Below are 72,089 nucleotides of genomic sequence, written 5' to 3' on the forward strand. Positions count from 1 at the left end.
TAAGGGTTGCTACCATATAGAAACATCATATAGCATCCAAAGAGCTTTTGTTCTTATATTCATACATCCCATATTATTCATAGAGTATTGAGCTTCAATATATTCATTTATACACTAGTTGTGAGCTAATATTTGCATAACAATCTTTGAGAAATATATTTGTATGCAACAAATCTGATCTTTAATTTGTAAGGGCTGGTGTGGCCCAAGAAAGAAGAAGCAAGCTAGCTTCAATTTGTAAGGGTTGGTGTGACTCAAAAGAAAACTAAGAGATGTTGTCTCTTAGTAAGGAGAAGTAAGGAGTTATTTCTAATCAAGGTTTGATCTCCACCCGTAAAAAGGTGCCATAGTGGATTGGGAAGTCTCAAGAGGGGTCTTGAGCCGAGGAGTAGGAGTTTCCAAACCTCACTAAAATTGCCATGTGAATGTTTGCAATCTCTCTTCCCTTATCTCATTTACTTTATGCTATTAATTGCTTTTGTCAATATCTTGATTATTGCATAATTGTTAAAAGGTGTTAAGTAGAATTTGTAAATCTGAAAATTGGCCATTGTTTGCCATAGACTCTATTCACCCCCCTTCTAGAGTCAAAACTTGGGCAACAGTCGGCTCCCTTCAATGATGATAAGCTTATTGCTCCTATAAATAGAGGAATCTTGAATACCATTTGGATTATCAAACGGAGAAAACAAGTGTCTTCGTTAGTTTGAGTGAGCAATAAAAGTGAAGAGAAAATATTATATAATTTTCTCTTTGTGAGCATTTTGTAACCCTTTTGGGTTTTGATATTAGTACATTGATCTTGAGCTCCCGTGGAAGTAGGCATATTTTCTCCTATTTGTAATTTTGTGAGTGCATTCTTTTTAGTGTGTGATCATAACCACCATTAGTTATTTGTTGGTCACGCTTCCACGCAACATAGATAAGGAGGAGACTTCTTGCCGAACCACGTAAATCCTCATCTTCCTTTTGTGTGTGTGTGTTTTCTCCTACGTATTATTTTGTGAGTGCATTTTTCTTTAGTGTGTGATCACAATCACCATTAATTATTTGTTGGACCCACGCTTTTGCACAACAGTGCCTTCAGATTATTGTTGTCCATGGTTCCCAATCTTTGAGGTGCCAGTTTCTTGACTTCATTAAAGAGTTGTTGAATTAAGCCTTTGAGAAGCTCTCTGAGATCAAAGGATTGTGAAACAGTGATCCAAGCATGGCTTTGAAAATGATTCTTCACCTCGATATTATCATAGACTTTCTTTATTTTTCCTATTCCCCTATTACCACCACAGAAAACACTTTGAGTCTCGAAGTGTCGCCCAAAAGCCACACAATTAGCTGCTTTTTGGGCCCTTAATGCCCACAAGCTCTGCCTCTTCCGGTAGCAATGAATCACTGTGACTATTATACCATGTGTTATTAACAGTATTGGAGCTTGAGCTTTGCTCTAAGACGTTAAATTTGTATTGTATAACTGTTCCATTGATCAACTGTATTGTATAACAGTTCCAACACATGCAGATTTAGTTTTAACTTTGAATTAGCAACACAAATGTTTAACGTTGGTATGTTTAATTGATTCAGTTATTTTAATTTTTTATTTTTTTGGAGAACTAAAAATTAAAATTTGGTTGACAGTTTTTCGATGCTCCCCCCGCCCCCCCCCCCCCCCCCCCCCATATATCGATATGACATTCATTATTCATTAGTTAAGCTCAGGATATCTTGTCAATACAATAACTTGCGCAAAAATTTTGACAACTACAACTACAACTACCTTACATCGCTTGGGCCACAACTTTACATTGTTGATTCGTAACTGATATATGTATATATATTGTTTGTGTAACCAATGTATTATTTTGTGTAAGCATAAGATCCCAACATAATAGGTGATCCTGATTCATTTTTATAGAATTATCTTTTATAATTCTCTCAAAACTATTTTCCATTTTTTTAGGTCTTGAATTTTATTTATTTATTTTTATTTTTTAAGTACAACACAATTAAGTCTAGTCCTTTAGTGCATCATCAACTTTTGGGCCATACACTGTCCTGATATATATTAAATACCAAAACAATTAAATTTAGTTCTTTTTATTTATTTATTTATTTTTAAAGCAATTTCAAGGCCAAAATGACAATTAGTAAGAAATTTGGTGGTTAGCCGGGGTAGAAAGTTGGATAGGATAAGTTATTTTGAGCAGTTTCAAGTTACATAATATATAGTAACTGCAATATAGAGATATATATATATATATATACACACACACACACGTATACAAATTTGAGTTTTCAAGTCTACTTAATTTGTGGTCAGACTGACAGAGCCATTTAGTTGGGGATCACAATCCTTCCTCAGGGAACCTAATGAATCATACGAGCCAACATAATATAGAGTTTATAAAGCTTGAATAGTTGAAAATAATGTTGCACTCGGTAACCCCCTTGTTTTGTGACAAAGATGGTTGAAAATAATGTTGCATTTGGAAGCAATAATTCTTTTGTAATTGAAATTATAGAAAATTTAATTTAAATTTTGAATAAAACTTCTCTGATTTCAATTTTGAAACGCTTTACGCTTATGTAGTGCTCCCTAACATAGCTTAATTAAATTTTTTACCCTATCGTGACACAACTGGATTGGTACAAAATTATGCATGATGGTTTAACCATTGTTTGGCCAATCTGGATATACATTTCATCATTTTGTGTTAATTCATCTTGATAGACATTAAATACTTATGGAATATTTCTTTCTGGACAATACTTGTCCACTTTTTCTTTTTCTTTTTTCTTTTTTTTTCTTTTTTTTTTTTTTTACAGATAATACTTATCTACTCACCCACATTTTGACAACTGATATTTTTTGGAAGAGTACTAAATCACTACGAAGGGAGTAAGCTGTTTGCGAAGCAATTGTTTTTTAGGTTAGCGACTCGTTTGCAAGATGGTGGGAGTGAGTGTAAGGTCTGGAGCAACTCGGCTTGGTTGTGTTTGAGTTTAGCAATGTGGTTTCAGCATAAGTCTATGTTAAGTTTGCTTCAATCCAGTAGACTGCTTTAATTTTGTCGTTTTTTCTCATTGAGATTTCATACATATAAATCTGGTATGTTTTGGAGCAATGCTACACGGCTCAAAAATTCGTGGTATGTATCTCGAATTTGAAAGACGGATATGTCTTTAATTTTAATAGATATTACACTATTTCTTTCTTGTTGAAATATTAACGTATTTAAGTTAAAGTTAAATTAAGGAAGCAGATAAGTTTAAAGATGAATAATGTATTTACGCATTTGTATGAATTATTCGTTGAAGGAGAATTGTGAACGAACATTAAATTAAGTTTCTCTTTAATTTTCTTTTCTCTACTTTTATCACACACACATATATATGCACACCTTATGCACTCTCGACTTTATAATTATAATAAATATGAAGATTATTGATCAATTTATCAATTTATTCACACATGTAGATTGTTGAGGAAATTAGGATTCTTATTCAATAGAAAGAGGACTCAAAATATAGTTTTAAAAAACTTTAAGTGGATTATGTATTTATTTAAGTACTCACACATAAAAATTGATTGAGAAATTTAGGTTTTTATTGAAGAAAAAGAGTCAACTCCTAAAACGTTTATCAAAAGTGTTCTGTTAGGTTTATTATAAATAATTTTTTCCTATTTTTTCTCTCAAACCTACCATGTATTTGCTTGACAAAATCGCATTCAAAATACACAAAGTTAAGTTATCATATCATTCGCCAAAAAGGTGAACAAAATTGCATTCAAAATACAAAAAGTTAAGTTATCATATCATCCGCCAAAAAGTTGGCATATCCTCAGTCATGAGATTGAAACGACTTAATTTCGAGTTTGAAATCAACTATAATCTCGTAATTGAGGTTGGCAAAAAACTTGTCTCAAGCTTTTCATGGTATCTCATGGGTTGTGTGAACTCCAACCAAATTGAAAGTTATGATTGTTTGAATTTTGAATTAATTTTCAGTAAATTTTGAACTTGACTATTCAATCTCTCCATGTACTCCAACGTTACTTGTTCATTATCAAAGTGCCAACTCCTTGAAGGGCTCCTCCAAACACTACCTTGCCTTAAATAGTAAACAACAAAGACAAAAACTGCAACCTTCTATAATTTATCGAGATTACACAAATGGACAACCTTATTTTTTTGTAAAGTGTTGTTGGAGTCCAAGTTCTTGAATTTGACCTTTTTTTTATACATGGTCTCTGTTAGAGCTGCAACTTGGGCGGGCAAACTCAACCCAACCCAACCCAAACCCAATCTAAAAATTTTCAAATTTGAACTTTAAATTCACAAATCGAGTTAAATTGGATTGGGTTTTGTCAAAACCCAGACATGTTCAGGTTTGGCTCGGACTCAACCCGAACCGAACCTAACCCAAAACCCAAAACCCAAAATAAAAAATAAATAAAAGAAACTTATGAAATTTTTTATTTTTTATTTTTTTCTCTCTCCTCTCTCTTCTTTCTCTTTCTCTCTCTTCTTTCTCAATATTATGGTGGTCTTAATTCTTGATGGTAAGTTCATTTTTATGGTGGCAATTATTATTTTTAAATTCTCGTGATGGCGGACATGTTGTGTGTTCGTTAGATCTGAACAATAACAAGCTAACATATAGCGATGCCAAATAACATCATCTAGCTTCAGCCCCATCCAGGCATCCATCATCAGTTTCATCTCTCCTTTATGCTTTTCCAAGAAGTACGCATCACCTGCATGACTCTAGGCTGAATCATTATTTTTATTTTTGGCTTATAATTAGGGTTTAATTTTACATTTTGCACATTTTCCGGTCACTACGGGTATTTTAAACATTTTGCCAATGACACTCTAAACCTCTTAATCATGAAATTAGCGATATTGCCGATAGCTCAGGGCATTGCTGAAGACCCTGAAGCAGTGGAAGCGTGGTTCGAAAAGCTAGGCCCGATGCCCGATTTCAGATTGAGGTTGGAATAAGACTGGGTTAGGTTGAGCCAGCCCAACTTGCAGACCTAATCTCTATAAAAGGAAATGCATTACATAAAAATTATCAATGAATAAATATAAATTGAGGACAGTAAGTGAGTTTGGGCTTGTGAACAATGTAACACAATATACAATAACTTGATCACTTGAAAAGGGAAAAAGAACAACACCATCAGTTACCCATAAGAATAAAATAAAAACAAAACATTAGGACTCTTCTCCATTTCTCTCTCTGATATAATTTCCTTCCCAACTACCTTCCAGGAATAATCTGAATGTTCAATATTTCTGTATCCAGATTCCAGCGTACATTTGAAAAAAAAAAAAAAACAAGAAGCTTAAAACTAAATTCTTCTCGATTTCAATAAATAAAAAATAAAAAATAAAACACAAGAAGCTTAAAACTAAATTTTCCTCAATTTGAAAAAAAAAAAAAAAACACAAGAAAGCTTAAAACAATGTAACACAATATACAACAACTTAATCACTTGAAAAAGGGAAAAGAACAAGGGATCATTACATATAAATGAGGTTAGGGCACTATATTTACTTAGAGGCTGAGTCAAAGTCTCAAAGTTTCTCTAAAATGTGTTTGACCCAAAGGCTGAGGTGGCACATGAAAAAATACTGTTTCATATTTCTGTTGCCTAAAGTACCCTTCTTCCTATTTTATGTATTGCCTAAAATACCCTTTTGTACACTTACTAATTCCTCTTTTCACATTCCATTCGTGCCGACCTCTCTCTCCCCCCTTCTCTGTAAACAGCAGCGATCAACAATCCTCTAACCATTTCCGTGCCTTTCGTGACAAATTGGATTACTGATATAATCCAATTATAGTGTTATATGTGTTTCTATATATGTAAATCTATATATATATATGTGGGTGTGGGTGTGTGTGTTTGATTGTTTGCGTGTATACAGAGTCATAGACACACTACAAGACTGATGGTGGTTGATTTATCGTGCCATTTGAGTGTTGGAGTTTCTCATCACATCCGCTCATGTAAGCATATTTGATTTGAATTTCTTTGGCTGAAATTTCATTTGTAAATTCTGAAACAAAATCAGAAAAGCTTGAACCCTAACAGATATGTGTGAGTATATGTTGGAGTTCCTTTCGTGAATCATAAATTGATTTTCTTTTTCTCAAAATCATAAATTCCTTTGATTGTTTGAATTCAAAAGCCACTTTATATTGTTGTCATTTAGGTTTTCTTCTACTTTTTCCCCCCTTGAAGAAGCCTACTAATTTAAAGTGATTTTTGTATTGCATGTGTTTGTACAAATGATACAATGAAAAAATGCCATGACAATGATCTTGTGAGGTGGCCATATCTAAAAGCAAGGTTATAAAGTCACAAAATTAAGTTTCCTCGCTGATTAAAGTTTGCATGATTAAATTAGTTGGTGAACTTAGATATTTGGTAGATGGTATAAGTGTTTTGGGCTTCTTGGACCAGAAAGAGTTGGAGATTTTTTGCATGCTAGTTGTTTTATCTTCTGTTTTACTCTTGGTCTTGGTGAAAGAGGTACCTGGGCCCTCGCTTGCCTTTTTTTTTTGGTATCTCGGATGCTTGATTCTTTAAGTGATTTGATGGCAAATTCAGCTGCTGCAACTTCTGTTGGAACTTTTTATCATCGCGAAAATCATCACTCTGATTCATTAGCGCACGAGGATCTAATTCCTGGTTTTTGTAAATTCTATTACGTGACCTAGGAATGTTCCAGTTTTTCTGTAGGAATTCTTTGTTGGTGAATTTTTTTCAAGTCTTACCCCTAGTTTCTAGTTTTGCTTTCCTATCTTTGTGGTTTTTCATACTGGAAGAGTTTTGATCATAGTTTTACTCCCCCTAGTCTCGAGTTTTACAATTGCGTTGCTGTGCATTTTTTTCCCTCTATAATCAATGCTTTTCTAAGTGGGCAAGAAATAGTGAAAAGTGTCTCTATTTAGAACTTAACCTACAATTTTTTTCTTTAAAGCATTGCTGATATCAAAATAGACCATATATGCCAATGATTCTTGAATATCTTCTGAATATAAGCAAAGATCATTTATTTTTCTTTTTTCGAACCTTTTGATCTGATTTCTCCGTACAACTCATGTTTCTATATTTGTAGATCTATTAATATAATCAATCTAGGTTTTTTTTTTTTGTTCTTCCGGTTTGTTTATGTGAGTATGTTATATGACTTTGTTCTTTTGAGATCTCTGCTCGTCCATTATTTTTTGTTGCTTTTTTTTTTTTGTCCCCCCATCTTGGTTCCTCTGTTTTTTTACTTTTCTTTTTTATTTGATAAGTCATGTTGATGGTGTTGGATAAACATTAGATGGATATAAAATGAGTGGTGGAATGGAGATTTAAATCTTTTGTCAATATGAATATATGATTGATTCTATTCTAGGTTGTATAACAATGGAAAAGAGTAATCATGTCATTTTTTTGTTTCATTTTTGCTTCTTCAGTTTCCATGACATCTTTTCTGGCAACCTCTCCTAATATTTCTGAGAAATTAATGGTTATGTGAAGGCTTGGGATGAAAAGAAGGTCGAGTTGGGAACTCCGTCACAAAAATGTTTCCTTCCCTTTCTCATCGGCATGCCAAACTGGTAAATTTTGATTCGACTTATTCCCCATTAAATATTTAATCTTATTTATATTGTATCTTTTTTGGAGGCTCGAGAAGGGATTCATCAGCTCCAAATATTCAAATTTGGGCCAGCGGTTAGCAAATTGTTTATAGCCTTCTCACCATGGCTTTAGGTAAGTCTAAGATAATTAATTTCTAATTTGTTTATGGTTTACTGTAGTCAATACGGTTTTAGTTTACTGTAGTCAGTCTAATATGTTTAATTCAAAACTTGTTAAACAAGGGGTGAAAAAGACTTCTACCACTGCACTACAAGAAAAATGACTTGAAATCTTCTACAACATTGCAAGATTATAATTCAAACAATGGAAAAAAATTGTCCAGTAAATAGGAGAAGACCAACAGCCAAAAACTAAGAGCAGCAACTTTAAAAACTAGTGCTGTTATTTTAACCAAAATCTGGAGTAAATAGGAGAAGAGTAGAAGCAAAGAAAATAATAATAATATAAAGGGCAGCAACTTCTTATTCCTCTGCAAAAGCTAGCCCGGTCCAATTTTTAGTTTTCTCTCTCCCGGTTCAAGCTCTGTTTTTCTTCCTATCTCCTTGCTCAATCTCTTGAATTAGGCACGTCGTCAAAATCAGAAAATCTGGTTGTTGAAACAGAGTCTGTTGAAAATTTGTAGGGATGAATCCTATTTAAACTCCACTAATTCAACCATAAAATCCCAACCATAACATCAAAAAGAAAGTAAAAAAAAATTAATAGCTCAGTTAAAATCTGGTGAAACATGACCAAGAAATCTGGAGCTTAAAAGCTTAACAAGAAATCTGAAACTTAAAAGCTCTTGGGTTGATCAAAGCTGGCCCAAGTTTTAAAAAATTCAGTTTTCAAATTTGGTCCAAATGTGAACGACTAATTTAAGCCAAAAGATAAAATTGGCTTTTGAATTCCAAAATAAAACCCTTTGTGACAGTGGTAATCTACATAATGTTATTAATCACTGCAACAAAAAAGTAAATTGTCTTTCTGCGAATTGTAATTAAACAATCAACTATATAACGAAATTTTCAAAATAAAAATCCAATTCTGCCAACCACAAAAACGAACTTGACAATCAATATATCATTTGTTTTTCCTTTCTTTCAATTTCTCAGTAATCAAACAGTGGGGGCATGAGCAATACAACTTTTCAGCTCAATCACCTTCTCTGTTTTTACTTTCCCAATCTCAATGTAAAGCAAGCACACAAAGTAGAAGAATTAAAAATAAAAATAAAAAATAAAAAATCAGTTTTTCATAGATTTCTCAACCCTAAGCCAATATACCAGTTTTACCGTTGCTTATAAACACCTCATCTTTAGATAACCAAAACCAAAATGTTAATTCTAGTACATAATTGGTGTAAGACTCTGGTGGATCACTATTTTGGAACCCCATGTTTCCTGGTTGTTGTTGTCAAACTTTTCATATATGCATGTTATTGGCATTGTCTCATGCTGGTAATGACTGCACACTGATCAGCCACCAAAGGATTATGCCGTTTGCTATATTCAATAAAAAAAAGTTATTTCTATTGCAAAGTTTGTGAAACATGAACATTAACCCATAGTCTAGAGTGGCCAGAGGCCAATTTCTTGTCTATACTCAAAACTGAACTTTTATTTTTTTACAGTTCTACTACTGGTTCAAGTAAAACCTCACTTTCTTATGCCTTTTTTCTCGTTTTTCATTGCAGTTTGGTGAGGTGGATATTGAGGGTTCATTGGTTGCTAGTATTATTTTAAACAAGGTATATTAGATTTCTTCTCAATAATCAGGAACTATAGCTGACTTATTATGACTTCCTTTGGAATTCAATGAATTCTTTTTCTACTATCTTTATGCTCTTCATTGTATAATGTTGGCAGATAGATTTGGTGACTGAGGCTGAATTGGAGGTGTTGACAAAGCGAATTCAGTTAGGCTTTCACCTTGTACATAGATAGATTTTACTTGTATCTTTGAAATGTGGTTACTCATTGAATTGGGAGGGTTAGAGGTGTTTTTAGACTGTTCCAAGAGAAACTGAACTTGTATGAATGTGGAAAGTGGTAAAACGGTTGTTGGCATTTTTATATCTATTTGATTCCGGCATAATGATCGATTCTTTGAAGTTTAGGCACTTCTTCGGTTAGTTCAGCTGTGGGTTTTGCTGTTGCCTTTTGACAAGCCAAATTTAACTTTAGTCTGGTTTTGATATATATTTTTCTATATCAATGTTATGGTCAACTCGTCTACTGAAAATTGCATTATGTGAAATTTCTTATTTTAAAATTTCTGAACACAAAAAGTAATTACAATATTTTACACAATAGGTATCTGTTTGTGCAGTCAATGGGGTATAAAATTAAAAAAATAGAAATGAAAATTTAAGAATGCATTTGAAGCTTACATGTCTATAACAAACTAGGGTTAATACTGAAAGTGCTCAATAGGTTCAATTATTCAACTTATTCATGTAATAGTTTATGGTATAGCCTTGTGCTAGTATGTTGCTTAATTTGTCATATATGTTCTACTGGTATAGCTTTATGTTAAATGAACAGTGAATTCTCTTTCATCTTTCCTTGGCATGCTATTGATTCTGCAGCTTTTGGATTTTTGGTGCACTTTTGTCAACATATCAATGGGATGACACAGTTAAAGCTGGCTAAATATGGCGTTGTCGACATGGACTTTGTTTTGGGAGTGGGCGGTTATGATCTAGATAGGTGATTCAGAGTTTTTTGCTTTTTTCATAGTATTTTTTTCCCTATTTGTGGTTAGGAAATACAAATGCCACTGCATATCCATATCATAAGTGGTATTGGGTAATATCATATTCCATGACGTTTGAACATGCCATTCGTTTTGCAGAATTGATTCAGAGGTTCAGTCGGATAGTTCTCATTGTGAATCCCATCAGTGTTGTTAAAGGCGCGCCTAGGCTCAAGGCTCAGGTTTAGCGCTTGTTGCCATCCCAGGCTCATTGATGTTGGAAATGAGAAAGACCGGATCGAGGTGAAGATGAGAAACGATGTACAGAAGATGGTCATTTCCAAATGGAAAGGCATCACCACCATCAAAATCAACAACTGAGCTTCCATCGCTGTCCTTCCGAGCTCATCTATGTTCATCATGTTTGCTTAATTCTTTTTTAGGGTTTGTTCATTGATCGATTGATCTCTTTTGATTTCACTATGTTCTGGTTTTTGAAGCTTTGAAAAATGTTGATGCTCTATGTAGTTGATGGATCTTTTGTTTGAGGGTTCCCAAATCCCAACTGAAAAATGTTGATGCTTTGCGTGTGCACCACAAATTTCTGTGTAGAAACATGCCAAACGGGAGAATACAAAATTCTCTTTCTAATTTCTGAACTTATACGACATCATAGCTTTGAATCTTTTGCTAATGGAAATTGTCTAACATGTCAGCTTGAGGAAGAAAATTTCATTTGGAAAGAGAATGCTGCTATTATCTCATAGTCGAGTCGGGTCACTAATACCATGAACACCCAAACTGAAAAACAGCAAATTACAATTTCCAATGCATTTAAAAGAAATTAGTCTTGCTTGTGTTCGTGTTTCCAGATAAGATTTCCAAATCAATTAAGTGAAATTTCTGGAGGGACACAAAGCAAAACCAGACCAAGAGCATGAGCATTGGAACCTTGAGAAGCAGTGCTAAAATACAGACCATGAAAATTTTAAAAACAGCTGATTTACATTGAAGGAACAATAAACAGGTTAACCCACAAAGACTACCTTACAACTTTAGAGAAACAGGTTCCAGTCTGGAAGACTACAGGATCTCAAAATAATTACTGCACCAGAATTTGCTTTATTAATTGGAGTTCCCGAGCAGGGGTCACAAAGAAAGAGAAAGTAGGGCATATTTCGCTAAAATTACTGCACTAGAATTTGCTTCATTAATTGTTCAATTTCATAAGTAGAGCATATTTTGCTAAAATTTGTTTAGAATTTGTGTAGGCTAAAATACCCTTCTTATCATTTTTAACTTATTTATTTATATTTCGCAACCTTGTTTTCTAAACACTCGCTTAGCTAGTTTGGAGAATATTTTGTGTTATTTATGGTCCTAATGGAGCTGTTTATAGATGTAATGAGCAACCTAATTAGCGGTGTGGGGTTTAATACCATTTTCAATTGCAAAAATAAGTCCCTTTTCCGAAGGTTCCACTTTTTTTCCAAAGGTACCATGTTTTTGAACTAAATGTACCACTTTTTGGCATCCAGGTACCATGTTTTCTAAACACCCGCTTAGTTAGCTTAGAGAATATTTTGTGTTATTCATAGCCCTAATGGAGCTATTTATTGATGTAATGTGCAACCTAATTAGCGGTGTAGGGTTTAATACCATTTTCACTTGCAAAATTAAGTCCTTTTTTTTGGCGTCTAGGTACCATGTTTTTTAAACATTCGCTTAGCTAACTTGGAGAATATTTTGTGTTATTCATGGCCCTAATGGAGCTGTTTATAGATGTAATGAGCAACCTAATTAGCGGTGTGTGGTTTAATATCATTTTCAATTGCAAAAATAAGTCCTTTTTTTTTGTGTCCAGGTACAATGTTTTTTAAACACTCGCTTAGCTAGCTTGGAGAATATTTTGTGTTATTCATAGTCCTAATGTGTAACCTAATTAGCGGTGTGGGGTGTAATACCATTTTCAATTGCAAAAATAAATCCATTTTGTGAAGGTACCACTTTTTTTCTAAATGTACCACGTTTTTGAACTAAAGGTACACATTTTTGGCGTCTAGGTACCATGTTTTCTAAACACTCGCTTAGCTAGCTTTGAGAATATTTTGTGTTATTCATGGCTGTAATGGAGCTGTTTATAGATGTAATGTGCAACCTAATTAGCGGTGTGGGGTTTAATACTATTTTCAATTGCAAAAATAAGTCCCTTTTACGAAGGTAGCACTTTTTTTCCAAAGGTACCATTTTTTTGAACTAAAGATACCATTTTTTGGCGTCCAGGTACTATGTTTTCTAAACACTCGCTTATCTAACTTGGAGAATATTTTGTGTTATTCATAGCCTTAATGGAGCTGTTTATTGATGTAATATGCAACCTAATTAGCGGTATGGGATTTAATACCATTTTCAATTGCAAAATTAAGTTCCTTTTTTTGGCGTCCAGGTACCATGTTTTTTAAACAATCGCTTAGCTAGCTTGGAGAATATTTTGTGTTATTCATGGCCCTAATGGAGCTGTTTATAGATGTAATGAGAAATCTAATTAGCGGTGTGTGGTTTAATATCATTTTCAATTGCAAAAATAAGTCCCTTTTTTTGGCGTCCAAGTACCATGTTTTTTAAACACTCGCTTAGCTAACTTGGAGAATATTTTGTGTTATTCATGGCCCTAATGGAGCTGTTTATAGATGTAATGAGCACCCTAATTTGCGGTGTGTGGTTTAATATCATTTTCAATTGCAAAAATAAGTCCCTTTTTTTGACGTCCAGGTACCATATTTTTTAAACACTCGCTTAGCTAGCTTGGAGAATATTTTGTGTTATTCATGGCCCTAATGTGTAACCTAATTAGCGGTGTGTGGTGTAATACTATTTTCAATTGCAAAAATAAGTCCTTTTGCGAAGGTACCATTTTTTTTTCCAAAGGTACCACGTTTTTGAACTAAAGGTACCACTTTTTGGCGTCCAGATACCATATTTTTTAAATACTCCCTTAGCTAGCTTGGAGAATATTTTGTGTTATTTATGGCCGTAATGGAGATGTTTATAGATGTAATGTGCAACCTAATTAGCGGTGTGGGGTTTAATACTATTTTCAATTGCAAAAATAAGCCCCTTTTGCGAAGGTACCACTTTTTTTTCCGAAGGTACCATGTTTTTGAACTAAAGGTACCACTTTTTGGCGTCCAGGTACCATGTTTTCTAAACACTCGCTTAATTAGCTTGGAGAATATTTTGTGTTATTCATAGCCCTAATGGAGCTGTTTATTGATGTAATGTGCAACCTAATTAGTGGTGTGGGGTTTAATACCATTTTCAATTGCAAAATTAAGTCCCTTTTTTTGGCGTCCAGATACCATGTTTTTTAAACATTCGCTTAGCTAGCTTAGAGAATATTTTGTGTTATTTATGGCCCTAATGGAGCTGTTTATAGAAGTAATGTGTAACCTAATTAGCGGTGTGGGGTGTAATACCATTTTCAATTGCAAAAATAAGTCTCTTTTACGAAGGTACTACTTTTTTTCCAAATGTACCATGTTTTTGAACTAAAGGTACTACTTTTTGGCGTCCAGGTACTATGTTTTCTAAACACTCGCTTAGCTAGCTTGGAGAATATTTTGTGTTATTCATGGCCCAAATGGAGTTGTTTATAGATGTAATGTGCAACCTAATTAGCGGTGTAGGGTTTAATACTATTTTCAATTGTAAAAATAAGTTCCTTTTTTTGGCGTCCAGGTACCATGTTTTTTAAACACTCGCTTAGCTAGCTTGGAGAATATATTGTGTTAATCATGGCCCTAATGGAGCTGTTTATTTATCTAATGTGCAACCTAATTAGTGGTGTGGGGTGTAATACCATTTTCAATTGGAAAAATAAGTCCCTTTGTGAATGTACCACTTTGTTTCCAAAGGTACCATATTTTTGAACTAAAGGTACTATTTTTTGGCATCTAGATACTATGTTTTTTAAACACTCGCTTAGCTAGCTTGGAGAATATTTTGTGTTATTCATGGCCCTAATGGAGCTGTTTATAGATGTAATGTGTAACCTAATTAGCGGTGTGGGGTTTAATACAATTTTCAATTGCAAAAATAAGTCCCTTTTTTTTGGCGTCCAGGTACCATGGTTTTTAAACACTCGCTTAACTAGCTTGGAGAATATATTATGTTATTCATGGCCCTAATGGAGCTGTTTATTAATCTAATGTGTAACCTAATTAGCGGTGTGTGGTGTAATACCATTTTCAATTGCAAAAATAAGTCCCTTTTGCGAAGGTACCACATTTTTGAACTAAAGGTACTACTTTTTGGCTTCCAGGTACCATGTTTTCTAAACACTCACTTAGCTAGCTTGAAGAATATTTTGGGTTATTTTGTGTTTTTCTTATAGTACATTCATGTAATAGTCGAAGAAAATTTAGTTAGATCCTAATATAATAAGTTATGCAATACTAATTCATGAAAACCCAAAAGAGTAACTTCATTTGATTCGATCGAAGGTAGATGCCAGTATAATAAGCCATACAATATATGATTGCAAAAACATACCAACCTGATCCACAATCAAAAGTTGCAAAAACTACTCTTCTTTAAAACTTAGAAAATAGCTAACAGCAACAGATTGCAAAATACCAGCAAAAAAAATGACACTGTTTAACATTACAAATGTCCAATATCCCACATCATTTCACGTACTTTTTGGATTCTGAGATCTTCCTATCCCACTTCCTCTAGCTCCCAATTGGGCCAATACAAGTATGTATTCTTTCTGTCTCTGTGTGTAGTTGGAACAAAAGAACCACTTTGTCTCTGTGACTGTCACATACAATAAAAATTAAGGTATTAAGGCATTGTATAATAATAATAAGGAACAAAAGCAATATAAAAACAGACAATTCGAAACTTTGAATAATAATAATTTTAAAAATAATCATGACACAGATATTCAAATTTAAATGTCAAGTCTTCATTTAAGCTAAGTCTTATGCAGTAGTTCTGCTGCAAAATAGGAACTACATGCTTTAGATTTTATATTACTATAATTATCAATTAAGGAAGGCTATTCTAATGTAAAGAAATAAGAAAGTGTGCATCAGAAACAAAGAATTAAAGAAAGAAAATGGAGTTAGCATGCTTAGGAGTTCAAGGCTCTCTTCAAACTGGCAAATGTATGCTAAACTGAAAACTACTTCAAGCCTTGTTTTCTTTGGATATACTCTTATTGAAACTCAGAATTTGTAATTTGGTGGTTTGACAAATCTCACACATACATGTTACTTTCACAAAATAAGTGTACATGAGTCCAGTTAACTGATGGGAGATATTCTGATGACGTTTTCTTGAGTCTTCGTTCAAGTTTCAAGCTTGAATAATTTATCTTATCATGAATTTATAAATAAGGTCACATCAAATCCAACTTCTAAATATTAATTCTTTTATCTTTCTTAAAGGGCGATAAGAAAATTGAAGACCCAATCAGGGTCATCTCTCCTTTTTGTATTTCGATCAGCAAAAGGAGAAAAGGTTCTGGAAGTGGAAGGGACAATTACCAGCCAACTGGTTCTTCAACATGTGGGAATTTCTACGTGGCCTAGTATATTTTTGTGATAGTTCAACTCTTTAGTATTCAAAATGCTACTTTATATATATATATATATATATATATATATATATATATATATATATATATATATAATTTGATGAAAAAAATGGGTTAGGTGACATGGTGAAAGCTTAGACTGCCCACTGTAAGGAGACTTTTTTAAGTATGAGATCAGCCATTTTGTAGGCTGTAAACAAGCTAAAAGATAGGTGAAACGCATGAAAAACTTAAATTAACAGGATAATCTGCCAAGGAATACTCTATGATGTCTCTAATTACAACAATACCAGAGTCAGGAGCCAATTACAACAATACCTGAAAAAGTAAGAGCTATCCTGAAAAATTTAAGAAGAATCAAGAGAATTTTTGTAATTTTACCGAGATAGTAATAAAATGTTAAAGTGAGAAAAAGTTGCCAAAAGATTTGGATGGAGTTGCTAGAATTTTAGAGAAACAAATATTTTAAAGAGAACGAAGTATCACAATAAATTTCAGTAGAAGGTACTGACTTTTAAAGAGAGAATAAGAGGATAGATGTACTTTGACATAATTGCTGATATTTTAGAGAGAGAATAAAAGAGTCTAGAGAACATCTCAATAGGAAGAGAGTAACAATTTTAGAGAACTTAGAAAAGGAAAATGGAAATTTTGGAGAAAGGGGGGAAAAAAGAAATTTTAGAGAGAGGTGGTAATGGAGGTGGGAGGGTTATGGAAGTGAATTTGATTGTCATGGTGTGAATATGGGATAAACAATGACAGTTATGCAATTAGGTTTCAGTAAGGTTGATTGTGATGAACTGATGGTTATCTACAAATGTCAGAGTGGTGAGTTTTAATGGAGTTGTTAGCAAACAATTAGGATGGTGGATGGTGGCCATGGTGATGGGGTTTCAACCAGAAATGGAGAAGTGATATTCTGGTGGTGTAGGTAGTTGTCAAAAATATTGTAAGTGATTAGGGAGTGAGTGATGTGCTAATTAGATGTGGCTTTATGCTAAGAAGGTCAACAATGGAAATGGTTTAGCTAGTGGAAAGACTAATAGAAAGCTTTAGCTAGAATAAGAAAGATCTTTCTATGATTTTTAAAGATTTCTTGGAAGTTGGTGATAGGGTCTTAAGAAATGTAACATGACGTATCTTAGAAAAGGGAAAAAGTAATAAATAGCACATATTAACATATAAAAGACACATATAATGGAATTGTGACTATAATGAGAAAATATGGGGGGAAAACAAGTGACTTTCTAATTACTATAACTTTACATCATGGATCAGTATGGAGACGTTATCTTTTGTCTTAGTTATGTATGAACTGAAAATATACATTAAGCTGAAATTACTTAGAACATACCATTTACTGGTGCTATTATTTTGATTGATGGAACTAATGTGAGGACAGTCTAATTATAGGTATTGAAAGAAATTCTAGAAAATAGAACTAAATTTTTGTAATGTAAATTTACTTAAACTAGGAATACAGATGAAGATAAAGCAAAATTTGAAAATTATTAGATACTAAAATGCGAATAATTTCATTACCTAGGCTTTATTGTTCATATAGAAGGACAAATTGAAGATGACATTCCTTACAGAATTTAAAACAAGATACATTAAGTGGGGGAGTGCTTTTTTATGTGTAGTTGACGTATACCTTTAAAACTAAAAAAATTATTATATAAGCCATACATAATTTATAGGATGGAATGAGGGGTGATTAACAAACATGTTCATAGATGGAGTGTGGAGAAATGCAAATATTGAGAAAATGCTTGCTAACACAAGAACGAATAAAATTAGGAATAAATACAATTTTCAGATGGTTTTTCTTTCCTGGCAATGCATTCATGAGAGTTGAGACAAATGAAGCAACACACATTGGGAATAAGATAAATTAAAATAAAAAAATGATTAAGTTGGTTACCAATAACTACATATGCAACTAGAAAAAAAAAAAACTACATACGCGACAAAAGTGACATGGTCCACATTGAAGACAATGCAAAGGGAAGGACAAGATAAAACTTAACATGGATTGAGATAGTAACAAAGGAAAGCAAAGTCACAACACATATTCTGCTACAGATATGCAGGCTTTAGAGTGTGATGACACACACACAAACAAAGAAGACAACAAGAACTAATATTATTTAATATTATTTTTTTTCAGTTTTTCACCATGTTAATTCCATTCTATCACTAAGTTACTTTTAGGAAAATTATAAATAACACAACAAAGGAAAGCAAATGTATCAGTAAGCATGAGTGAAGACTTCTCAGGTGATGAGTCCACACAGGGTGAGTAATAAGATACCAGAGAAGTCTGCAATATAGCCTATTCAAGAATTTATACCAGACATAAAGGCTTAAAGGAGATAGGATGCACACGGAACAAATCTCATGGAAAGTGGGTTAAAAAAATAGAAATAAGGCGCACTTGAATTTCCCCAAAACGTAAGAGTGAAAGCAAACAATTAAGGCATAAATATAATAATTTAACCTACCTCACCAGTACTGAAAGCACCAAGCATGGGTGAAGACTTATAAGGTGATGAGTCGACACAGAGCGAGTAGTAAGATAGCAGAGAATTCTGCAATATAATCCATTCAGGACATAAAGGCCATTTGGTTAAAAAATTAGAAATAAGGCACTTGAATTTCCCAAAAACCTAATTAGGAGAATAATTTAAATTACCTCACGAGTACTGTTGTCTACATGATCGTGATCAACCTCTTTGACAATCCCATTACGGTGGGCTTCTTTAAGATTCAAGAGTCAAAAAAACAAAAAAAAAACAAAAAAAAAAACAAAAAATTATTAACTGAAGAGACAAATTACTCATAAATCAAAATTGGAAAAAATTATAACTCACCGATAGTTCGTCATTTTGCAGTGTTTGGCAGTGATGGCGCTCTCTTGAATGGGTTGGAATTAGCACAAACAACTTGTGATTAGGGAATTTTTCTTTAAAATCGATACATTCCCTCTAAAAATGTGCTCTCCCTCACCCTCAAACTCTATGAAAAGGGGATAAGAATGAATTGGGGATTCTTTGAAAACCCTCTCTAAAAAAGTCTGCTTGAACGAATGGAATGTTAGGGTTAGGGGTTTGTTGATCGTTTTACAGAGAAGGGGGAAGACTGAGGGCTGCCTGCACGAATGGAATATGAAAGAGGCGCTTTAGGGCTTCAATTAGGTCATTATAGAAAAGGGCATTTTAGGCAACACATAAAATAGGAAGAAGGGCATTTTAGATAACACACATTATAAATCGTATTTTTTCATGTGCCACCTCAGCTTTTGGGTCAAACACATTTTAGAGAAATATTTGACTTTGACTTAGCCTCTTAGTAAATATGGAGCCCTAACCTCATTTATATGTAATAATCCCAAAGAACAATACCATCAGTTATCCATAAAAATAAAATAAAAACAAAACATTAGCTAAAGGACCCATCGAGGTCTATGGTTGGTTAGATGTTGAAAGCCAGTGGGTACCTCTCCCAACAACTCACAGTTCCAAATAATCAGCTTTTCAAGATGAGGCAATGATCCCTTCTCCATTCTCAACCACCTCAATCTTTCTAAACGTTGAAGCTCTAATGTCTTAAGCTTCTGAAACCCTGTCGCTTTGGTACACAGTTCCTCCCCTTGGTAAGCATCAACAAGTCCAATTTCTATCAGATTGGGCAAATCTTGAAGGGATTGCAATGGATCATCCCTTAACTTGCTATACCGAAGCCACAATTTCACCAGGTTATGAAAAGAAGTTATCCAATGCGGAAAATTTTCTAAACCTCCCCACAAATAGAGCCGTTGAAGAGATCGAGGAGGAGAAGACAAGTGTTGAATATCAACAATCCCATTCCTCCATTCTACAGAAGCTACGTTCAATGATTGAAGGTTACTCAGCTTTTCAAGAGAGAAGCACAAAGCCTTCCCATCCTCCCTTCTCAAGTCCCTAATCCCCAATCTCCTCAGCTGGGTCAGTCTCCCTAGCTCTCCCATTACAATTCCACCATTCTCATGGTTCACTTGAATATAACAAAGTTTTTGTAAGGAAGACAATCCTCCTATTCCCACCATCGCTTTAAAGCCATTGTCAATATGGTGGACGGGGTTGTACACCAAGAGATGACGAAGACGCTGGAGCTTTAAGATCTGAACAGGCAACTCAATTACGTGGGTGCGTTTGAGATCCAAAGTTTCAAGGTTTTCAAGCTTACCTATGGATTTCGGAAGCGTTTCAACCTCTGTACTCCTCAAGCTTAAATACCTGAGATGAAATAGTTTGCCAACTTCATTTGGAAGTATCTTCAAAGAAGCACCCCTCAGGTCCAAAACCTTTAACAACCTAACCCCACCATTGAATAATATAGGCATCAACTTGGATATAGGTTCTTCCACCGAAAACATGAGCAAGGAACGGAGTTGAGGAAAACGATTTGTATGCTGCAAGTTCCCCAAGCTATACTTAATTAATAGGCGGCGAACTTTTTCCGGACATGTTGTGCTTCCTTTGCTTACTATGGCAGCAATGTTTTGTTCTCTCAACTTTGAAGTAATTACTTCACGGAAAAGGTCATGGATTCGAAAATCTCTAAGCCTTCCAATACTATCTATCTCTGCCACTTGGATCAAACTTCTATTAATAAGCTCATTGAGATAGACTTCAGCAACTTCTTCCATTGTCTATCCCACTCTCACTTCCACAAATCCTTCTGCGATCCATAGTCGAATCACTCTCATGCGCTGAATCTCGTAATCCTCAGGAAATAAACCCAAATACAAGAAACATAATTTTAGATAGCAAGGCAAATCATAGTAACTAAGAGAGAGTACATTTTTCATACTCTCAAGTTTGTCGTGGCCTTCTGACTGAGCACCAAGGCTATGATGAAACAATTCCCAATCACGCACTCTACTTTTGTCTTTCGTAGCCAAAACACCACTAACTGCCACAACTGCAAGTGGCAAGCCCTCACACTTTTCTAAGATACTTCGTGAGAGTTCCTCTAAATGTTGAGGGCAGTGGTTGCCTTGGAATGTCTTCCTACAGAACAGAGTCCAAGACTCTTCTGGAGACAATGGTTTCATTGTATAGATGTGATCAGGAGATTCTACACAAGACGTAGAAGCTACACCAACAATACGGGTCGTGAGCAGTATTCGGCTGCCACTATTGTTGTCAGGGAATGCATATTTAAAAGCATCCCATGCTTGTATTTGCCATACGTCATCTAAAACAAGCACGTACCTTCTCTGTTGAAGGAAATCTTTGATTTCCGCTTTCAAGTTGTTCTCGTCCATGGTTTCCAATCTTTGAGGGGCCTGTTGCTTGGCTTCATCGAAGAGTTTCCGAATTACATCTTGGAGAAGTTCTCTGAGATTAAATGATTGAGAAACAGTGATCCAAGTATGGCATTGGAAATGATTCTTCACCTCCTTATCATCATAGACTTTCTTTACTAGGGTGGTTTTCCCCAAACCCCCCATCCCCACCACAGAAACAACTTTGAGTTTGGGAGTGTCCTCCACAAGCCACCCAATCAGCAGCTTCCTGCGCCCATCCATGCCCACAAGCTCAGCTTCTTCCAGTAGGAGTGCATCACCTCCACTATCATACCATGTGTTGTTGACAGTGGTGGAGGTCGAGCCTTGCTCTGAGACCGTGCTGTAATTTTTGATGACCCTCGGCAATTTGATTCACTCTACACTTGATTCTGTGTATCCGAGAAGCAATTCGACAGCGTGCTTTCAAGTTCTTAATGGAGCAAGAAATCTTACGAAGAAAACCATAGAATCCATCCCCGTGATAACGTGAGAAGCGGAGCATGAATTCGTCAAGCACATCTTCGGTGTCATGGGCAACATCACGAACTTGGTCAACCCACGCTTGGAGCCGTGGGTGAATATCTTGTTTTTCATCAGCTACTCTGAGGAAAGCCCTCATGCGCACCAATTCATCTCTGATGGACTCAGCTTCTTCCCTTATTCCTCCCAAGAGGCTTGACTCTTGTTGAAGGAAGATGTCCAAGTGATTGAGCAGAAAAGCTACTACTGCACTCTCAGCCATTCTCTTTGATCTTCTTTATTTCTCCCAATCTTAGTATGAATTTCAGTAAGTAAAAGCCAGAAGGAATTTCAGATAATTTCCTTGCAAACTATGATAAAAGACAATTTTGTTAAACAAAAAGCAAGAGGTATACTAAATGCCAATGAATTTAGCAATAACTTTTCAACGAAGGCAAAATAATATTTGAATTTTATTTATCATACCCTCTATTGTTTAATGAAATTGGTAGGTAAACTTAGTTGTCCTCATTATTTAAACACTCTTGTTAGGTTGCCGGCAGAATAAGTTATTCGAATATGAAAGCAATCGTTGAATTTTGGTGTTTTTGTGGTGTTCTTGAAGGTTTCATATTTGGCAATGTTATAATTATGAAATTATTTTCTAATCAACCAATTAATTTGAAAAGAAAGTTATATATATAAGTATCGGTAAAGTAAAAATGGAATAGAGATTTATATTCAAACAATATTTCTTGTCATGTCATGAAAACCTTTTCTTTCTTTTCTATGACCTATAACTACAGTATTATTTTCAGTAAATATTTCATCATCAGTGGCATTGGTACCATGGAATAAAAATAAAAGATACGTAGAGAGAGGAATGGTAAAACAGTGAGAGTTTTAATAAATGGAACGAAATATTAAGGGTAAATTAGACCGCCTCTGAGATTTGAATAAATTGCATATGAGAAATTCTTTCTTTTTCTTTTTAATATGAAAATTTTTTTGGTTGATTTTCTCATAGATCTCTCTTTCTCTACCTTTTGTGCAATTCATAGTTCTCTCTTTCTCTCCTCTTCGCGCAATTCATTCAGCCTTGATGAAAATCAATTAGCCCGTTGCCTTGTTAAAAAAAAAGAATTAAAGGAATCTTACTAAATATGCATAAACTAAATCTTAATGAAACAATATTAAATGAATAAATAAGAATGTCGAGAGAAAAATTAAACGGGAAATTCCTCAATTTTAAAGTCACTAATAGGTGAATCCAAAACTTTAATTATTGTAACCGCATTAAATGTGAAATACATTATTTAGGCACCATGTTTTACTGCAATATATTGCATGAAAAATAAAAAATAAAAAATAAAAATCGATTAATACAAATGCTTATTGTTACATTTTATTTATTTTCTTTTTTAACAGCACAACTTAACACCGCATATTTAATTTTTTTCTTAATTTGAAAATATAATTGAGAAAAAGGAAAATGTGAAATACCAATAAAGACCCAAACGATACTAGGTAGTGGTCTATGGCCCAAATTTGGTTTATTTGTTAGAACCACAAGCTGAATATAATAACTATAGAGAATGTGGGAGGAAGGAGTCGTAAGAATGAAGTGGTCATTGACACCGCGGGATTACAATATATATATACATTTTGTCTTGTTTGGCTGGCAGAATATGTTATACAGGTAAAGATAATATTTATAAAATTATGTATCAAAGGAGCGTGACACATGGAAAATTTATTCTGACAGCTTATTTCATGAATTTAACAATTACTTTGCAACGAAAGCAAAAGAATATTTGAACACGGTGAATTTTAGTTAGTTTTCATAACCTTCTATTGTTTAATGAAATTGGTAGGTTTACTTTGTATTACTTGTAACCTACCATTATTTTTTAAACACCACTCCTTGTTAGATTATATATGATTTCATATATATATATATATATATATATATATATATTTGTTTAATGTGGCCGGCAGAATATGTAATTCATAATAGGAGTTGATCTGATCAAACACAGATGAAATCATTGACTTTTGGTGGTTTTGTGGGGCTTATGGAAGGTGGCGGCATCCTTTGATATTGAACAATATTTTATAAAATTATGTTCAATTAAAGTAATCCGAGAAGAAAATTATATAGACGGAAAATTCTAAATGTTGGGACTGTAGAACAAATATTTTATAAAATTATGATGAAGATAATCAATATTGAAGCTGCATTGGGTCACTCTTTAAATTTGCCTCACAAATCCGTAACTAGGCACTAATAAGAAGCAATAAGAAACAACATTGCCTCAAATATTCATATTCGGAGTAACTCTCGATCTCTACACCCTCACTCTCCCTCCGTGCCAAATTCATCCAATTAACACACGCGATGACCCTCTCTGCAATAAAATCAATCATTTCATAACACTCCAAGTGAACTATGATACATGACTATGATTTTCATAATGATCATGTATGTATGTAGCTGCAGACTACTATCATAGTGTTAAACAAGCTTCAATTGTTCTCATTATTTGGCAAAACAAAAAAGAACAGACAAACTACAAAGGAAAAGGAAAAGGAAAAGGAAAAGAAGCATCAGTACCAAACAGAGTATCTCTCGGCCAACTTCTTGCAAAGGCAATGTGAAGGAAGTTTTGGGACTTGATTTAGAATAAAGTGTAAGTTACACGGCGCGGAAACTGTTGGTTGATTTTTTTGTGATTAACTTTCCAAATGACCTAGATCAGATTAATAGGTCAACTTGTCTAAGTTTTGTGATTAATTAATTTACCTAAGCAATATAATCAATTTAATATCCATAATTACAAAAAATAAATATTAAAAAGTAAAGCAAGTAGAGTTTGAGAGATGATACCAGGATTTTTAGTGAGGAAACCCCAATTGGCAAAATAGACCAATTGTTGTGGAAAAAACCTTGTGGACTGTGCAATCTAGAGCAAAACGATCCACTATGTTGAAAACAAAGTACACTGAACTTTGACTCAGGCTCACATCCTATCGTTGTACCAAAAACTAATTACTGACAATCCTCTGGCCTTACGACGTCCCGTCTAATATCACTTGACCTCAGACTTATTCTTTATCTCTGTAGAAGGATTGCTGATAGATCAAACAACACTTCTCAGCATTCGATCATTTCAAAGTGTGATCACTTCACCCATTTTCTTCAAAATCTAAATTTGATGTACAAGAAATAGAAATGCTTTTTCGGAATCTTTGAATCTTCAATTCAGATGAGAAAGAGAACAATACAACTAAATCACTCGTGTATATATGTATGTGCTCTCAAAAATAAAAATAAAAAAGATCAGAATGACTTTCTGAACAATATCTCTCAAAAAAGCTTTCTCAAAATAATGAATTTTCGTTTCTTAAAGTCATACCTCAATGTTGAATGAGAGAGGCATTATATAAAAGTTTGGAAGACGTAATAATACTAGGAAGAAGGAGTCCTAGGTCTTAACAAGTAGGCCGCTAAGCATCCATAACTGAATGGTTAAAGTGCCCAACTCATAATTGGCGAATTCGTAGGTTCAATTCCTACTGGATGAGCACCAATGGGACCCTCCAATAAGTCTATTGGAATTTCAACCCCTATTGCGTATTGGTACCTTCTATTGTTTAATGAAATTGGTAAGTAAACTTAGTTGTTCTTGTTAGGTTGCCGATAGAATAAGTTATTTGAATACGAAAACAATCATTGAATTTTGGTGTTTTTGTGGTGTTCTTGAAGGTTTCATATTTGGCAATGTTATAATTATGAAATTATATTCTAATCAACCAATTAATTTGAAAAGAAAGTCATATATATAATTATCGGTAATGTAAAAATGGAATAGAGATTTAGATTAAAACAATATTTCTTGTCATGTCATGAAAACCTTTTCTTTCTTTAATTCCATGACCTATAACTATATATTATTTTCAGTAAATATTTCATCATCAGTGGTATTGGTACTATGGAATATAAGATACGTAGAGAGAGGAATGGTAAAACAGTGAGAATTTTAATAAATGGAACGAAATATTAAGGGTAAATTAGACCTCTTTCGAGATTTGGATAAATTGCATATGAGAAAAAAAATTTCTTTTCTTTTTCTTTTTAATATGAAATTTTTTTTTGGTTGATTTTCTCATAGATCTCTCTTTCTCTACCTTTTGTGCAATTCATAGCTCTCTCTTTCTCTTCCCTTCGCGCAATTCATTCAGCCTTGTTGAAAATCAATTAGCCCGTTGCCTTGTTAAAAAAAAGAATTAAAAGAATCTTACTAAATATGCATAAACTAAATCTTAATGAAACAATGTTAAATGAATAAATAAGAATATCTAGAAGAAATAGATATGCTCTTTCGGAATCTTTGAATATTCAATTAAGCTCCAATTCAGATGAGATAGAGAACAACACAACTAAATTACTTGTATATATATGTGTGTGCTCTCAAAAATAAAATCAGAAAAATCAGATTGATTTTTTGAACAATATCTCTCAAAAAAGCTTTCTCAAAATAATGAATTTTCATTTCGTAAAGTCATACCTCAATGTTGAATGAAGAAGGCATTATATAGAAGTTTGGAATACCTAAGAATACTTGTAAAATAAGTGAAATTCATCCATAGGATTTTAGAAGGAAGTCTGGACCAAAAAGGAATCAAAACAGATTAGGAAACTAAAGTTATCTAAGCTGATAAGAAGCCTTGAACAGGTATTGGATTTGGCTATCGGTTCAGGATCGACAGAGAAGAATCCGACATGATTCTTGAATCGGTAGAGGGATAGGCTACCAGTTCCCAATGTAGGTACCGGTTCCCAATGGATAGAAGTGAAACCTTCAATTTGGCTACCAGTTCGAAATAGGCAAAATGTAAACTTCCTAAAAACTTTAAAATTCCAAAACTTCTTAAGTGTTCTTACACACTCACATACCTTTCTAAAGCATTGTTCTCATCATCCCGGAATGTATTAAGAATCACTACAATGCTTTGTTCTCTCGACTTTGAAGTAATAATGTCACGGAAAAGGTCATGGACGCGGCACCTTCTAACCCTTCCATCTGTATGTAACTCTACCACTTGGACCAAGCTTCTATTAACAAGCTCATTAATGTAGCCTTTGGCAACTTCTTCTACTGTCATTCCTTCTCTCGCTTCCACAAATTCTTCTACGGTCCAAAGCCAAATCAGTATCATTCTCTTAATCTGATAATCTTACAGAAATATACTCAACTACAAGAAACACATTTTTAGATAATAAGGTAAATTATTATAACTCAAGAGAGAATTTCTTTCATACTCTCAAGTTGTTCATTTCCTTCTAATTGAGTGCCAAGGCTGCATTGGACCAATTCCCATTCATGTACTCCACTTTTTTCTTTCGTGGCCAAAACACCGCTAATTGCCACAACTGCAAGTGGCAATCCCTCACACCTTTTTAATAGACTTCGTGAGAGTTCCTCTAAATGTGGAGGGCAGCTGCTGTCTTGGAATGTTTTCGTACAGAACAGAGTCCAAGACTCCTCTGGAGATAGTGGTTCCATAGTGTAGATGTTATTGTGGTAATCTACGATTCTACGGAAGAGGTAGAAGCTACTTTACTAATGCGCGTTGTGAGTAGTATTCGACTGCCACAATTATTGTCAAGCAATGCGTATTTTAAAGCATCCCATGCATTTATACTCCACACATCATCAAGAACAAACATGTACCTTCTCCGTTGCAGGAAATCCTTGAATTGTGCTTTCAGATTATTGTTGTCCATGGATTCCAATCTTTAAGGAGCCAGTTTCTTGACTTCATCAAAGAGTTGTTGAATCAAGTCTTTGAGAAGCTCTTTAAGATCAAAGGATTGTGAAACAGTGATCCAAGCATGGCTTTGAAAATGATTCTTCACCCAGATATTATCGTAGACTTTCTTTACTAGGGTAGTTTTTCCCATCCCCCATTCCCAGCACAGAAACAACTTTGAGTCTCGATGTGTCGCCCAAAAGCCACTCAATCAGCTACTTTTTAGGCCCATCAATGCCCACAACCTCTGCTTCTTCCAGTAGCAGTGCATCACCGTGACGATCACACCATGTGTTATTGACAGTATTGGAGCTTGAGCTTTGCTCTGAGACGTTAAATTTGTAACGGTATTTGTGATGTCCCTCAGCAATTATATTCACTCTAGACCTTACTCTTTGTATCTCAAAAGCAATTTGATGGCGAGCTTTCAAGTTTTTAATAGAGTGAGAAAGCTTATGAAGGGCACCATAGAATCCGTCCCCATGATGACGAGCAAGGCGGAACATGAATTCGTCCAGTTCATCTTTAGTGTCGTAGGTAACTTCACGCACTTGCTTAACCCATACTTGGAGTTCAAGGTCACTCTCTTCCATTGCATCAGCTACTCTCAAGAATGCCTTCGTGCGTTCCAATTCATCTCTGACGCACTCAGCTTCTTCCTTTATTCTTCCCAAGAGTTTTGACTCTTCTCGAAGGAAGATTGTCAGGTGGTCGAGCTGAAAAGTTAGTGCAATCTCAGCCATTTTCTCTTATCTTCTTAATTTCTCCCAGAGAAGAATAGATAGAAAATAGATTTCAATTGCCAGACTTTCCAGATGGAATTTCAGATTTTGGTACAACCGGATTGGGATGTGGTGGTAATTATTTAGGTTGATTCCAGCTCAAAGCCATAAAATGGGCATTGCTCCAAAAAATCTTGATATTTTTTTTTTTTTTTTTCTTCTTGCATTTATCGATTTTACAATGACATTCATTATTCATTAGTTAAACTCTAGATATCTTGTCAATACAATAACTTACCCAACAATTTTACATCACTTATGTAACAACTAACTTATATTGCTTAGGTAACAACATTATATTGTTTTCGTAACCAATGTATTGTTTTGTGTAAGTATAAGATCCAAACATAAGAGGTTATCCTTATTCTTTTTTTATATAATTATCTTTTATAATTCTCTCAAAACTATTTTCTATTTTTTGAGTTCTTGAATTTTCTTTATTTATTTTTATTTTTTAGTACAACACAATTAAGTCTATTCCTCTAGTGCATCATCAACTTTTGGGCCTTTTAGTGTCCTAATTTATTTTAAATACCAACACAATTAAATCTAGTTCTTTTTTTAAGAGCAATTTCAAGGTCAAAATGACAATTAGTAAGAAATTTGGCGGTTAGCTGGGTAGAAAGTTGTACCGGATAAGTTATTATGAGCAGCTTCAAGTTACATAATATATAGTAAGTTAGTAACTGCAATATAGATATATATACACACACACATATACAAAATTGAGTTTTTAAGTCTATTTATTGGATTTTAATTTGGGGTCAGATTGACAGAGCCATTAGTTGGGGGATCACAATCCTTCCTCAGGGAACCTAATGAATCATACGAGCTAACATAATCTAGAGTTTATAAAGCTTGAATGGTTGAAAATAATGTTGCATTTGGTAACCCCCATGTTTTTGTGACAAAGATGGTTGAAAATAATGTTGCATTTTGAAGCACTAATTCTTTTTGTAATTGAAATTAAAGAAGATTTAATTTAAATCTTGAATAAAATTTCTCTGATTTCAATTTTGAAACGCTTTACGCTTATCCAGTGCTCCCTAACATAGCTTAATTAAATATTTTACCCTAATGTGACAAAAGCTGGATTGGTACAAAATTATGCATGATGGTATAACCATTGCTTGGACAATCTTGATATACATTTCATTATTTTGTGTCAATTCATCTTGATAGACATTAAATACTTATGAAATATTTCTTTTTGGACAGTACTTGTCTAATTTTTTTTTTTTTTTTGACAGATAATACTCATCTACTCACCTGCATTTTGACCACTGAATTTTTTTGAAAGAGTACAAATGCACTACGAAGGGAGTAATTTGTTCGCGAAGCAATTGTTTTTTAGGTTAGCGACTAGTTTGCAAGATGGTGGGAGTGAGTTTGAGGTCTGGAGCAACTCGACTTGGTTGTGTTTGAGTTTAGCAATGTGGTTTCAGCGTAAGTCTGTCAGGTTTGCTTCAATCCAGTAGACTACTTTAATATGGATTATTAATTTTGTGGTTTTTTCTCATTGAGATTTCATACATATAAATCTGGTATGTTTTGGAGCATTGTTACACGCCTCGAAAATTCATGGTATGTATCTCGAATTTGAAAGATGGATAATGTAACGACCCAGCTCCTCATGGATTCGGATCATTAAACGAGTCCTAACCCGACCCAAAAACATCCAAGGGTGAAACGGTAATTTCACGTTAAATTAAAATGTTGAGTTCTAAAAAGGGCAAGATGGTAATTTATCATATTTCAATAAAGTAAGACCCAAAGGACATCATAGTCATTTACGTGCATCACACAATAATTAAAATGAGGTTCGGGGTAAAATAGTCCTTTTAGGGCAAAAATATAATTATGGCATTTAATTAGGTCATAAAAATAATTAATTTCAACTTCAAATGATGCCAAAGTGTAATTTTAAGAACTTAAATTGGTAATTACATGAAAAGGTAGAACCGGTCGACGTATACTCCTTATACGTCGACTGGTTTGGGATATAAACAGTGGGAAAACCCACTGCCAAGATACCGGTCGACTGGTTTGGGATACCAGTCAACTGGTTCTGAACATAAGTTACAATGGATACCGGTCAACTGGATTGGGATACCGGTCGATTGGTTTGGGACGTATGCTATAATGACCATTCTGCCAAGATACCGGTCGACATTTGGGAGGCCACATGTCGACCGGTTCTGGGAAAATTGCACTCCCACTTCCCACTGTCCAGTGATAACTCACTTACACCAACACTTGGTAATTAACCACCCCGCCACTACATTCACGTACAAAATAAGATATGCTTCAACATCAAATTGTAATAACAACCACCATGTTGGTAACGTAATTTATAACACGTTACTTAGAATACACAAAACTGATTTTGAGTGAGTAATACTTAATTACATTTTCTCAAAGATCATTCACAAACCTAATTACATTCCCAAAACTATAATTACACATGAAATAGCTAAATACAAGATAGCAAAATCATCTTCTAACAACTTTCAATTTTGAGGTGGATTAGCATCCGCCGGTTCTTTTCCAAGACATGAAAAAAAAATATAATATATAGTAGGGTGCGCTATATGCTCAGTAGGTGACATTTAAGACATGCGTCTTGTGTCCCCATGAATCCAATCAAAGTATAGGCTAATGGGAAATAGGGAGCATGCAACATAGGGAATTAATACATAATTCCAACCAAATTAGAATACAAAGATCATTATGCTGTGGAATGCGAATGCATGCTAATGCCACTCCCCATTTTCATTCTCAAAACCATCACTTTCCAAATGTTAAAACAACCCGCCCTTTGGTAACCCCGCCGTGACACGAGAGGAGGATTGGCTAGTGTCCCTGACCCTTGGTAACCCCGCGGTGTCATTATGGGGCCCAGCTAGCTCAACCACGCTAGGGCGACTCCCTAATCCCCCCTAGGCTATATTAACCTTTGGCCCATTGGTAACCCCGTAGCGACCGGGTTTGCATAAAACCATTTCCAAAACATTCATATCCCAAGAATCCCCTTTTCATTTCAAAACCAATTCCTCCCACTTCATGCAACCCAATGATGCATTTGTATATATATATGCTTCATGGTTCCAAGATTAAGACATTTAAAGAACAACAACAATCACTCAAGCATATATCATGTTCAACATTTCAAAATGGATTATCATCAAATTAAACACAACAAGGTAGCATCTAGACATGCTTTTCACATAATACAAGTCACATTCAATATCATGAAATTTTCTAGACATCACTAATATAATCATAGATACAATTAACTCCTAAATTAAACACATTATCACACAGGGAAGGTATAATTCACAAAAGAGCAAGAAAACATGAATTAAGATGCCCCTACCTCAAGTTTGTATCAAAACCCAACAATGGGTCCCTAGATTCGAACTCCAAAGAGGGCACTAAAACTGAAATTGTTTGTATGGATGCGTAGAGCTCGTCGTGCTCGTCGTTTTGGCTCAAACAGCACCCAATTCCGACAAGTAATGAAGATGAAATCAAGGATCAAAGTTTGTCTCAATAAGAAAAGAAAAATGGAAGAGAAATTGAGAGAAAAGAGGGATGTACGGGGAGAGAGAAAGTGTGAAGCAAAATAGTGGTCTCTAGACCACTTTTGAAATAGTGGTGGGCCCCAAAATTTCTTTTTATTTACTCTTTTTCTTTAATCTTCCATTTTTTACACCACACAACTCATATAGTGCACCACTACAGAAAAATACTACTTAACCCACATAAATTAAAATGCACAATGCAAATGGACCCAACCACAATCCCGAACACAATATGCGAAAAGACAGAAATACCCTTGTCTCTATGAATTATTGAAAAATGAAAATGCTGAAAAATCAGAAACATCACAGATATGTCTTTAATTTTAATAGATATTACATTTTTTCTTTCTTATTGAAATATTAACGTATTTAAGAGTTAAATTAAGGAAGCAGATAAGTTCAAAGATGAGTAATGTATATACGCATTTGTATGAATTATTCGTTGAAGGACAATTGTGATACCCCTCGGATCCGAGACACTGGTTGATTAGGCCCAGACCCAAACCCGAGGGATATCAGACAATTAATATGTTAACGAACACAGAATACAAATTTGAATTAAAGAAATAAAAATTAAAAGTTGAAAGAATACTAGACAATAAAATCCTCAAATCTTAATAACAAGAAACCAACTCTCCAACACTCCAAGAGTACAACTAGGGAATCCATCCAGTGGACCCCTTATTAAAATCCCAAACTGAAACTGAAACAACTGAAATAAGTCTAATGCTAAACATAGCAAGTAGTCCTACGTAATCGGAGGAATGAGTATCTGTATCTGCTCTGCACATCCAAGCTCTAATCCTGGAACTGATGAACACCTAAAAATTAAAGAGTGGGTCAGGCCCACATGCAAGTCCTGTCCAACTACGATCCAAACAGTAATCCGATACGCAGATACATCTTAGATAGCTCAACAATATCTAGAGTAGTCCATATATGTATATATAGTACACACTATAGGACGTTCGCTAGTCCAATAGGTCTGTCTCAGCCTAAATAGAAGGCAACATGGGAAAACGCACCCAAATGTGAGCATGAGTACCTAAACCTACCAGGAAACAACACATATTTCCAGTTATCCATCCTAGGCAATATACGCGCCCTAACCATGGTTCTGAGACTCATGCTCATACCATGGTACCATATAATAAATATATAAATTCCGTACTCCTAATACAAAATATTATCCATCTGTTTTGTGGTCTGATATATGTATAACAAATCTATTCTGAAACCAAGGTAGGTCATTCAATTCTCAATTGATATGACTCAAATATGAGATGTACTTAACCTTTATGGTTAGTCCATAACTCAATCCAAGTTAGGTAGAACATAGTGTTTGAACTAGTCCATACCTAATATATCACCGTCCCATATCGGTGCATACAATCATTCATATAGCATAGTTAATAAAACGACACTATATATCCAACAACCATCCTTCAAAACATGCATCAATATAAATTAACACATGTATATCAATACTAGGCAGTCATTATAGAGCCTAAAAATCCAATTCCAATAATGTAAATAGCTAAAACAAGTATAAGCGTTCACATCCTCCAAAATATCCATAAACTGATGCAGTTGAATAACAAAGTGAAAATTAATATCCAACACAAGCATGGTTAAATTCAAGTAATCCATGTTACTTATAATCCTATCTAAATATGATTAATTAAAATTAAATCATATATAAATAATCCTCCAAGTTCCAAATTGTAAGCTGATTAACATTCAAAGTTCAACATGTAGGATCTTCTCCTAACTGTACACTGTCCATACCTTAATCCATTTATGAATCATTGTTTACCTATATTCTTATAGGTCTAAAACAATCATATACATCATTTAAAACAATTTAAATGAAGTGCTAACACTCTGTATAGTCCAAACAGTGCACAAAAAACCAAACTGGGCGTTTAAAACCAAAAATCCCAACTGAGCAAGCTAAGTTACAACTGAGCAGGCTAAGTTAGGAACTTAGTCGGCTGAGTTGCTAACTCAGTCGGCTGAGTTGATAACTCAATCGGTTCAGTTTCCAATTGAGTCGGCTGGGGTCTTCTTCTTCGTCCGTTCAGCCTCTGTAAATCCTAAAACTTCATTGTTAAGGCCCCTAAGCTTTAACCTAAGTCCCATACGTCCATACTAAATTATTTTAAGTGTTTTAGTAGGCAAAGATTCAATTTAAACAACAGTTCATGCATAAAGATCACAGAAATAAAGAAATTTTGAAGAAGCATATAAAATCATGAAACTCTCTATTTTAATCCAATTAAGCATGCATGACTATTTCGTTTTATCATTAGTTAAACCCCTGGAGTCTAGCTAGGCATACACAGAATACAGATTAAAGGGAAAGAGTAGAACATAGACTTGCTTTAGATTTCAGTCCAGAAATCTTAAACCTCCGTCTCTAAGTTTTCCGTCATAATCCTAGGCTGCCGTTCAACACCTCCGGTGCTCTTGGTTCAACCCAGAAGCACTCCACTCCTTCCTCCTTAAACCTCTCGATCTGTAAACCTCTCAAGGTTCACTCTCTGTTTCTCCCAAATTCTCTCTCTGTTGTTCACTGTGTTTCCTCTCTATCTCTTAGGTACGTGAGAAGAGTTTTGTGTATATTCCCAAAACCCTAAACCCAACGTGAGATTTATATTTATAGGCTTAACACTACAACCCTAATCCTTGTATAATTAGAGCCAGAGCCCCTAATACCAATCTTAGTCGGCCCATGAACAACCTAAGTTATAACCTACATCGGCTACACATACGTGACTTCTAAAAAATATAATAAAAGAAAAATCTAATCATATACATAAAGCATTTAACTTAACCCAATTAAAAATAATTCAACTAAAAACAATAATAATAAAAGAAAACAATTAATTACAATAAAAACACAATTAAATACATAAATCAACAATTAATTCAAATAAAAAGACAAACAAGCATATAATCAATAAAATCCAGTAATACAAGCAATTAAACAATTAATTTATTAAAAATGCACATAAATAAGTAAATTAAATTCCAGAACTATCCTTTTAAAATTAGGAGTATTACAACAAGTGAGAACGAACATTAAATTAAGTTTCTCTCTTTAATTTTCTTTTCTCTACTCTTATGCGCACACACACATATATATACACACTCTTATGCATACACACACACATATATATACACACTCTTATACACTCTCGACATTATAATTATAATAAACATGAAGATTATTGATCAATTTATCAAATTATTCACACATGTAGATTGTTGAGGAAATTAGGATTCTTATTCAAAAGAAAGAGGACTCAAAATATAGTTTTAAAAAACTTTAAGTGGATTATGTATTTATTTAATTACTCACACATAAAAATTGATTGAGAAATTTAGGTTTTTATTGAAGAAAATGAGTTAACCCCTTAAAACATTTATCAAAGTGTTATGTTAGGGTTCAAATTTTATCATAAATTATTTTTTCTCTCAAACCTACCATGTATTCACTTGACAAAATCGATTCAAAATACACAAAGTTAAGTTGTCATATCATTCGTTAAAAAGTTGTCATATCATCAATCATGGGTTTAAATGACTTAATTTCGAGTTTAAAAACAGTTGTAATCTCATAAATTGGCAAAAATTGTAGAATTTGTCTCAAACTTTTCATAATATCTTAAGGGTCTTGTGAACTCCACCCGAATTGGATTGTTTGAATTTTGAATTAATTTTCAGTAGTTTTTAAACTTGACTATTCAATCGCTCCATGTACTCCAATGTTCGAACGTGTTTTTTTTTTTTTTTCGTTTTACTCCAACGTTGCTTGTTCGGTAACAAAGTGCCTCCTTGAAGGGCTCCTCGAAACACTACCTTACCTTAAATAGCAAACATCAAAGACAAAAACTGCAACCTTCTATTAAATTGTTCAACATTTTATTTATCCAGATTACACAATTGGACAACCTTATTAGTATTGTTGGAGTCCAAGTTCTTGAATTTGACTTTTTTTATACATTGTCTCTATAAAATGAAATGCATTACATAAAAATTAACAATGAATAAATATAAACTCAGAACAGTAGGTGATGATCTCAACAACAACTTTGCATTTTCCAAAAACACAATAAATGAAATGCTGTTGCTTGTACTACTCTCCTCCAAACATAATAAATTGTATAATGTAACACAATATACAACAACTTAATCATAAAAATAAAATAAAAACATTAGATAGTGATGATCTCAACAAGAAGTTTGCAAGGACTCTTCTCCATTTCTCTCTCTATATAATTTCCTTCCCAACTGCCTTCCAGGAATACTCCGAATCAGTTATCCTATAAAAATAAAATAACATAATATATTAAAAAAAGAAAAAAGAAAAAACAAAGAAAAAACAAATCAGTTATCCTATAAAAATAAAATAAAAGCAAATATTAGGTGACCTGATCAATACTAATGATCTCAACTTTGCAAGGACTCTTCTCCATCTCTCTCTCTACAGAATCTCCTTCCCAACGACTATCCAGGAAAGTTCAAGATATATGAATGTTGAGGATGTGTGCTATTTTCCAATAATCCCCACCCTGTTTGTCTCGATCCAGTGTCATTTTCAATTTATCTGATAAATATTTGTTGAATGCCAGTGGGTGTGGGTACCTCTTCCACCAACTTACAGTTCCAAATAATCAGCTTTTCAAGATGAGGCAATGATCCCTTCTCCATTCTCACCCTCCTCAATCCTTCTAAGTGGTAAAGCTTTAATATCTTAAGCTTCTGAAACCCTGTCGCTTCGATAAACAATTCCTCCCCTTGGTAAGCCTCAAAAAGTAAAATTTCTATCAGAAATAGAGAAGTTGCTATACGCAATTTCTTGAAGGGATTGCAATGGATCATCCCTTAACTTGCTGTACGCAAGCCGCAATCTCACCAGGTTATGAAGAGAAGTTATCCAATGCGGCAAATTTTCTAAACGTCCCCACAAATAGAGCCGTTGAAGAGACCCAGGAGGAGAGGACAAGTGTTAAAAAATCAACAATCTGCTCCTCTTTTACAGAAAAAACGTTCAATGATTGAAGGTTACTCAGCTTTTCAAAAAAGGAGCACAAATCCTTCCCATCCTCCCTTCTCAACTCCCTAATCCCCAATCTCCTCAGCTGGGTCAGTCTCCCTAGCTCTCCCATTACAATTCTACCATTCTCACGGTTGGCTTCAATATAACACAGTTTTTGTAAGGAAGACAAACCTTCTATTCCCACTATTGCTTTAAAGTCACGGTACACCAAGAGATGACGAAGACGCTGGAGCTTTAAGGTCTGAACAGGCAACTCAGTTACATAGATGTTTTTGAGATCCAAAGTTTCAAGGTTTTCAAGTTTACCTATGGATTTCGGAAGTGTTATAACCCTTGTTTTCCTCAAGCTTAAATACCTGAGATGAAATAGTTTGCCAACTTCATCTAGAAGTATCTCCAAAGAAGCACCCCTCAGATCCAAAACCTTTAACAACGTAACCCCACCAATGAATAATATAGGATTCAACGACTTGGATATAGGTTTTTCCACCCAAACATGAGTAATGAACGGAGTTGAGGAAAACGATTTGTATGCTGCAAGTTCCCCAAGGTATATTGATTGGACCAAGCTTCTATTAATAAGCTCGTTGAGATAGCCTTCAGCAACTTCTTCCATTGTCATTCCCGAAATATCTTTCACAAATCCTGTTGATGCCAAAAATCTACACGTTCCGGAGTCTGTGACAATTCCTGCAAGACAAGAGAAGTGATGACCGGCGTGGTGCCGGCCGGGTGCACTCCGACGGTCAAGTTAGTACTCGACGATTAAATATCCGATAAGGATTCAATATGAAATTTATGGTGTACCTTTTTAGGTTGACTGATCCTTTCTTTTATAGAAGCATTAATGGTAGTAGTTTTTCAAGCGAGATTCTCCCTGATCCAAGATGATATCGTTCCCTTCTTACAGGAATGGTAACTCTGGTTACATGTGGTATTATTATTCCATGGAGATTTTGGGTAAGATAAATCCCTTACCCTTATCTTATTTCTCTTTTGACTTTGAGCTGCCTATTATTTTTATCCTTATCAGTTGCTCCCCATTCTCGTGCTTGCTTGTCAAGTATCGAGAATGTCAAAAGTGTTTTTTTGAGTGATGTCTCTTTGGCATAAATCAATCTCTTTTTTAAGTTAACCCTTGTTAGGCGACCTTTTTTGGTTGATCTCTTAAGATTTGTCTGAACTTCATGAGTTGAGGGAGTAGGCTTTCTTTAAGCTGAATGAGCTTACCTTTTAAAAAAAAAGAAGTATATTTACTAGCTTTACTCAGCTCATCCTTTAAAAAGGAAAATATATTTTACGAGTTTCACTCAGCTCGCCCTTTAGAAAGGGAAGTATATTTTACAAGTTGATTTCAACCCCTTTTAATACGGAGGACAACAATTACGAGCTTTATTCAGCTCGGGCCCTTATAGTACGGGGCACTTTTATATCAATCCCTTATAATACGGGGATGGTAATTATGAGTTTCATTCAACTCGCCCTTTAAAAAGGAAAATATATTTTACGAGCTTCACTCAGCTCGCCCTTTAAAAAGGGAAGTATATTTTACAAGTTGATTTCGACCCCTTTTAATACGGAGAACAACAATTACGAGCTTCATTCAATTCAAGCCCTTATAGTACGGGGCGCTTTTATATGAATCCCTTATAATACGGGGAATGGCAATTACGAGCTTCATGAACTTATCCTTTTAATATGGGAGGTTCATCCTTGTGAGTAACTGATTTTCCAGAGTTTCGTGAACTCGTATCTTTAATAAGAGAGGTTAACTTTCTGCCCCCATTCCCAAGCTTGCCTCTCGCGTACAAGGAACACTAATGTTCTCTTTCTATTTGCAAAGTTAGCAAAGCAAAAATAAAAGAACAGGTGTCCATTTTGAACGGATAATATATATACATATTTATATATATCAGAATAGGTACAATTAAGACAAAAACTTATCATTGAGCATCATAGGACCAAAATCATCAATGGAGCTAATGATTGTTCTCTAGAATAAGAAACTTTTTTTTTTTTTAAACCCTGCGAACAGTACCCGCAGGTACTATTAATGTGAATAGTACTTACAAAATAATTTTTTTCCTACACCCTGTGAACAGTACCCGCGGGTACTATTCATGTGAATAGTACTCACAAAATAATTTTTTTTTTCTACACCCTGTGAACAGTACCCACACTTTTTTTTTTTTTTTTTTTTTTTTTGTGAACAATACCTCAAAGCGTAGTATTTTATCGGAGGGTCCCCAGGTGAACTACATCATTATGTAGATGAACAATATTTTGCAGACAATTGGAAACACATAAAAAATTGTTTCTCTTTAAATCATGTGAGGAAGTGTACACATATATTTTGATATACGCGTAATGCATGAAACTTACCCGGTTAACAGCGATGATGAAACAACTGTTAGCGGTCGGGTGGGACTTTCTAGCAATTTTACCGGATTGAGCAATTGTACCCTTACTTTTGGCCATGCAATCCATGAACTGTTCTCTTTCTTTTAGAGAAAGCCAGATTGTAAAGGGACTGAATTGCTTTTAAGTTTTGTCGTAGATTTCCCTTATACGAACCATAATTTGTTGGAACTAATATACGTTCACACAGACGGCGCCAACTGTTGATGCCAAAAATCTACACGTTCCGGAGTCTGTGACAATTCCTGCAAGACAAGAGAAGTGATGACCGGCGTGGTGCCGGCCGGGTGCACTCCGACGATCAAGTTAGTACTCGACGATTAAATATCCGATAAGGATTCAATATGAAATTTATGGCGTACCTTTTTAGGTTGACTGATCCTTTCTTTTATAGAAGCATTAATGGTAGTAGTTTTCAAGCGAGATTCTCCCTGATCCAAGATGATATCGTTCCCTTCTTACAGGAATGGTAACTCTGGTTACATGTGGTATTATTATTCCATGGAGATTTTGGGTAAGATAAATCCCTTACCCTTATCTTATTTCTCTTTTGACTTTGAGCTGCCTATTATTTTTATCCTTATCAAATCCTTTTGCGATCCACAGTCGAATCAGTCTCATACGCTCAATCACGTAATCCTCAGGGAATAAACCCAAGTACAAGAAACATATTTTTAGATAGTAAGGCAAATCATAATAACTGAGAGAGAGTATCTTTTTCACTCTCAAGTTTGCCGTGGCCTTCTAACTGAGCGCCGAGGCTACGGTGAAACAATTCCCATTCATGGGATGTATTTCTGTCTTTCATAGCCAAAACACCACTAATTGCCACAATTGCAAGTGGCAAGCCCTCACACTTTTCTAAGATACTTTATGAGAGTTTCTCTAAATATTGAGGGCAGTGGTTGCCTCGGAATGTCTTCCTACAGAACAGAGTCAAAGACTCTTCCGAGGACAATGGTTCCATAGTATAGATGTGATTAGTAGAAGCTACATCAACAATGCGGGTCGTAAGCAGTATTCGGCTGCCACTATCGTTGTCAGGGAATGCATATTTAAAAGCATTCCATGTATCTATTTGCTATACATTATCTAAAACAAGCACGTACCTTCTCTATCGAAGGAAATCTTTGATTTCCGCTTTCAAGTTATTGATGCCCATGGTTTCCAATCTTTGAGGGGCAGGTTGCTTGGCTTCATCGAAGAGTCTTCGCATTACATCTTTGAGAAGCTCTTTGAGATCAAATGATTGAGAAACAGTGATCCAAGCATGACATTGGAAACGATTCTTCACCTCCATATCATCATAGACTTTCTTTACTAGGTTGGTTTTTCCCATACCCCCCATCCCTACCACCGAAACAACTTTGAGTCTTGGACTGTCCTCCAGAAGCCACCCAATCAGCTGTTTCTTGGGCCCATCCATGCCAACAAGCTCAGCCTCTTCCACTAGAAGTGCATCACCTCGACGATCATACCTTGGGTTGTTGTCAACGGTGGAGCTTGGTCCATGCTCAGAGATGCTGAGTCTTTGTCGGTAGCTTTGATGTATATTGTTGACTCTGGATTTTATTTTGCCTATCTCAGATGCAATTTGATGGCGAGCTATCAATTTCTTAATCAAAGAGCAAATATTACGAAGAAAACCATAGAATCCATCCCCATGATAGTGTGCGATGTGGAGCATGAATTCATCAAGAACATCTTCCATGTCATGGGCAACATCACGTACTTGTTTAACCCATACTTGGAGCTCTGAGTTATTGAATTCATTTGCATCAGCTTCTTTGAGGAAATCCTTCATGTGCTCCAATTCATATCTGAGGGACTCAGCTTCTTCCCTTATTCCTCCCAAGAGGCTTGACTCTTGTTGAATGAAGTTGGTCAAGTGATTGAGTAGAAATTCTACTGCAATCTCAGCCATTCTCTTTGATCTTCTTGATTTCTATCAAGAGAACAAAAGATCGATTGAGAAGGAATTTCAGATAATTTCCCAATTGTGTGGGAAAACTATGTTTGGAATGAGAAGTGGAAAGGGCACCGACTCTGAAAGACAGCTATGACAAAAGACAGCTTTGTGAAATAAAAAGCAAGAGGATGAACAATAGTAGATCGATTATAAGAGTCCCCAATCTTAGTATGAATTTTAGTAAGTAAAATTTCAGAAAATTTGTCAATTGTGTGGAAAAACTTTGTTTGGAATAAAAAGCGGAAAGGGCACCGAGTGTGAAAGACAGTGGGGAGCCAAACAATGATAAAAGACAGCTTTGTGAAAGAAAAAGCGAGGATGTGTTTGAACTAAGAGAGATAGTATAGAGATGCAATATAAAGATCCTATATATAGGAAAAGGTCGCCGCCGCCGGGGTGACATGTATTTAATTAAATGATGAAGTGTAGTAGTGGTAATTACAAAATGAGCCCTTCTATAACTCAATTAACATAAATTTTGGACAATCTTGACAAGACATTGTTTGGACAATTGTTTTAGAGTAGTGGGACTAATTTCATGGTTTTAATTTCTTGATAAGCATTAAATTTGTCTAAATAGGTGGTTGTGAGAAAATATTCCTCTACCTCCTAAAATGATTGACTAGAGTTCGAGTTCTCCAAAGAGAATAATAATGATGTAAATATTGTTTGTTTTTTTTCAATAAAAAAATTATACAAGCAGATTGAAGTAGCACGTGAACCACAAAAAACAAACAGTGGGCCACTATAGCTTAACATTGCTTAGGACTAAGAGATTGGAATTGCTGAGTACTCGGCGAGTGTCGGCAGAACACCCATAGAACAACTGTTTTTCATCTTGAGTTCCAACGTAAAATATTTATTTTTCTTTTATATATATATTTTTATATTTTGCGTCAAAGTTTAATTTTAATATTTTTTTAATTAAATTTTAATATTTTTTTATTCGTAAATATTTTACGACAACCAAATACCATCCAAACAAAACATAACACCCTACTGAATTACCAAACATGCACAACACTATCAAGGCGACATGATGATAGGTTTGAAATCAAACCTCTAATCAAATGCTAAGGCCAATCACATAATTAATGGGTCAGTGACTTACCGGTATCAGCCTCTTATCTCCAGAGACAAGTATGTGCCATTATCAAAAAAAAAAAAATTCAGTGTTTTGAATTATATCATCAACTTATGCCAGTGGAAATAAATGGATGGGGACCAACTTGTGTAGGTGGAAATAAATGGATGGGACGAACTTGTGTAGGTGGAAATAAGCGGATTGGGACCACCTTGTGTAGGTGGATATATATATATATATATATATATTGTGATTTTTAAAAACTAATTTGAAATTTCTTTGAATTTTTAATTTCACCTCGTTGATAAATAAAAGTCCTAAATGTTTTAATAATAAAATTACTAAGAACATGAATTTTGTGAAAGAACAAAAAAAGAAAAAAAAAAAAAAAATTGGTATTCATATACAATTAAGAATTTTGCTGAAAAGCTATTGCACTCTCAGCCATTCTCTCTTATCTTCTTAATTTCTCCCAATAGAGAGACAATAGAATTCAACAGCCAAACTCTCCAATCTGAGTATGAAAGTTAATAAAAAGAGGAGAAAAATCAGCTTAAAGCAAGAGTATGAATCTGTCATATATTTATATGAAATTGAAGAGAAAAATCGAATACTACACAATTTAAGTCTAGTCCCATTAGTGCCTTTTATTTGCTCGTATTTATTTATTTATTTATTTCAAGTTGAAGATGAGAATTAGTAAGAATTTTGCCAGTTAGTTAGATAGAAAGTTGAAGATGACAATTAGCAGCCTCCCCTCTGACACTGACTTTTCTTTCCTCTTTTTTTTTTTAATTATTTTTTTATCATGAATTTTCTTTCCCCTTGACAACTAGTGTATTCAATTGTTTTTGTAACGACTCGAATAAATACCAAAATAATAATAAAAATCTATAAAAATTTCGGCATGACTTCCGTATAAAATGTTCCTCAACAACATGTAGAAATACAAAAATAAATGCAATGGCCTCACTGGGCCTTAAATCTAACTTATCATGTCCCAACGCACAATTCAAATATTATACTACATTCCCAAAATGGTTACATACATATAAAAGTCCCGTTCCTCCATCTCATCCAAACATGGAACCCACTTAAGTTATATCAAATTACAGTCCATAAAATGTAGCTAGAATTAAAAGTCCATAACTTACAACATTATACTAATTAAACTAAAGTGTCACAAGGTAGTTAATATTACATTTACAAAATATTAGAGTCTAATACAAAATATAACAAAATAGAATGGGTCTTCAAGCTCTTCTAAACCTGTGGTGGACCGTCGTCCGCCACCTCTTTTACATATCCTGAAAAAAATATTAAAAATAAGGGGGTGAGCATAAGCTCAGTAGGAAGTGTCTAAGACACACTTCTTATGTTCCCGTGAATCCATGCAATGAATAGATAAAAAGTGAACAGGATCATGTTATCGGGAAACGCACATTCTCAACCACAATAATAAGTATATAACAAATATCAACCAATCACAAATTTACCACGATGTCATGAAGTGCAATGTTATGCAAATGTCACTCCCCATTTCCGAAACAATTCCGTTTCAACAACCAAACCGTTAGTGTAGTCCGACCCAAGGCACCTCCATGGCGTCACGAAAGGAAGGTTGGTTAACTATATACGACCACAAGGCACCTCCAAGGCGTCGCATCCAGCCTAGTTAACTCAACTACATTCCCTTCTAGACTACACCAACATCACGGACCACTAGGCGCCTCCTAGGTGTCCGGTTTTCGCAACACTTTTAGAAAATATTTTCCCCAAAACAATTTTATTTGTTCTAACAATTATTTTTCCCCCTTTATCTTTCCCAATGGATGCATGAATGCTTCATGCTTCAAATCATTAATTTAACTATATGTTTTCACACATTTCCATTTACATCATCATCACAATTTAATGAAAATTTATAAACATTCCTTTCCTTTATTTATTTATTTATTTATAACCATAGCATCCATTTTTCTTCAAGACAATAAATAAATAAATAATCATGGAACATATAACACATCAAATGGAACATACAACACATCAAATGGAACATACAATACATCAAACACTAAGCATGCTCATTTACCGTAATGAAAATAGACATGTATATGAACTCAAATAACACAAGGAGCACAATTATCATTGTAATTACAAAGAACTACAACAACAAGAAGCTAAGTAATTAAAATTTAGCATGCTTAGAATCAAATTTAAAGGGAAAAATTCACCAAAGGCCAAGAAATTGTAGATTAGAACACCCCTACCTCAAATTGATGAAAACCCCCAATTTGAGCCCAAGAACCCTAGAATTTTGAACTCCCTATAGTGCACCAAATGATGATTGGCTCCTATCAAATTAACGGCCTCAAAGAGCTCAACAACTTTGCTTCACAATGTTCTACCAAATTCCCAAAGGAAAAAGCAAGATCAAGGTTTGAAGTTGCAAAAAGAAAAAAAAAAATGGAAACTGCCGAGAGCAGTCTGGTTACAGCAAGAGAGAGAGAGAAAAGTCGACTCGTGTAATGGCCTTATGGCCTTTTGTGTGTTTATAACATGAGTGGGGCCCACTTGCCTTATTTCTTTTAACATTAAGTATATATATATATATACATATATATCACAGCATTACATTCTCCCCAACTTTAAAAGATTTCGTCCCCGAAATCAGGCCATACTTGAGGGAGAAAACAACTCTGGATACTTGGAGTGAATCTCCTGTTCGAGCTCCCAAGTAGCCTCCTCAACTCCATGATGCTTCCAAAGAACCTTTACCAACGATATCGTCTTTTTCCTCAACACCTTCTGTTGTGTGTCAAGAATCTGAACTGGTCCCTCCTCGTAGGAAACATCTTCATTAATGTCCACATCAACCCAACTCAAAATGTAAGATGGATCCGGCTCATACTTTCGTAACATCGATACATGGAAAACATTGTGGACCCTGTCCATCTGCGGTGGCAATGTTAATCAGTAGGCAACCTCTCCTACACGGTCCAAGATCTCAAAAGGTCCAATGAATCGTGGCGACAACTGCCACTCTTCCCGAACCTCATCAACCCCTTCTTTGGCGAAACCCGAAGAAAAACGTGGTCTCCCACCTCAAAGGATAGCGGTCGTCTCCGCCTATCTGCATAACTCTTCTGTCGGCTTTGAGCTGTAAACAATCTCTGTCTGATTAGCTTAATCTTCTCGGTAGTCTCGAGTACAATGTCGGGTCCTAAGGTGGCTGTCTCACCCACCTCAGTCCAACAGACAGGAGACCTACAAGGTATACCATACAACGCCTCAAATGGAACCATTTGAATACTCGCCTGATAACTGTTGTTGTAGGCAAACTCAATAAGTGGAAGGTGATCCTCCCAACTACTACCCAAGTCAAGTACATAGGCTCGAAGCATATCCTCCAAGATCTGGATGGTACGCTCCGACTGGCCGTCCGTCTGTGGATGAAATGCAGTACTAAGGTGCAACGCTGAGCCAAACGCTACTTGAAGTCCTTCCCAGAACTTCGAGGTGAACTTAGCATCCCTATCCGACACAATAGCCACTGGAACTCCATGCAATCTCACAATCTCTTTCACATAAAGTACACCGGGTGTCTCTACGTCATCTGTTGCCTTAATAGGCAAGAAGTGAACCGTCTTGGTTAATCTATCAATAATGACCCATACGGCTTCATTTCCCCTCCGTGACCTAGGAAGACCTATCACAAAATCCATTGCAATCTCCTCTCATTTCCACTGCGCTACCGGCAACGGCTGCAATAAACCAGCTGGTCTCTGGTGCTCGGCCTTCACCTGCTGACAGGTAAGGCACTTAGCTACAAACTGTGCAACATCATTCTTCATTCCATTCCACCAATACTGACGTCTCAAACTGTGATACATTTTGGTACCACCCGGATGAATTGCAAAGCGGGAAGTATGAAACTCCCGTAAGACGTCATCACGACAAACTGTAGGAACAACCAACAAACCCTTAAACCGTAGACCTCCATCTGCATGTAAGGTCCAATCCTTCACGATCTCGCCACTGGAGATCAAAGTGTAAATGGCATCAAAATCTGAATCCTATCTCTGTGACTCAATCACATGTCTAACAAGAGTAGGTTGAGCCACGAGACTAAACAAGAATGCTGACTCACTGCCATCATCATCATCATCAAAACAATACAATCCCATTTCAACCAAATTTTCCAGCATCTTCCATTTTCGAATGGCTAAACTAGCCAAAGTCCCATGAGATTTCCGGCTTAAAGCATCAGCTACCACATGTGCCTTGCCAGGATGATACTGCAAATCAAAGTTATACTCTTCTAAGAATTCAACCCATCGCTTCTATCTGTTGTTTAAGTCCTTTTGGGAGAACAGGTACTTGAGACTCTTGTGGTCCGAGAACACCTCAAATCTCTCACCATACAAATAGTGTCTCCAACACTTCAAAGCAAATACAACTGCCGCTAACTCTAAGTCATGAGTAGGGTAGTTAAACTCGTGAGTCTTCAACTGTCGAGACCCATAAGCCACTACTCTATTATCTTGCATCAGTACACAACCCAAACCATCATGTGAGGCGTCACAATAGATCACATAACCTAAGCCACGCTCAGGTATCACCAACACCGGAGCCGTAGTCAACCTTGTTTTCAACTCTTGAAAGGATGACTCACAGGCCTCATTCCATGCAAACTTGATCCCTTTCCTGGTCAATCTGGTCATAGGAGTTGCCAAACGGGAAAAATCCTTCACAAATCTCCGATAATAACCCGCTAGGCCAAGGAAACTCCGGATCTCAAAGACATTCTTGGGTTGCTCCCAACTCAAAACTGCCTCTATTTTTGAAGGATCAACTGAAACCCCACCTTCCAAGACAACATGTCCCAAAAATTTCACCTCTTGTAGCCAAAACTCACACTTTTCATACTTGGCGTACAAACGGTGCTCCCGTAGAATCTACAACACTATACCCAAATGGACCTCGTGCTCCTCTAGAGTCTGTGAATACACAAGAGTATCATCCACGAAAACTACCACAAACTGATCCAATTAATCGTGGAAGACACGGTTCATTAAATCCATGAATGCCGCCGGCGCATTGGTTAAACCAAAAGGCATAACAAGAAACTCGTAATGTCCATACCGCGTACGAAACGCGGTCTTTGGAATATCCTCCTCTCTAACCCGTAACTGATAATAGCCTGACCTCAAGTCAATCTTCGAAAAACAACTGGCTCCCCTCAACTGATCAAATAAATCATCTATCTTTGGTAAAGGATACTTGTTCTTGATGGTAGCATGATTCAACTTTCGGTAATCAATGCACAACCTCAAAGAACCATCTTTCTTCTTAGCGAACAAGACTGGTGCACCCAACGGTGACACACTCGGTCGGATAAAGCCTTTCATCCTCAAATCATCATATTGCTTCTTCAATTCTTCTAATTCAATCGGTGCCATACGATACGGTGCCATAGAGATTGGCGCGGTACCAGGCATCAAATCAATAGCAAATTTCACCTCTCGGTGTGGAGGCAACTCAGTCAAGTCCTCCGGAAACACATCCAGAAAATCACGCACAACCGCTGGATAATCAACCCCACAAAACTCAATGTCATCATCGGCGAAAAGACTAGCCAAGAAAAATGTCTGCCGATCTCGACCCCTAACACCATAAAATGAATGAGTGAGAGGATCACACCGATCTCCCACAAAACAGAAACAATCCCCATCCGGGGTACACACTAAAACTCTGCCCCTGAAACAATCAATGACAGCTCTGAAGGATGACAACCAGTCCATCCCAAGAATGACGTCAAATCTCGTCATCTCGAGAAGGATGAGATCGAACTCAAGAACACGTCCGGCAATTGTGATGCAACAACTCCTACAAACTCTACTAAGAGCAACTGAACCCCTGATAGGCGTGTCAACACAAAGTGGTCTGTCTAACTGACTGACCTCTAAACCCAATGCCCATGCAAATGATGAAGCAATGAATGAATAAAAAGCACCGGAATCAAATAATACACGAGCCCAAGAATGGGACACAAGAAACATACCCCTGACAACTGAAGGACTGGATGGTGACTTGGCTGGAGTGAGTGCAAACACGCGACCCTGGGTCCTCTGCCCCTGAGAACTACCTGCCTGATAACCAGACTGCTGAGTAGGTGCACTCGAAGAAGCTCCCCTACCAGGTCGAGAACTCTGGGCTGACATAGTTGGTTGAGACGGTTGAGGTGGTGGTGGTGGTCGAAACCCTGACTGAACTGTGGCAGACTGCATCTACCTCTGCTATGAACCTCCACTTTTGCCCAAACCACCGCTGTGGACAATCTTTCACCCTATGGCCCTGCTGGCCACACCCGAAACATCCACCAGACTCCACCTGAATCTGAGTACACTGGGACTTGTGATGCCCTGGCTGCCCACACTTGAAACAAATCATCTGAGCTACATGTGTCTGAGTGCATTGGGACTTATAATGTCCCAACTGCCCGTATCTGAAACAAGTAACATTCGGTCTAGAAGACCCCATGGACACTGAAGCTATGGGTGCAGATCTGACTGGCTGCTGTCCCCTGAACCTTGACTTCTCATGCTTCTGCTTCTTACTTGATTGACCTTCGGAGAAAGTACTCATACCCCTGTTGTGCTTGTAGGACTCCCTGATAGCTTTGTTGTCCTTGCTCTCAGCCTCAACCACTAAAGCCTTTCGCACTGCTTTTGCATACTCTGTCGGTTTTGAAGCAGCTATAATTGGCCTAATGGTAAGATCAAGGCCATCAACAAATTTCTCTATCTTTCTTTCTTCATCATTAGCAATTCCCGGTGCAAACCTCAAAAGTGATGTAAACTTGTTTTCATACTCTGTAACTGTCATACTTCCTTGCTTTAACCCATCAAACTCCTTCTTTAGTTCCCTCCGCTTAGGCGCTGGAAAGTACTTCTCATAATACAACTTCTTAAATGTAGCATATGTCATAGTATCCAGATTATGGGTGTGAGAAACGGTTTTCCACCAAATCTCAGCATTGCCCACAAAATTGTAAGTAGCCAATGTAATCTTCAACTTGTTCGTTGCCAAATTCATGGCATTAATATGCTTCTCCACCCTATCCATGAAACTATCCGCAACAAGTGGATCTGGACCGCCCTCAAACAAAGTTGGCATCAATTTCACAAACTTTGCAATGCGGTAAAGAGTATCATCTAACTCATTTTTCTTTGGAGGTGGTGGTGGTGGTGTCGGTGGTGGCACAAACTGTGACGATGACGCACCTGTCGGTCGATATGCATCAAAAATAGCCTCCTGAACGGCTAACCTCAACTGCTCCCTATTTATCTGAAAAGGTGGGTCAACGGTCCCCTTCGCTTGTCCCTCTCTTGGTGGGACCAAATCACGCAATAAGATATCTTCCTCAACTTGCTCTTGATCCCTTTCCACGGGATTGGAGCTAGAACTTTCCCCGGGATCCCTTCGTGTTGCCATGAAGCTATAAGAAAAGGAAACGGATCAATTACGATGACACTAAAATACGCACGAGAATGGAGTCCTCACACGATTGACTTGACAAGAATAGAAACACATAAACACCTTCCATACTTCCAAAATACCCAACTAAGGATAAACATAATCATAATAATATACAACAACATTAACCACTTAACACATAATGATATAAGCATTTAAACAATTAAGCATGCCTTTCAAATAATTAAACACCTTAACACTAATCACGTAAGCAATTAAACAAGTAAGCAAATCACTCAACTCCCCATGCAATCCTAGGTAGGCCTCTACCCGTCGTCCTAATGGTATTCGAACCATCGCTCTAATATCAAATTTGTAACGACTCGAATAAATACCAAAATAATAATAAAAATCTATAAAAATTTCGGCATGACTTCCGCAGAAAATGTCCCTCAACAATCTGTAGAAATACAAAAATAAATGTAATGGCCTCACTGGGCCTTAAATTTAACTTATCATGTCCCAACGCACAATTCAAATATTATACTACATTTCCCAAAATGGTTACATACATATAAAAGTCCCGTTCCTCCATCTCATCCAAACATGGAACCCACTTAAGTTACATCAAATTACAGTCCATAAAATGTAGCTAGAATTAAAAGTCCATAACTTAGAACATTATACTAATTAAACTAAAGTGTCACAAGGTAGTTAATATTACATTTACAAAATATTAGAGTCTAATACAAAAGATAACAAAATAGAATGGGTCTTCAAGCTCTTCTAAACCTGTGGTGGACCGTCGTCCGCCACCTCTTTTACATATTCTGAAAAAATGTTAAAAATAAGGGGGTGAGCATAAGCTCAGTAGGAAGTGTCTAAGACACACTTCTAATATCCCCGTGAATCCATGCAATGAATAGATAAAAAGTGAACGGGATCATGCTATTGGGAAACGCACATTCTCAACCACAATAACAAATATATAACAAATATCAACCAATCACAAATTTACCACGATGTCATGAAGTGCAATGTTATGCAAATGTCACTCCCCATTTCCGAAACAATTCCGTTTCAACAACCAAACCGTTAGTGTAGTCCGACCCAAGGCACCTCCATGGCGTCACGAAAGGAAGGTTGGTTAACTATATACGACCACAAGGCACCTCTAAGGCGTCGCATCCGGCCTAGTTAACTCAACTACATTCCCTTCTAGACTACACCAACATCACGGACCATTAGGCGCCTCCTAGGTGTCCGATTTTCGCAACACTTTTAGAAAATATTTTCCCCAAAATAATTTTATTTGTTCTAACAATTATTTTTTCCCCTTTTTCTTTCCCAATGGATGTATGAATGTTTCATACTTCAAATCATTAATTTAACTATATGTTTTCACACATTTCCATTTACATCATCATCACAATTTAATGAAAATTTATAAACATTCCTTTCCTTTATTTATTTATTTATTTATAACCATAGCATCCATTTTTCTTCAAGACAATAAATAAATAAATAATCATGGAACATACAACACATCAAACACTAAGCATGCTCATTTACAGTAATGAAAATAGACATGTATATGAACTCAAATAATACAAGGAGCACAATTATTATTGTAATTACAAAGAACTACAACAACAAGAAGCTAAGTAATTAAAATTTAGCATGCTTAGAATCAAATTTAAGGGGAAAAATTCACCAAAGGCCAAGAAATTGTAGATTAGAACACCCTTACCTCAAATTGATGAAAACCCCCAATTTGAGCCCAAGAACCCTAGAATTTTGAACTCCCTAGAGTGCACCAAATGATGATTGGGTCCTATCAAATTAACGGCCTCGAAGAGCTCAACAACTTTGCTTCACAATGTTCTACCAAATTCCCAAAAGAAAAAGCAAGATCAAGGTTTGAAGTTGCAAAAAGAAAAAAAAAAATGGAAATTGCCGAGAGCAGTCTGGTTACAGCAAGAGAGAGAGAGAAAGGTTGACTCGTGTAATGGCCTTATGGCCTTTTGTGTGTTTATAACATGGGTGGGGCCCACTTGCCTTATTTCTTTTAACATTAATTATATATATATACATATATATATCACAACATTACAGTTTTTCATCTCTTAAATTTTTACTATCATTTAACATGAACAAGATGACAGCTTCAAATCGATGGTTCAATTTTTTTAATTATTTTTCTCAAATTTTATTAATTTTAATTTCATGTAACTGAACACACCTAATCCTTCCAAACACATGTTTGAAAAACTTGATTCTTCTTGAGAATCTAAAACTGAAACGGTAGTAAAAATTATATCTTCAACTTAAAATTTTGTATTTGTTGTGTTAGCTTTCGCTCACCTAAAAAATGAAGTAAATGATTTATCAATGGAGTCTCACCCTGGGCAGTTTATTCTACAATGTAGTTGGGGGTTGAAATTTCATAATGCAACATTCAGGGGTATGTATACTCATTGCCAATAAATTTGAAAATTAGTACTTTTCAACGAAAGAAAAATAATCTTTGAATCTGGTGGATTTTAGCTCTCGTACCCCTATTGTTTGATTGAATTGGTAGGAAAACTTAGTTGTCATTAATTAAACACTCTTGCTTGGTTGCAGACAAAATTAATTATTTTGAATACGAAACGAGGAACTTTTGAATTTTGGCGGTTTTGTTTTGTTTCTTGGAGGTGGCATACTTTGATATTAACAATGTTATAATTATGAAACTATTTTCAAATCAAGTAATTAATTTGAAAATATAGTTATATACAAGCATATGTAAAGTAAAAAAGGAAAAAGATGTGTGAACTTTTTCTATTAGTCTAAATAGTCGAACTATCTTATTTTCAGTAAATATTTGGTCATGGGTGGGATTCTTTCCGTGGAATAAAAGATTTGGTGAGAGGGAAATAATAAAAATTGGGAAGCAAACAAATTTTAAGAACGAACAACTGGTGATTATTATTATTATTTTTATTTTTTACTTTAGATGAGTTGATGATCTTGCAGTTATTATCTTGAGATATTAAGTTCTAGTTCTGTTTAAGCTGCACATGTGATTTGCTGGTGATTATAAATATTGTAGCCTTGAATCCAAACCAATGCTGTTTTAAAATTGTTGTTTGCACTAATAATAAAAAAATGAGTATCATTTACAGTTTTTTTGTCAGATTACAAAATGATATATTTTGAAGGCAGTGGCAGAATAATATATTTATAGATGCTTGTAAGAGATTTAGGAAGCAAAGAAATACAAATTGGAAAAAAAATGAAGAATAAACTTTTTCCGAGTTTTTTGAAGTCATAGAAAGTGTTTGATTAATGAAATCATGAATAATTTCACAAACCTTAATCAAGGGAACTTTGAAGCTATTAGATCGTTTTATTGTATAAAGATTGAATATTTGTTAAACTTATTCGAGTTCCTTTGATAAAGATATTTTCATTCAAAGATTCAATATTTAGACATTAAAATACTCTAATAACCAAACCACAATTACACAAGAGTTACAAGAAAAACTCTCTCAGTAGGAAAAAACTTTGGTTTTTAGCCTCAGTCAATATAAGCTCCACTAATTTGTGACTTTAAAAGGAATTCGATTTAGTTTAACTCAAATCTCTCATTTTCTTTCAAAGATTCAATTTTTATATATTAAAAATATCTAGTCAAGAAATATTACACTATGAGAAAAACCAACCAAATGACAATAGAAATCATGGCCGCCTCTCGTTCCACTCGGCCAAGGTCTCCCCTTGTACAAATTGAAACATTAACTTTCACAGCTCTACACACAAACTAGCTCAACACAGTGCTCATAAGCACTCCCCCTGTTCTAAGCACCCTTGTTTGGACTCTGCAAACTCTCACAGCTTCATCACAGAAGAGATAACTTCATTGACAAATGATCAGTAAGAAGGATTTTTAAAGATCAAATCACATAAGCTGAAACCCTGATGTGTTTAAAACATGAATGCATACATAATCTTAAATTTCAATATCCTTTTCACCATCTTTAAATTCTGCTTTTGTCCTTTTGCAAAGGCAATTCACCTAATTATCTTTTATTGTATTTTTTTGACTTATTTTTTATTTTTTGTTCTAAGACGGGAATTTACTATTGGTCCACTAAATATTTTTTTACTGGATCACCCCCATGCGGTTATCTTTTTATTGTAATGTTACACAAAACTAATGTTAATAGTTTTATGGGTGTGCATTAATTATGCAGGTAGATTGAATCAGTGACTCTCAAAAGCAAAAATTGGATCCTCTATGAGTTAACAATGCTTTGGACAATCTTGAACTAGCTGCATTAATCTGCCTTGAATTGTTTGGACAAATTAATTTAGACTGGACTAATTTCATTTCAATAACTTGTCTTGGTGAAAATAAATGGATTTGGACCAACTTGTGTGAGTGGAAATAGATGCCTTTGGAACTGTTGAGTACTTATAACTAGCGATCGTCGGCAGTACACCCATGTTGACGCAGCCTCACTTTCTCGAGTTCGTATCCTCTATCGTGGTAGTCCTTTACTGTCACGTACTGTGATGTCTTTTTATATTATGTATATCTAAATCATATTTCAACATATTTGTTTTATATTTTAACACAATTTCAATATATAGAGAAAATGTGTTAAAATATGATTTAAGTGTATTAAAACTAGAAATAATTAATTATTTTGAATACGAAAGGTGGAACTACTGAATTTTGGTGGTCTTGTTTGTGGGGTTCTTGAAGGTGGCAGACTTTGATATTTAACAAAAGGGACAATTAAATTTCAATTACCTTTTCACCCATCCCCTGATGCTTTAAATTCTGCTTTTGTCCTTTTGCAAAGGCAACTCACCTAACCAACCAACTTTGGGCATCACAATGCTAAAGAGATCAAGATTATTGAAATTAAATATCTTTTATTGTATTTATTTATTTATTTTGTTCTAAGACGTGATTCGTCCACTAAATATTTTTTTACTCGATCACCTTCATGCTGTTATCTTTTTACTGTAATGTTACACAAAACTAATGTTAATATTTTTATAGGTGGTCTGAAATTAAGCAGGTGGATTGAATCAGTGAATCTCAAAAGCAAAAAGTGGGTCCTCTATACGTTAACAATCATCAGTGAATCTTGAATGAGCTGCATTAATCTGCCTTGAATTTTTTGGACAAATTGCTTTAGACTGGAGTAATTTCATTTCATCAACTTGTGTTAAGTGGAAATAAATGGATCTGCACCAACTTGTGTGAGTGATAACTGATGCATTTGGAACTAACTACTCGTCACTGTCGGTAGCACATCCATGTTGACGAAGGCTCATTTTTTGAAGTTCGGATCCTTTGCTGTCACGTATTGTGATGTCTCTTTATATATCTAAATTATGTTTTAACATATTTGTTTTATATTTTAATACAATTTCAATATATAGACTAAATGTGTTATAAAATAGAATTCAAGTGTGTTGAAACGAAAAATAATGATGTTAAAAAAGAGATTTTAAGGAAGTTAAAACGTACTTCAATATTATTTCAATACATCTATTGAATTTTAGAATAAAATTGTTGAAATATAAAACAGATGTGTTAAAAATAAATTGAAGCACATTAAAAAAATTTCCGCACCGTGCAAAAAGGATTGGTTACAATAGAGGATCTAAATATTGGTTAGTAGCTGGATATCATTTTTTTGATGCTGGCTTTTCTTTTCTCTTAAGAATAATACACAATGAAAAAGACAGCTGTTCTATTGAATGGATTTTTCATCTTAACTTACAATTACAATAACACCCAATAAAATTACTAAATTACCGATCAGCACACACAAGATAATAGCTTTGATTGCACAAGATGAATAGATGATACCGATCAACAGTGCACACTGGTGTTGTTGGTACCTAAAATGGGCAATCAGATTCACCACAAGTGTTGGCAAATAAAAAAATAAAAAATTCACCACAAGTGTTGGCAAAATAAAAAATAAAAAATTACATGCTTATCTGCCTTTTCTTGGTTAGAATTAATATTGACTGAGCGTGCAAAAAGCAGTTGGCTTATAAGTAACAATTAGACATAAAGAATAAAATTGTAATTTGCTTTTTTTTTTTTTTTTTTTTTTTTTGGTCCCCATATCTCACCGAGAATCACAAAATTACGAAAAAGAAATAAGGAAATTACAGTAATACCCCTTGCAAATACCAAATTAAATTATCAGTATGCACAAGATAGTTCTGAATAAGGTGTTCAATACCAACCAGATTGTGTAATTGCTGTTGGTAATATTGTTAAAGGTAAGATAGGGAGTCTTTTGAATCTTCATCCCAATTCCGAGACACGTTTTAATTGACCCTCACAGTTCATTTTATTCTGTTACACTCACAAAAGATATATTGTAGAACTCCTGAGGCTCGGATGAGATGGGAAGGTCTTGGCATTGGCTATTATTGGCTGGGGTTCAAGCCTTCCCATCTTCTTTACATCCGCGATTGAAATTGTTGCTGAGGTATGAGGTCGCTGAAATGCATCTCCGGTTTGTAGCCTCGGGTGAGTGCTGAAGGAGGCCTATCCAGAGACTTCCCGTGCCAACCAAAAATATATATATATTAGAAAAAAAATTAATCAGTTGACCAAACCACTAACTCAATAAATTAATAAAAAAAAAAAAATGGAACCCCACCGGGCCACCACGCACAAGCTGAAGGATAATCCACATCTGCACCTTATTTACCGTTGCCCCCTTGCACTTGCATTAGACGCACTTTTAAGAGCGTATGAATACAAATAAATAATAATAATAAAATAAACAAATAAGTAAATAAAATTAAAAATAAAGTGCTTGACTCAATATATTTCGCTGTATATTTATAAGTGTGCATACCCACATTTACAGTTGCCCCCTTGCGTGCATGTGAAACACTTATTAGAACACGTAGACACACCTTTAATTTTAAGAAATCCTCTTTACAAATTATAAAGTTATTGTAATTCAATGAAGCTTCTTAAAATATTCTAAGTCTAACTTTAAGAAACAATTTAATCCTAATAAAAGAAATATAAGTATCTTGAAAAACTAAATATATTTACTTGATTATAATTTCTTGAAAGAGAGGTTTAAAACCATTAAGCTTGCAAGATTCATAGTGATAAGCTAAGTAAGCTAGAAATGGATACAAAGTGAATTGCCGAGTATGTTTAAAATACAATACAAAGCGAATGGCTAAGTCTGGTAGTGATGGATACAAAGCCAATGGTAAGTGTGCTAAAATCAAATACATTACTAAGTATTTTTAGGAGTAATATATTCTTTATCCATTTAACATTTAATAGTCTTGTCTGGAATCCTGTCTTTTGATCCACCAACTTGTAGTGCTTCCATGACTATAAATGGACCTTTCCATTGTTCCTGATTTTTTTTTTTTTTTTTTTTTTTTTTGATAAGTAAATGTATGTTAGAGCTAAAAGAGCGTTCAAAAAAGAAACGAGTCCCTCACACAAGAACAAAACAAAACCTAAGGACCCAATGAGTCCGTGAAATCTACAAGATCAACATTAGCGGAACAAGAGCTGCCCTTCACCCACCTAAATTTTTAGAGGCTTTTGACCCCGCATTAGTGGTGTTGCAGATTTTAAGACCAAATCACCCTCGTGGAAGACTCGCGGCTATACCCTCTTCTTGTAATGCCTTGACTGAGTGACAAGGTAATTACTATGCCGAACCATTGCTCGAGTCCTTCTTCCTTCAAGGCTTTCTACTTGTGCCAGCCTATCACATTCCCTATTTTGTTCAACTAGTCGGCTAGCATAAATTAGTTTTTAATGCTACGATAGTCTGGTCTTTCAAAAATTCCTTGACCTGCGCATCAATTGGTAATTCGTTAAAGAAACAAATAACATTCGGATACATATACATAAATATCTTCCAATGGTCCGATGGACGGATCCCACCCTTGCTATTATTTCAAGCATGCGACTGAATGTTCCTACAATGACATGCGGATGAGACTCACTCACGTACCTTCACGGGTTAGAGTCATCCGCACTTCCTCGTCATAATTCATAATCCGCACCCTTTTGATTGTTACTCTTTTTGTATACTGAATATATATATTTTATTGTACTAAATGTACTAACTTCAAAAAGTCAAATCAGTTTTGTTTGTTCCCACATTTAACTGCTAGAGGTCATATATTGGCATCAATCAACTTTACATGTGTCCATCCTTTTCCCACTTGCCAATCCCAAAAGTTAATCTCATATATATTATATAATATATTTGCTGAATCATATCATAACTGTACATAATATATATATATGTCTACAGTATTTTATACTTAATACTGTTTAAAAAAAAATAATGGAAGCTGAAGGATGATCCACACCCGCATCTTATTTACAGATACTTAGAGTTCCTCTAAATGTGGAGGGCAGCTGTTGTCTTGGAATGTTTTCCTACAAAACAGAGTCCATGACTCCTCTGGAGATAGTGGCTCCATAGTGTAGATGTTACCATGGGATTCTATGGAAGAGATAGAAGCTACTTCACTGATGCGCGTTGTGAGTAGTATTCGACTGCCACAATTATTGTTGGGTAATGTATTTTAAAGCATCCCATGCATTTATACTCCACACATCATCAAGACTTCTCGGTTGGAGGAAATCCTTGAGTTGTGCCTTCAGATTATTGTTGTCCATGGATTCCAATCTTTGAGGTGCCTTCAGCTTCTTGACGTCATTAAAGAGTTGTTGAATTAAGTCTTTGAGAAGCTCTTTGAGATCAAAGGATTGTGAAACAGTGATCCAAGCATGGCTTTTAAAATGATTCTTCACCTCCATATTATCGTAGACTTTCATCAATGCCCACAAGCTCTGCTTCTTCCAGTAGCAGTGAATCACCGCGACGATCATACCATGTGTTATTGACAGTATTGGAGCTTGAGCTTTGCTCTGAGACGTTAAATTTGTAACGGTATTTCTGATGTCACTCAGCAATTATATTCACTCTAGACCTTATTATTTGTATCTTAGAAGCAATTCGATGGTGAGCATTCAAGTATTATGGGAGACTTTCATCAATGCCCACAAGCTCTGCTTCTTCCAGTAGCAGTGCATCACCGCGATGATCATACCATGTGTTATTGACAGTATTGGAGCTTAAGCTTTGCTCTGAGACGTTAAATTTGTAACGGTATTTGTGATGTCCCTCAGAAATTATATTCACTCAGTACATCTTTAGTGTCATGGGTAACTTCACGCACTTGCTTAACCCATACTTGGAGTTCAAGGTCACTCTCTTCCATTGCATCAGCTACTCTCAAGAACACCCTCATGCATTCCAATTCATTTTTGACGCACTCAGCTTCTTTCCTTTATTCCTCCCAAGAGTTCTGACTCTTCTCGAAGGAAGATTGTCAGGTGGTCGAGCAGAAAAATTAGTGAAATCTCAGCCATTTTCTCTTTTCTTCTTAATTTCTCCCAGAGAAGAATCAATAGAAAATAGATTTCAATTGCCAGACTTTCCAGATGGAATTTTAGATTTTGGTAGAACCGGATTGGTATGTGGTAATTATTTAGGTTGATTCCAGCTCAAAGCCATAAAATGGGCATTGCTCCAGAAAATCTTGACAAGACATTTAAATGAATTCTGCTTTGAATTTCAAATTTTGGTTGACCCTTTTTGATACTGTTTTTTTTTTTTTTTTCTTCGCATTTATCGATTTTACAATGACATTCATTATTCATCAGTTAAACTCGGGGTATTTTGTCAATACAAACTTGCTCAACAATTTTATATCATTTATGTAACAACTGTAACAACTAACTTACATTGCTTGAGTAACAACTTTACATTGCTGATTCGTAACTGATATATTGTTTGCGTAACCAATGTATTGTTTTGTGTAAGCATAAGATCCAGACATAAGAGGTGATCCTTATTCATTTTTATAGAATTGTCTTTTATAATTCTCTCAAAATTGTTTTATATTTTTTGAGTTCTTAAATTTTATTTTTCAAGTACAACACAATTAAGTCTAGTCCTTTAGTGCATCATTAACTATGGGCCTTACACTGTCCTGATATATATTAAATACCAACACAATTAAATCTAGTTCTTTTTTTTTTTTTTTTTTAGAGCAATTTCAAGGCGAAAATGACAATTAGTAAGAAATTTGGCATTTATCTGGGTAGAAAGTTGGTTATTATGAGCAGCTTCAAGTTACATAATATATAGGAACTGCAATATATATATATATATATATATATATATATATATATATATATATATATATATATAAAAGTTGTTAGATCTTGATGGTTGAAAAAATGTTGCATTTTGAAGCACTAATTCCTTTGTAATTGAAATTAAAGAAAATTTAAATTAAATTTTCAATAAAATTTCTCTGATTTCAATTTTGAAACGCTTTATGCTTATGCAGTGCTCCCTAACATAGCTTAATTAAATTTTTTACCCTAATGTGACACAGCTGGATTGGTACAAAATTATGCATGATGGTATAACCATTGTTTGGACAATCTTGATATACATTTCATCATTTTGTGTCAATTCATCTTGATAGACATTAAATACTTGTGGAATATTTCTTTTTGGACAATACTTGTCTACCTTTTTTATTTTATTTTGACAGATACTACTTATCTACTCACCCGCATTTTGACTGCTAATATTTTTTGGAAGAGTACTAAATCACTATGAAGGGAGTAAGTTGTTCGCGAAGCAATTGTTTGTTAGGTTAGCGACTCGTTTGCAAGATGGTGGGAGTGAGTTTGAGGTCTGGAGCAACTCGGCTTGGTTGTGTTTGAGTTTAGCAATGTGGTTTCTTTTCTTCAATCCAGTAGAATGCTTTAATATGGATTATTAATTTTGTGGTTTTTTCTCATTGAGATTTCATACATATAAATCTGGTATGTTTTGGAGCAATGTTACACAGCTCAAAAATTCGTGGTATGTATCTCGAATTTGAAAGACGTATATGTCTTTAATTTTAATAGATATTACACTTTTTCTTTCTTGTTGAAATATTAAATTAAGAAAGTAGATAAGTTCAAAGATGAATAATGTATATACCCATTTGTATGAATTATTCATTGAAGGAGAATTGAGACAGAAAATTAAATTAAGTTTCTCTCTTTAATTTTCTTTTCTCTACTTTTATCACACACACACATATATATATATACGCTCTTATGCACTCTCGACTTTATAATTATAATAAATATGAAGATTATTGATCAATTTATCAAATAATTCACACATGTAGATCGTTGAGGAAATTAGGATTCTTATTCAAAAGAAAGAGGACTCAAAATATAGTTTTAAAAAACTTTAAGTGGATTATGTATTTATTTAATTACTCACAAATAAAAATTGATTGAGAAATTTAGGTTTTTATTGAAAAAAAAGAGTTAACCCCTAAAACGTTTATCAAAAGTGTTATGTTAGGGTTCAAATTTTATCATAATTTTTTTTTTTTTTTTCCTATTTTCTCTCTCAAACCTACCATGTATTTGCTTGGTAAAATAGCATTCAAAATACACAAAGTTAAATTGTCATATAATCCGTCACAAAGTTGTCCTATCGCCAAATTTTGAGTTTGAAAACAACTATAATCTCGTAAATGAGGTTGGCAAAAATTGTAAAACTTGTCTCAAGGTTTTCATGGTATCTTATGGGTCCGTTTGAACTCTACCCGAATTGAAAGTTATGATTGGTTGAATTTTGAATTAATTTTAAGTAGTTTTTAAACTTGACTATTCAATCGCTCCATGTACTCAACGTTGCTGGTTCGGTATCAAAGTGCCTACTCCTTGAAGGGCTCCTCCAAACACTACCTTACCTTAAATAGTAAACAACAAAGACACAATTGGACAACCTTATAAATATTGTTGGAGTCCAAGTTCTTGAATTTGACCTTTTTTTTTATACATTGTCTCTATAAAATGAAATGCATTACATAAAAATTAACAATGAATAAATATAAACTCAGAACCGTAGGTGAGTTTAATTATCGAAAAAAAAAAACTGTAGGTGAGCTTGGGCTTGTGAACAATGTAACACAATATACAACAACTTAATTACTTGAAAAGGAGAAAATAATAACAACATCAGTTATCCATAAAAATAAAATAAAAACAAAACATTAGATAGTGAAGATCTCAACAACTATCCAAGGACTCTAGCTTTCTCCATTTCTCTCTCTATATAATTTCCTTCCCAACTGAATACCCCGAATCAGTTATTCTATAAAAATAAAATAACATAATATATTAAAAAGTGAAAAAGAAAAACAACAGAAAAAACAAATCAGTTATCCTATAAAAATAAAATAAAAGCAAATATTAGGTGACCTGATCAGTAATAATCATCTCACCGACTCAGTTGATGTCGAATGCCAGTGGGTACCTCTTCCAACAACTCACAGTTCCAAATAGTCAGCTTTTCAAGATGAGGCAACGATCCCTTCTCCATTCTCACCCACCTCAATCCTTCTAAGCTGTAAAGCTCTAATATCTTAAGCTTCTGAAACCCTGTCGATTTGATACACATTTCCTCCCCTCGGTAAGCCTTAAAAAGTACAATTTCTAACAGATTGGGCAAATCTTGAAGGGATTGCAATGGATCATCCCTTAACTTGCTATACCGAAGCCGCAATCTCACCAGGTTATGAAGAGAAGTTATCCAATGGGGCAAATTTTCTAAAGGTCCCCACAAATAGAGCCGTTGAAGAGACCCACGAGGAGAAGACTAGTGTTGAATATCAACAATCTCTTTATTTTCTACAGAACCTACGGACAATGATTGAAGGTTACTCAGCTTTTCAAGAGAGGAGCACAAAGCCTTCCCATCCTCCCTTCTCAACTCCGTAATCCCCAATCTCCTCAACTGGGTCAGTCTCCCTAGCTCTCCCATTACAATTCTACCATTCTCATGGTTCGCTTCAATAAAACAGAGTTTTTGTAAGGAAGACAAACCTTCTATTCCCACTATTGCTTTAAAGCCACATGTATCCAAGTTGTAGTTGTACACCAAGAGATGACGAAGACGTTGGAGCTTTAGAATCTGAACAGGCAACTCAGTTACATTGGTGTATTTGAGATCCAAAGTTTCAAGATTTTCAAGCTTACCTATGGATTTCGGAAGCGTTTCAACCTCTGTTCCCCTCAAGCTTAAATACCTGAGATGAAATAGTTTGCCGACTTCATCTGGAAGCATCTCCAAAGAAGCACCCCTCAGATCCAAAACCTTTAACAACCGAACCCCACCACTGAATAATATAGGATTCAACGACTTGGATATAGGTTCTTCCACCGAGAACATGAGCAAGGAACGGAGTTGAGGAAAACGATTTGTCTGCTGCAAGTTCCCCAAGGTGTACTGAATTGACAGGCGCCGAACTTTTTCCGGCCACGTTGTGCTTTCTTTGCTTACCATGGCAGCAATGTTTTGTTCTCTTGACTTTGAAGTAATTACTTCACGGAAAAGGTCATGGATGCGACACTCTCTTAGCCTTCCAATACCATCTATCCTTGCCACTTGGACCAAGCTTCTATTAATAAGCTCTTTGAGATAGCCTTCAGCAACTTCTTCCATTGTCCTTCCCACTCTCACTTCCACAAATCCTTCTGCGATCCACAGTCGAATCACTCTCATGCGCTCAATCTTGTAATCTTCGGGGAATAAACCCAAGTACAAGAAACATATTTTTAGATAGTAAGGCAAATTATAGTAACTGAGAGAAAGTATCTTTTTCATGCTCTCAAGTTTGTCGTGGCCTTCTGACTGAGCGCCAAGGCTACGATGAAATAATTCCCAATCATGGGATGTACTTCTATCTTTCGTAGCTAAAACCCCACTAACTGCCACAACTGCAAGTGGCAAGCCCTTACACTTTTCTAAGATACTTCGTGAGACTTTCTCTAAATCTGGAGGGCAGCAGTTGTCTTGGAATGTCTTCCTACAGAAAAGAGTCCAAGACTCTTCTTGGGACAATGGTTCCATAGTATAGATGTGATCAGGAGATTCTACACAAGATGTAGAAGCTACATCAACAATACGGGTCGTGAGCAGTATTCGGCTGCCACTATTGTTGTCAGGGAATGCATATTTCAAAGCATCCCATGCATGTATTTGCCAGACATCATCAAAAACAAGCACGTACCTTCTCTGTTGAAGGAAATCTTTGATTTCCGCTTTCAAGTCATTTCTGTCCATGGTATCCAATCTTTGAGGGGCCTGTTGCTTGGCTTCATCGAAGAGTTTCCGAATTACATCTTGGAGAAGCTCTCTGAGATTAAATGATTGAGAAACAGTTATCCAAGCATGGCATTGGAAATGATTCTTCACCTCCATATCATCATAGACTTTCTTTACTAGGGTGGTTTTTCCCATACCCCCCATCCCCACCACCGAAACGACTTTGAGTCTTGGACTGTCCTCCACAAGCCACCCAATCAGCTGCTTCTTGCGCCCATCCATGCCCACAAGCTCAGCCTCTTCCAGTAGAAGTGCATCACCTCGACGATCATACCATGTGTTGTTGACAGTGGTGGAGGTCGAGCCTTGCTCTGAGACAGTGCTGTAGTTTTGATGTCCCTCGGCAATTTGACTCACTCTACACTTGATTCTGTGTATCCGAGAAGCAATTCGACGGCGTGCTTTCAAGTTCTTAATAGAGCAACAAATCTTACGAAGAAAACCATAGAATCCATCCCCATGATAACGTGAGAAGCGGAGCATGAATTCGTCAAGCACATCTTCGGTGTCATGGGCAACATCACGAACTTGGTCAACCCATGCTTGGAGCTGTGGGTCAATATCTTGTTTTTCATCAGCTACTCTGAGGAAAGCCCTCAGGCGCACCAATTCATCTCTGATGGACTCAGCTTCTTCCCTTATTCCTCCCAAGAGGCTCGACTCTTGTTGAAGGAAGATGTCCAAGTGATTGAGCAAAAAAGCTACTACACTCTCAGCCATTCTCTCAGATCTTCTTAATTTCTCCCAAGACAACAATAGAGAGACAATAATAGATCGATTACAAGAGTCCTCAATCTTGGTATGAATTTTAGTAAGTAAAAGGCAGAAGGAATTTCAGATCATTTCTCAATTGTGTGGAAAAACTTTGTTTGGAATAAAAAGAGGAAAGAGAGTGGGGAGCCAAATGATAAAAGAAAAAGGAACAGATGAACCGAATACAACACAATTAAGTCTAGTGCATTGTCTCCTTTTGCTCCCTACACTGTGTCCCGCAATGATAGAACTACACAATTACGAGTTGATTGGGATAGAAAGTTGGACTGGGTAAGTTGGTATCATATTTATTTAATTGATTTTTATACCTCCTCTACGATTTGACACGCCACTATTGTTGCTTTTGAGCTGGAATCCATTTTATGAGGAATCTGCTTTTTCAGTGATGGACTCACTTTTTGACACTGATCAACTATGTAGCACAACTATTCTAACACATGCACAGGATGATCATTTTGAATTAGTAACACATTGCAGTTTAAGGTCTGTTTGATTCGGTTTTTTTTTTTTTTGAGTGGTTTTGTTTTTTAAGAATTAAGAATTAAGAATATATATATATATATATATATATATATATATATATATATTTGTTCCTCGTATTTCTTTTCATTTTCTTTATAAAAAAAAATTACTTCTCTTTCTTCTATCAAAAAACTTTTTTTTAAAAAAGTCTTTCTAATGCGAGCGAGATGCTTTAAGTCTCATATATATATAAATTTTTTTATTCTTTTTTTTAAAATTTTTCTTTTTGTTTCATTCATATATTATTTATACACAATAACCTCTTTCTCTGTTCTTATTCATTTTTCATTCACTTATTATTTTTAAAATATAATATAAAAATTCCTAGCTCCCTTTGCCTAGCTCGTCCATTATCACAATCACAATATATTCAAATATGAAAACTATACATAAAATCCTAGGCAAAGGGGCGTTGTATAGGGATGGCATCGGGGCGGGTTTGGAGCGGGTTTCTCTAAATCCCGCCCCGCCCCTTTTAATTTTTGTCAAGTCCATGTCCGCCCCGAGACCCGCGACGGGTTGGATTTTCATATCCAACCCCGCCCCGTTAGGAAATACTGTATCCCCGTGCCCGCCCCACTAACAAATTTTTTTCTCCCACTTTTTGGAACTTAAACTCCTACTATTTAAATGTGCAAAGCCTAGGAATGACACAACATAAATAAAATTATGTATCCTAATAAAAAATAAATAAATAACATGCACATAATATAATTCAGAGAACATAATAAACAAAAATAAAAGTTTAATACAACCAAATCACAAGAAGTTCTAAGCTCCAACTTCCACCATAACCAAAACAAAAACAAATTTAATACCAAGTTTACATCCCAAATTAGGATTATAAGAGATGGGTAATTGGGTAAGCCGCTAAAATAACTTATTAATATATATATATATATATATATATATATATATTAAATATAGTTATATGCGGGGCGGGGCGGGGCGGGGCCCCTAGGATATGTATATTGAACCCTTACCCGCCCCGTGACCCTCGACGGGTACAAAATTTATATCCATGTCCGCCCCAACGGTATAACAAGTGTTCCCATATCCGTTATTAACAGGGCGGGACGGGGCGGGGCCCCGGCGGGGCGATAAAAATTGACATCCCTAGCGTTGTAGGTGTCTCCAAAATTAATTATGCTACTTGATGAAACCCAATCAATTGTGTTTTCAAATTCCAGCTGTGCTTGATCGTCCAAGCTAGGTGTCTCCATGTCCAGAGTGTCTCCCACGTACATAAATAGAGAGAATGTAGACACTTAAATTTTGTGCTGACATCATAGCCGTCCAATTGATTAAGAAGTCAAATATTGTTAACCAATTAAATTTTGTAAATACGGATTCCATCAATGGACACGTATTAAAATCCTATATATTCAGGCCTTTAAAGACAATGACAGTTTAATTTAAATTTAAATTGATTTTCATATAAAAAGAAATATATTTTTTATTTATGAAAAAATCCCACAATCATCGGGGAGTTTCGAAATTAAACATAAGGCCACCTTAGTACCTTGCACATTCAGATGGAGAAAGAAGAAAAGAACATCAAAGTGTGAATTGTACCCAACGAAATATTTTAAAAAATTTGTATTTTGAAGAACTGATATGTGTCTAACTTGACTTATTTTAACAATTAAATATTATATACCTGTAACTCAATTAACATTAACTTTGGACAATCTTATAAGACATTGTTTGGACGATTGCTTTAGAGTAGTGGGACTAATTTCATGGTTTTGTGTCGGTAGAAATAGATGGATCCGATCGTGGGGGCCAGCAATTGGTTTTGAAATGTTAATCACGTGGACTCTGCACAACTGTCAACTGTCCTAACACGCACAGGATGATGACCTATCAATTCAATTGTACAAAAATATTGAAACCTTGATCATACACTGTAACAAATTTAAAAAAATTACTGTTTTAACTTCATTGAATTTGTTAAGGGTAATTTATACAAACTTCCTCTATGATTTAACATAATTACAGAAATCTCTTTTTAAATTTGAAAATTTAAAAAGACCTTCCCTAAGAATAAAAATATTTTACACGGACCTTTCTTATATGTGTCAGACCGTTAAATACAAAATTACTGAAATACACTCTCTTTGGCATATAAAATTACTAAACTACCCTTCTGAAACTCTGGGCTCCCTACAACGACGTGTTTCTCTCTCTACAAGATTTCAACAGATTTAGAAAATTTGCAAGGTTGCAAATTCTCTCTCTTTCTGCAATGATTTAGTTCATTCTTTTTCTCTCTCTACAAATAGTCTCTCCTCTACCTTTCTCTTCACATATTTGTCTGTCTTACCTGTGTTTGGGTTTTTGCCACCGATTGAGGACTAAATGTGCATATATACAGAGATAAATTTACCAAAATAAAAATTAATATACAGAAAGTAATTTACCAAAATAATAAATATATATTAAGAAAAAAAGAGGACTAAATGAAGATCATACATGAGGCTTGTGCATATATTAGCGTGTGTGCATATATACAAAGAAGAAAGAGTAATAACCTAGAATTGTGTCAATATCAAGTCTTTTGAATTTTGTGATTTTTGGGGACGCTTTTTGTGATTTTTGAGAATTTTCTAGATCAAGAGGAAGAACTTGACTGACATGTATTTAATTAAATGATGAAGTGTAATTACATTAATTACAAAATGAGCCCTTCTATAACTCAATTAACATAAATTTTGGACACTCTTGATAAGACATTGTTTGGATAATTGATTTAGAGTAGTGGGACTAATTTCATCGTTTTGTGTGAGTAAAAATATATTGATGGGATCGTGGGGGCCAGCAATCGGTGATTTTGAGCTGGAATCAATTTTAAGTGGACACTATTGGTTTTGAAATGTTAATCAATTTCACACTGCCTTTTCTTTTCCCACTGATCAACTCTGCACTTTCTTTTCCCACTGATCAACTCTGCACAACTGCCAATTGTCCTAACACATGCACAGCATGATGACCTATCAATTCAATTGTACAAAAATACTGAAACCTGGATTACCCCACAACAAGTTCAAAAAAATTACTGTTTTAACTTCATTGAATTTATAAAAAGGAACCACCCCCCCCCCTGGCGGCGGCCGACAGGGGCGGCTCAATAAATTATGAGGCCTTAGATGAAAAAAAAATAAAGTGGCTTTTTAATTAAATTTAGGGGAAAGTCCAAAAAATCCGCTCTGACTTTCACGTTTTTTCACTAAACCCCCACTGACTATTTTTATTCCAAAAAACCTCCCTCAACTATCAGAGGGGTAACATATTCAACGATATATTAATTAAGGATGCAAAATGACTAAAGTATCCATTAGGCAAAATTTATGAATTGCCATCATCCGTTATGTCGAGCAAAAGCCATTTTTTCTCCTTTTCAATTCTGAGTTTGTTGGTGGAAAAAAATTCCGAGTTTGCTGTTTTTTCTCATTCCTCTCTTTAATTGGGCTAGGGGTCATAATCATCTCATATAACTAAAGAAATCATTGACTGATCTATATTCGTAGATTTGATGTACAACGTTTAGGTCACTCTAGGGTATATATATAAATACAATGAAGCACAATACTCTTCCAATGATATGAGATGTATGAATAGAAGAACAAAAGCTCTTTGGATGCTATATGATGTTTCTCTATGGTAGCAACATTAAATCCCGAAGTCCCCAGCTCTATTTATAGAGTTTTGATGCAGCTAATTCAAAAATATAGCTATTGTGCACGAGTTTTAAGGCAAAATAGTCGTTCAAGTTTGAATCTGCACTAAGTCGGTCAACCGAAATGAATCAACACTTTGTTTCGGTCGTCTGAGATGACAGGATGCCTTTGGACCAATTTATTTCGGTCAGCCGAAATGAATAGGCTTTTTATTTTGGTTGTCCGAAATAGCCTGAGGCCTTGTTGCATAGTTACTGCCCAAACCGATCGTCCGGAATGATTTGCTTATACATTTCGGTTTGCCAAAATGAAACTGCTGCTTCAGAAATTTTGTTCTAAGTTAACAGATGAGATAGTTTTTCTACAGGACATCTGCACATACCTTATTTCCATTGAAAACATTTAAGTAAATGTCTTTACAGTATTTATATATCTATTTACTTTAAGTTTACAATGTAAATAAGGAAGTACCTCCATTTGGATTCAATAAAAAATACTAGAAAATTAAAATTCAACTAAATCAAAATGTAGAAATTCAGTTTTAGTACAAATTTAGATTTTTGACAATTTTGGAAAAAATGAATTCTTATGTAGACTAATGTAGACTTAATAAAAAATTCTGATAAAATTAATTTAGGCCAGTTGAAGTATAAAGAGTTATTATCGGGAAAAATTATTTTGAAATAATCATTATTTTAAAAATTCATTTTTCACATTTAGCCAAAAACACAGTTTTTCATGACGCGCATTTTGGTGTCCTAATATCCGTTACCAATGATGGCTTAGAGGGCGTGTGCACAAAACAATGCACAACACTTTGAGTTTGGAAATTAGTGTCAAGTGGGCACCATAATTTAAATTTATAAACCGCTTAACACCTATACTATGTAGTATGAGTGAGAAGGGATCGTCCCAAGGGATTGTGAGGGTCGTAAAAGGTTGTGGAATCAAGATTAGGGTTAATAGGTCGAGTGATCAAAGGATTGGTTGGTGGTTGAATTAGGCTAAGATGCAATTAAACTAAAGTAAACAATAATGAAATAGAGGTAAAATAAGAGAGAGAGATCTTGGGGTTTAGAGATCACCACTAAGCATAACTCTTCTACACCCTTAATGAGTGATTAATGAGGGGAAAGACATGTACTGTAATAATGGTGCGTGTGTGTGGTTGTTTCAACAAGTATGGATGACCATTTAAGCATATATTGTCTAGACAACTTAATAAATAGCACAATATATCAAATTAAGCCATTAGTTCCTCTTTAACCTGTCACTTGCATTCATAAGTATAGAACATCAAACAACAAGTATGGATTGTCCTCCCATTTAACATCTAGCTACCACTACACTACAACTAAGTTAATGACATGAAATTAAACTAATTAAACTAAGGGAGAGGCACAATCCATCAAGAAATAAATATGAACCATCAAATAAACCACAAGGACATTCCAATAAGCATTATATCTTGACAATCTCTAGATTTATAGCATTAATACACATAAACATGCATCAACAACACAAGAAATAGAGGCAAACACATAAACATCTATTCTAGCATACATAGACATATGGATATAATGAAATGATCAATTGGAAGCATTAAACCATACAAATCATTGAATAAATAAGATCTATATATATAAATATGTCAAAACAAGTATCACAATACAAATCCCCTCAAGAATACATAAATCAAGATGTAGAAAGCATACTTAGGGCTAACTCTAGCCCCAAGAGGATGTCTAGCCACTCATAGATGGTGTCCTCCAACCCTCAAGGGCTAACTCCATGGTAGAGATTTGCTCCTTGGTTGATGAAGAGTCTCCAATGGTGTCTCTAGCCTCCTATTCTTTTTTGCTTCCTCACTAAGAGTTCTCTAAGGTATGGTATGATATAATATGATATTCTCTGATGCAAAAAGTAATCCTTATCCTTATATAGGTAGGTCAAATGACACCCAAAATGAGCTGGGGTCGTACAACAAATATTCCCCAATGATTGGATAAAGGACAACTTTTGGTGAGCTGAAAATTTAACTTTTTCGCACTGGAGGAAGTTCGATCAATCGAACCTTGGACTTGGATCGATCGAACATGGCTGAGATCTATCGAACTGAAGTTGGATCGATCCTCAATGGCGGCGCCTTTTTGGATAAAAACAAATTTGAGATATTTTGAAGATATTTTTGGGAAAAGGACAAAAGCGGTTGGTAGGGTGGTACAGCTGGATAAGATTTGGCATCTGGATAAGGACAAGAAGGTTCAATCGATCGAAGAATGACGTTGGATCGATCGAACTTTTGGGATCTCTGAAAATGACATCATGGCTTGGATCTATCTTGAAGTGCTGAGATCGATGGGAGTTCAATCGATCGAACTTGAGGTGAGATCGATCGAAGATGCTAAAATTCCACCTTTGCTTCCTTTTGCTCATTTCTTTGATTCATCCCAGAATTGCTTCATTTATACTCTTATTTGGCTGAGTTAGCTTATTTTGGGGATAAGTACCTGAAAATGGAAATAACACGAAATTAATCTAAGGCGGGAAAATTAGATAGATAAAGGTCCTATAATACCTAAGCTTAAGGGGTTTAAATATTGCTTTTTCAGCTCTCATCACACCCCCAAACTTAAATATTGCTTGTCCCTAGCAATGAACTACGAAATAAATGAATGAAATGAACAACTATACAACTATGAATCTAGAAAACAATAAAAAGATAACGCTACTTTCGTAGGTAACACGATTGCATTTAGCATATGCAACAAGCCTTTTAAACCCCTAGGTTACCCCTAGCGGACGAGTGAAATCTCATGAGGGTTTCCAGAAATGATAGCCACAAACATTAAGCTCATTCTTTCGAAAGAGGCACCAACATTGCAAACAAGCATTGGGAGA

The 72,089-nt window shown here is 35.2% G+C and overlaps 4 protein-coding genes, 1 long non-coding RNA gene and 1 pseudogene across 5 annotated transcripts; 1 reads left to right on the forward strand and 5 right to left on the reverse strand.

Annotated features, from left to right (window-relative positions):
* Positions 1-5,752: 5,752 nt before the first annotated feature.
* Positions 5,753-9,823, forward strand: LOC132302275 (uncharacterized). The gene is made up of 4 exons (XR_009480798.1): positions 5,753-6,018; positions 7,480-7,777; positions 9,342-9,395; positions 9,514-9,823. It is a non-coding gene; the product is annotated as an uncharacterized LOC132302275 (long non-coding RNA).
* Positions 9,824-19,389: 9,566 nt separating this feature from the next.
* Positions 19,390-20,634, reverse strand: LOC132305171 (disease resistance protein RPM1-like). The gene has a single exon (XM_059802850.1). It carries the CDS (start codon positions 20,632-20,634, stop codon positions 19,390-19,392), a length of 1,245 nt encoding a protein of 414 aa, XP_059658833.1.
* Positions 20,635-20,637: 3 nt separating this feature from the next.
* On the reverse strand, positions 20,638-21,519 carry LOC132305172 (disease resistance protein RPM1-like). The gene has a single exon (XM_059802851.1). It carries the CDS (start codon positions 21,517-21,519, stop codon positions 20,638-20,640), a length of 882 nt encoding a protein of 293 aa, XP_059658834.1.
* Positions 21,520-22,063: 544 nt separating this feature from the next.
* On the reverse strand, positions 22,064-27,703 carry LOC132305173 (disease resistance protein RPM1-like; annotated as a pseudogene).
* Positions 27,704-35,615: 7,912 nt separating this feature from the next.
* On the reverse strand, positions 35,616-37,984 carry LOC132302276 (disease resistance protein RPM1-like). Its single transcript, XM_059799123.1, has 2 exons — positions 36,355-37,984; positions 35,616-36,246 (listed from the first exon to the last, which is right to left on the reverse strand). The coding sequence occupies exon 1, from the start codon at positions 37,603-37,605 to the stop codon at positions 36,844-36,846; it is 762 nt and encodes a 253-aa protein (XP_059655106.1). The 5' UTR covers positions 37,606-37,984; the 3' UTR covers positions 35,616-36,246; positions 36,355-36,843.
* Positions 37,985-62,703: 24,719 nt separating this feature from the next.
* LOC132305174 (disease resistance protein RPM1-like) lies at positions 62,704-64,932 on the reverse strand. Its single transcript, XM_059802852.1, has one exon. It carries the CDS (start codon positions 64,930-64,932, stop codon positions 62,704-62,706), a length of 2,229 nt encoding a protein of 742 aa, XP_059658835.1.
* Positions 64,933-72,089: the final 7,157 nt, after the last annotated feature.

Source organism: Cornus florida, unplaced genomic scaffold (genome assembly GCF_030987335.1).
Source record: "Cornus florida cultivar Cherokee Brave unplaced genomic scaffold, ASM3098733v1 CherokeeBrave_3.0.0_Hap2_Chr04, whole genome shotgun sequence".
Taxonomy (NCBI): Eukaryota; Viridiplantae; Streptophyta; class Magnoliopsida; order Cornales; family Cornaceae; genus Cornus; species Cornus florida.

Excerpts from the sequence above, each read along its gene's own strand:
- LOC132305171 (XM_059802850.1), bottom strand. The coding sequence starts at position 20,634 with ATGGAAGAAGTTGCTGAAGTCTATCTCAATGAGCTTATTAATAGAAGT.
- LOC132305174 (XM_059802852.1), bottom strand. The coding sequence starts at position 64,932 with ATGGCTGAGAGTGTAGTAGCTTTTTTGCTCAATCACTTGGACATCTTC.
- LOC132302276 (XM_059799123.1), bottom strand. The coding sequence starts at position 37,605 with ATGACAATGGAAGAAGTTGCTGAAGGCTATCTCAACGAGCTTATTAAT.
- LOC132305172 (XM_059802851.1), bottom strand. The coding sequence starts at position 21,519 with ATGGATGGGCGCAGGAAGCTGCTGATTGGGTGGCTTGTGGAGGACACT.